The sequence below is a fragment of the Orcinus orca genome, chromosome 17 (genome assembly GCF_937001465.1).
Source record: "Orcinus orca chromosome 17, mOrcOrc1.1, whole genome shotgun sequence".
NCBI lineage: Eukaryota > Metazoa > Chordata > Mammalia > Artiodactyla > Delphinidae > Orcinus > Orcinus orca.
In genome coordinates, this window is record NC_064575.1 from 18205398 (window position 1) to 18277486 (window position 72089).

The window sequence follows — 72089 nt, forward strand, 5'->3', positions numbered from 1 at the left end:
CACATGATGAAGTGAAGGCTCAGGAGAGGCCAGGTTAAGGGTGGAGCTAGAATTTAAACCCCACTCTGATTGATGTCACAATTTTGCTTTTTCCTCTTCTATTCGGAAGAGTGAACTGATAGAAAACAAATTTGGTAAGGATCACTTCTGCTGTAGCATTTGAATTAACTTAAGGGTATAAAGAGACACTATAAAAAATCTTTAAAAATTATACAAGAATTAGAGAGAGCAACAAATAAAGTGATGTAAAAGGCAGGAAGGACCTCATGAGAATTTTGTCTCTTCTAGGGGGCCTTTTTTGACCTGAGTTGGATGCCTACCTCTCTTTTCTCTTAGTACCTGTGTTTACTCTAAGACTGAGAGTTCTCATCTCCACTGTGGTTGTCTGTTTATTTTGTTGTCTCTGCCACCAGACATATCTTGGGTGCCAGGTATCAGGTCTTATACAACTTTGTATTACCAGGGCCCAGTACAATGCTTGGAACACAGTAGGTACTCAATAAACATTTGCTGGATGAATTATACAAGCATTCATTTCATGGTCATATTAATACATATTTACTGAAAGAGAAATTTTGCTAATTTACTATTACGTTAAATTTTGAGAGGTGAATAGTAACAACTAGATTAGCATAAAATTATGATTTTGGCCATGATTATAAAGAGAATGTTTATAAGGCAACTGAACTTGTACATAATATGGAGTGTCTACAACATGCTAGGCTGTTTTGAGTGCTTAACATTGTATTTAGTTATTTATTTCTCACAAAAACCTTATGGGGGGAAATAGAATTATCTCTACTTCAAAAATTGTGAAAATTGAAAAACTAGGAAATGAACCCAAGTCGTTCTGCTCTAAAAATTCTGTGTTTAATTAGCAGATGCAAACTATTATATATAGAATGGATAAACAGCAAGGTCCTACTGTATAGCACAGGGAACTATATTCAGTATCCTGTAATAAACCATAATGGAAAAGAATATGAAAAAGAATACATATATACATATGTATGTATATATATACATATATATGTATAACTGAATCACTTTGCTGTACACCTGAAACTAACACAACATTGTAAATCAACTATACTTGTTTAAATATTTATAATATAAATATTTTATTATATTGCAATAAAATAAGTTTTAAAAAATTTTTAAATGGGCAAAATATTTTCTGTGTTTAACTAGGCTATTTTAATTCGCCATTGTTTATGAGATTTATTATTATTTTTATTGTTGTTATTACATGACCGCATAATAGCATCTTCTAATGAGAACTCATAAATCTTTATCCTGTTGTTTTGTCTGTAAACCGGGAACTTCCCTTCCACCAAAGGCACAGACTCTCCAAGAGGACCCCTAAGTATCTTGGGAAATTGATGCTTTTATGCCTGAGCAACCTCTACTCCATCTACAAAACCGATGAATAATTTGCAATCAACATTTTCCATTACTCATCTTAAATAATCAGGGACTCATATTTGAGATCGTTTTCCCTAAAAAACGTCCAATTGCACCTCCCAGGTGACTTCTGTGCGCAGACTCTCCCCCGCAGCTTTCTCGCCCACGAAACTACACTTCCCAGCGGTCTGTTCGTTCATCTGCGCGAACTCTTCTTTCCCGGAGCATCGGGTGGCATCCTGGCAAAGCTAAGGGCGATTTGCAGGGCGCTGTGGCTGGGAGAAGTAAAGGGCGGACAGACGAGGCCCTCCCGCGCTCGCGCGTCCCCGAAATGGCCCGGAGGCAGGACGAGCAGAGAGGGGGAGCGCCCTTGATGGCGGAAGGCAAGTCGGACGCGGAGGTTAAGCTCATTCTGTACCACTGGACGCATTCTTTCAGCTCTCAAAAGGTAAAGGCCTCCGCCGGGCGGGCAGTGCGGATCGGGTTTCAGCACCGGGACAGCTCCCTCTGGGTGTTGCCCGGGTAGGCCGGCCCACTTAAAAACAGGCCTCCGACGCCCTACCCCGGCGGGCGCTCCCTGAGGGGCGGGGGTGCGCCTTGTAGGGGAGCAGGGAGCATCAGTCTGAGGTGCAAAGGCCACTACCAGTCGTGAAATGCAACAAAAAAGCATCGCTTTCGGTATTTGGGCGGGAGGCCTTGTCTCCGGGGCCGTGGAGAGCGAGGCAGAGGGAAGCGCCTTCCTGCAACCACATCGTCTAGGGTTCCTTCTTTTACTCTTGGTCGCATTCACTCTCTTCAACAGGCCTAGCCTATCTGTTTCAGGTCCTTATTATGGGGAGGACACATCGTAAGGTTTAGGACACCGAGAAAGTAGTAGTGATGAAGAGGGTGACTGTGGACTGAATATAGCCAGAATCCTTTTCATTACTTAATTATCTTTTCTCACTTATAAGAGGAAGACGCTAGAATATATCTCACTTGTTAATTCCAGGAACAGGAATAGTTGAAAAGAATCTTGAAAATATTAATAACTCAGGGAAGCACAAAAGAACTGCTTGATGGTATCCAGGGATGTCATTTAATTAAAAGCCTCCACGCGTTGTGGTAACCAGTGTGAACTCTTCCAGGTGCGCTTGGTAATTGCTGAAAAGGCATTGAAGTGCGAGGAACATGATGTAAGTCTGCCCCTGAGTGAGCACAATGAGCCCTGGTTTATGCGTTTGAACTCAACTGGAGAAGTGCCCGTCCTTATCCACGGGGAAAACATTATTTGTGAGGCCACTCAGATCATTGATTATCTTGAACAGACTTTCCTGGATGGTAATGTTAAGGCTATTTGTGATTTCTTGGATTTACTTTCAACACAAATATATGTCTTTCTCCCTTCCCTCCCTTCCTTTCCCCCTTCCTTCCTTCCCTCCTTCCTATTTCCTCCCTTCCTCCCCTCTTTTTGGTTTCATGATGGTGGTTTAGTGCCAACAACCTTTTCCATTTCCATAAGCACACAAATATAAAATGGGTCAATAAAATAAATTTTGTATAACCCATTGTAACTCCATGGAAAAGATTTCACGTAAACTACCAATTTTAATGTCAGAACTTTCCTTTTAAATTCACTTGCAAAAAACCCTGCAGGTGTATGGTTTGTGGTGGTGATTTATTAGCCTTGAAGTCAAATTCATAATATTGATTTTAAATGAACAGTATGAAAATCAGTTTCATTTAGTCTACTAAATGGTTCTACCCTAAGAATAATAAGAGGGAAAAAGAGGAATAAATCTTAGGCAAGGGAGATTAGAATGTTGGTATACTTGGAGATCTTTGCTCTTGTTACATCTGTATGGTTTGAATTTTTATATCTTTTGTGAGGAATTAGAGGGCTTAAACTTGTACAGTGATTTTAAGTAATAATCATTTATTGACAGCCTGTTTTGTGTCAGACATTTTATAATTTCTGTTCTAGTCAGTCTTCAAAAAAAAGCAACCTGAGATAGGCATGGTAGACTAATTATTCCCCTTTTGTACATGAGGAAGGAGAAACAGAGTGGTTGCCTAAGGTAACATAGCTATTTTATGGCAGATTAGGGCTGGAACGCAGGCCTTTCAAATCCAAACCTTCCTATTACATGGACCATCTCTCATAGTCATTGCCACTTACACATTGTCTTGCTTCTTCCTAATAACAAGCCTTTGAGGTAAACTGTAGCTTCAATATTTGCCCAGGATTACACAGCTGATCACCGAAGAACTGAGAGCAGAACAGAGGGCTCTTAGCTATCAGCTAAGTACCCTTCTGAAAAAGAAGTTGCACGACGAGATCCAGTTACTCTTCATCTGCCACCAGTTATGTTGATGTTAATTGGGCAAGATAAAACCAGAATATAACCCCAAATTATTGGAAGCTGAGAAAGGAAATTATAAGGCCCCAAGAAGTCTGAGGTACTTAGAAGAAAGATAGGTTTAGGACCTAAAAGGGGGCTGGGGGGAGTTTACCCCAGGGAATTAGATTAGCAGTGGGCTTCCCTTATTCTTAACCCAAGTGTTTAGTTCCCTAAGATTTTGATTGGAGGTGGCCACTGATCTAAACTGCTTTTCCATCCATCATTACTTGCTATTCCTTATAAGTCTAAATGCTGGGGACTGAACAGGAAATGGGGGCTAATTGATTTAAGACAATTTTTCTCAATCTTGAGCTTTTTGGAAATGGACAAGTCTGTTGAATAATAATTTGTATTTCTTGGGAGAAGTGATTATAATAATGTGAATAAGACAAAATAATTGCATAAGAATTCTACTTCAAATCATCAAAAACTTTCAAAGGATATAGCAAATGAAAATGTTTAAATCTTTTGTTAGCATCCCTTGAACTACTACCATTCTCCTCCTCTTTGTGACATTATCTCTCCTGTTAGATATTCAGTAATATACAGTATTACTTTACAGTATAGTAATGTTAATGATTATTAGGCTTCATCAAATTTGTTTTAGGCTTTTTCTTTTTCTTTGACTATATAATAGCAAAACTGAAATGCATTCGGAGTCCTACTCAAGGTGAATACTGACCTTTTCTTACTACTATTTATTGAATCAGAGGAGAAGGTACTGTGGGCTAAACATTAAGAGGAAAATATGGAAACTAAGGACTTTAATTCTGGTTGTACCAATAGAATAAGTAGACAATCGAGAATTCTAGCTCTTAATCTGAAGCTATCGCAAACTGGTTGCATATCCTTGGTGACTTGACGTTTCTGTTTGTCCTCTTGGATTAGGTGATATAATTTTATCAGTTGCAGAGATAAAGCAAGTCCAATCAACTCTTATTTCACTCTTTGCCATTTCCCAAGGAGAATAGTCATTCAACTGGAAAGAGTAAAGGAAGATTAAGATTAAGGGAACTAAAACCCATGGTAGCTATGAAGACAGTAAGAAAACAGTTATATAAATGCGGGCGTCTAGTCTCCAGATGAAGTTTGTGTCAAAGTGTTAAAATAAAAAACAAACATGTAAGCATTATCACAATGATCATTTAGATAATTTGTATTTATCATTAAGAACTCATGGAGATTAGGAAAAGGGCCAGACAAGAGAGAGACAAATGTTATCCCAATTGTTAACCAGAGGGGAGGCTGAATTCTAATCCCTGCTACTTAACACGTATTCCATGGGCCAGCAGCACTGGTATCACCTTGGAGCTTGTTAGAAATGCAGAATTCTAGACTCTACTGCAAGTCTCTTGAATCAGAATCTGCATTTTAACAAGATTCCCAGGTGATTCATATATACATAAAAGTTTGAGAAGCACTACTACAAATTACTGTGCATTAAATAATTGCTTAAGCTTTAAGCAGCGCTATAAATTACTGTCTTCAAGTGTGGCAGAGTTCTAGAATGTGTTGTCAAAAAATTGTAAAGTATATATTTTTTGAGTACCTCGATGAAAAGGAAACAGCTTAAGTTTTACATTACTGGAGAATGTCTTTAACACTTTAAAAAGTGAATCTATTAGGTGCTGGGCATAGTTCTACATACAGTGTATCTTGATTTAAGCAGAGCATTTGAGGTTAAGTCATATGATACCCCTGTGGAATGAAGGAGCATATATGGCTAGATGAAAGTAATGCACATTTTCCGATGAATAAACCACCATAATGAAGAATATTCATTTATGAATTTCTTATACCGTGTTGCTTGTTTAGCTATATTCTCTCATTTCACTTATCCTATGATAATTTTATCACACTTTAATTATTTCAATTACTTGTAGACCACTGTAAGCACCGCGAGGTCAGAGACAGTGCCTGTTTCATTAACAGCTGTATTCCCAGTGCCTGGTATGGTGACTGTTCTTTAATGGGAGCTAATAAATACTTTTGAATGATTAAAATGAATGAGTTATTGAAAACAGATGTCAGCCTGGACAGGGATCCCTACTGGTGTTCTTTTAGGCTTCTATTCTCTGACTGAGTCTAACAATTCCATAAATGATTTGAATAAAGACATCAAAGAAACACTATTATACTTGCAGATGTGTGAGCTGTGATAGTTAAAATGATGACTAGCTTATGAAATGCTTCTCATGGACAATAAAGTGGAACAATAACTAAGATAAAGTTTAACAAGGCTAAAAGTAGTATATGAATTTTGTTTTAAAAAATCAGCTGCATTAATGAAGGACGAGAGACCTGGCCTGCTAATAAGTTACCAACAAAAGCCAACAATGAAATAAAAGACTAGTGTGATTTCAAGTTGTTTCAAAAGTATAGATTCTGTCTAGAACATGGCAAATTGTGACCTGCTATATTTGAACTGGTTGGAACATGCAGCATGTTGACCAATTATGGATGGAACTTTGAGGAAAGGTGACAAATTAGAATGATAATGAGTGAATGGATTTCATGAGGTGTATAGTTGCCCATGGTTATATAAGAGACTTTAATTAAGTGTATCCATTCATCTAAAGAACAGAGTGTAGTCAACTGGCATCTCCTTTGCTCTTATTTGCTATCCTTTATTAGTCTATCAACTGGGGATTGTACTAAAAATGATGGCTTGCTGACCTGTACACCTTTCTCAACCTTTCTGTATAATCAGTATTTACTTATTTACATCCTTTTGGTATATCATAATCTCTTTTAGTGAACTGTAACTTGGCCACCAAATAATAAAAAAAAGTGAGCATGTAATCTCCAAATTATCTGGAAAATTAAAAATGTAAATTGCTAGGAATCTGGCATCCCAATTAAATTCAGATTTTTAGAAGTAAAAAAAAAAAAGAGAGAGCATGAAATAACTACAAAATACTAGAATATATACTGTTTATTACTGCCAATCAGTGGTAACCTGGAATCAAGGATGTCATATGGTGAATATTGAATTTTGGTAATTTAATATGTTTTATAACAGTTCTCTGAAGACTATGCCCCATGTCTTATGTCTAGATATATCATTTTAAGTATTCTTAGGAAAAGAATTTGGTTTGGAAATAATCCAAGTATTCTGGTATATATTAAAGTATCACATACTACGTCTGATTAGGAAATATAAATTTATTTTATAAATATAGTTTTATCAATATATATTGAAAATCAACTCAGATTTTAAAGATAATATTCATTCTGAAATTACTGTTATATTAAAAATATAGTTATTTATGTAAGGAATTTTCAATTATTGTTAAGGTCATAGAATAAATAATTTTATATCTGTTACTAAAAGGGTCTCATATATAGTTGAATAACATTATACACTTTTCCGCACATCTACTGAAATTGCAGGTTAGCACAAAGGATTGTAACTGAGTGCAGAGAAAATATGGTATATGGTAAGGAAAAGAAAATGAGTCTTTAAAACTCATGATTATGCCAATAAACGTGGTTTTAAAAAGTAATTAAAAAAAACTTTCTCTGATTTGTTCAATTTTAGTGAACAGGATGGGGTGTTAAAATTACAGAGGTCCTGGTTCTATATTATGTGTATACAATAATTGGAACAAACTATCTGATCAAGGAATTTTGCCCCCCAATTATGAATGTTCCTATAAAAGTTTTAAATATACTACCAATTAAAAAGTAGTTAAACATTTAAGGTATAAAATGTATTGACTATCTTGCTACAAATTTGGCTGTGTCTCAGAAAATTCTGGATGTGTGTAATGAACTTGTGTAATTTGACATCGTGTTTTTTCTCATCTGTGTTTAGATTTGATCTTCCTAGCTCTGAAGTTATGGCAGCCTTGAATTGTAGTCAGTTTGTAACCATATCTTTTGCTTCAGGTCATAATTTAATTGTTTACCATTATTATCTTTTTAATAGCCTGGTGTATGACTAGTTGAAGGGTACAATTTTGTTCAGCTACATGCTGCATATTATCTTACGTACCAATGTCATCACTAAGTGATCTAAGTAAAATAAAAAATCAGCAAAGGGATAGAGATAGAAATGAAGTCTAATCTATTCTCATTGAAGGAAGACCTGACAATTATTCAAATAGACCTAGGGGGTATCTTTCTAGAAAACAGTCATAATAATGCCTCCTTTATCTGCCATCACTGGGGAGTGTAGGAAATCAAAGCAGCCAATTTAGGAAAATAATTAAAATGTATGCCTTTAAGCCCCTAGATTCTTTTTAGTTTGTGCTCTTGGGGAAACTGAATGTAATTTTTTTAATGGCTCAGGGCCATTGTTATTCTACCCAACAGTACAGGGACTTGAGAATATATGGAGCTGTTGGTCCCCATTAAATGGTTACAGAATGCTTTTATTGTTTCTTTCTGATTTAGAATTTTGTTCTTTTATTTTCTCTCTTTGTTGTTTATCACATCTTTCTGCTTTATGTCCATCTGCCTGTTTCTAATTTGCTGCCTAAATTTAGGTGCAGTACAAGACCTACCTTTGTCCCTACTCAGTTCTACAACGTCAGGTCTTATGCCAATGTACTTATTTATTCTTCCAGCTTAGTCACCGATCCTGGCTTCCACTACTGCAACCTTCCACCCCAATGAAGAGTTCCCAGAATTATTCTTATTGCCTGTTTCTCAAACCCTGTAACCCTTCTATTGCTTTCTCACTCCTGATTGAGGTAGAATACCAAGAAAAGATTTTCTCTTTTTAGTAACGTAACAAAAATGCTTTATGGAAGGACTGGAAAATAAAATGAGAATGAGAGGGAAGATTTTCTGTATAATTCAAAGGAAATTCCCCGTTGTCTTTTGAAAAACTCTCTTTCCAGAGGCACTGGACACTTTTGTGCGCTGGTGGCACATTGGATGTGTGATACTGGACAGGGTGTCCTTGAAGAGAGAAAGTGAGCTTGGAAAAGAACATGGGTTCAGTGGGTATCTGATGCTCTGCCTGACAAAGTGTTTTAGGAGATAGTTATATAGTAATGGAGCACTGAGTAGAAGATTACTTTCATGCATTCAAATCTTTGGATTCAGACTTGGCCAGATGGACCTTCGCCAGAAAGCAACTGGATGTTGTTTTTCCTGCTTTTATTCGCTTTCCCAGGAAGGAAGTCGTATGCTCTTCTGAAGACAAACCCCCGGCCTGGCACAAGAAAGCAGCCAGAGCCAGTAGCTATAGATTTACCCACTTGAGAGGCATTTTAAAATGTCGTATCATTTATGGTTATTAACCTGTGGTTCTTGGACCCCCCAGAACAGTGGTTCTTAAACATTTGGGTTTCAAGGCCCCTTTGTCTTAAAAGTTAAGAAAGACATTTGAGAGCTTTTGTTTATGTGTTCTATCTATCAAACTAGAAATTAAAATTGAGAATAGTTTAAAATACAAGAGTATACAACCCCACATTCCATTAATGCCAGAGTGATGGAGTTATCACATGTTGTATAGGCTCTGGAAAATACCGTCATACACTCAAGAGAGAATAAGAGTGAAAAAGCAATTAACATCTTAGTATTACTATAAAAATAGCTTTGACTTGTAGACCCCCTGAGAGTGTCTTCAGGAAGCCCAGGGGTTTTTAGACCATACTTTGAGAACTTTTACCGCTAGTGGTCTGTGAATAGAATTCAGGACATTTGATATCTTAGACGGGAAAAAATTACATCTTTATTTTTCACTAATTTCAAACAGAAATTTATCATTTCCTTTCATTTCCAATGTAGGCATAATCCAAAGCAATATCAGGAGTGCCTGTGACTTTGTTCGTATGTTCATGTGACTGTGATGTGTTCATGGCATATCAAGTTATTGCAGATATCTTAAAATATCACTTATGCCCATCACTGCTTTGAAATTATGGTAGTTATTAGAACTGCTGCTAGCTTTTGTTAGTGTATTAATAAAAAGACACCCATATTAGTATTTTATAATTTAAAATTACTTTGATAGTTTATTTTAATATAATCAATTTCCTTTGCAATCCTATGTCTTGTATTTTATGCATTTAAGAACATTATTTTGAGAAGAGGTCAGTGGCACACAAAAGGTTGAGAACTCTTTAGAATTTCAAGGACCTTAGAAGGCCGCCTGTCTGTTATCCTCATGGGAATGTTTACCATGCATTGGTTGGGCAGCAAGGAAGTGTGCTCTAGTTGGGCTGAAAAGTCAGCAAGGAAGTGTGCTCTAGTTGGGCAAGTTCACGGTTGACGAGCAGAATGTAGCTGACCCTTCGTTCTTGGTCATTCTAATGTGGACTTCAGAATTGGACTCCCAGCAGGGAATTAGACATTTGCCCACTGGTTTGAGGAGTAATCCATGTTCTTTTTTCTTAGAGAGTCAGAAATAGCCTGTTGGCTTAAAATCTTGTACTACTTGGTCTGGCGTTATGAGATCTTGCCCGAAATCTTACTCTCCAACCAACTCTGAATTGTCAATGCTTATGAATGAGTGTGCGATGCTCAAAAGGATTCCAAATTAAATAAATAACTCAAACTAAACGAATAAGTGAATAAGCAAAAAATAAATGAATAGAGTTGAGGTCATTCTTTTCACCTGTTAGATTAATAAGCTTGTTGGCATTTTTTTTTAGGGGAAGTTTGAGAGTCAGAAGTGGGAATAGATTCTGTAGGGACTTAGCCCTGACCTTTGGATCACATGGTTCATTTTTATTCTTCTTGAATAGTCTCTGAGAAGTAAACCCTTTGAAGATGTTACAATGATGTAATAAAACAGAGCACTGCATTAGGAGCTAATGACTTTGGTTCTTGGTCTGCCTCTAATTAGCTGTGGGATCTTGGGAGAATGTCTCAGCCTATATATCTCAGTGTCCTCATTAATTGCTACAGAGCTTCTGCAGCTCAAATATTCTATAATAACTAGCAATTTGGGAATATATTAATTCATTAATTGAAATTTATTCAACACCTACTATGAGCCAAACATTATATTGGGCACTGGGATCCAACAAAGAACAATACATGGTCCCTGCCCTTAAGGAGTCTATAGTTTAGAGTTTAACCAGCAAATGAAGATTTATGTAGAGCCCACTTTCCAGAGATAAAATATTAGAAATTGCTGGTGAATTCCACGAAGATTATCAATTCCCATTCACATAGCATCAATGGGATCACTCTTGGTATTAACTGGAACCTGGGAAGGTGTGGTCCCTGATCATCTTTCCATAATGAGCCTTCATTCACTTAACCAACATTTACCAAGGGCCTAAAATGTATGAGACACTATGCTACACTCCAGATCATACGTTCCTTGCCCTGAAGGGGTTTATGGGGCAAAAAGATACAAACAACTAATTAAGGTGATAAGGGCTATAATGGAGTATGTACAGAGTATTTTGCATATACAGAGGAAGGCACACTTGACTTAGTCAGATGTTGGTAGTTGTGGAAGTTTGGCGAAATTTCGGCAGGGGAGTTGGCATAAAAAACTAGACCTGGAGAGTAGTGATTTGCAAGGTGGAGAAGTGTGATCGTGGTTTGGGAATCTGGTCTGGTACCTCAGTCCAATTCAAATTTTGAATGTCTGGGCTGGAGAGATATCATCCTTTAAATCCCTTCATATAATACTGAAAATGTTAACGTGGAGGGGCTGGAGTTTTTTGTTTCTTGCTTTTGGATGTAACATCTTGTTTGTAACTTTTCCTTCAATGTTTGTGTATGTGTTTGTGTGTGTATTTTAGAAAAAACACCCAGGTTAATGCCTGATAAAGGAAGCATGTATTACCCACGGGTACAACATTATCGAGAACTGCTTGACTCCCTGCCCATGGATGCCTATACACACGGCTGCATTTTACATCCTGAGCTAACTGTGGACTCCATGATCCCAGCTTATGCAACAACAAGGATTCGCAGTATGTAAAGATCTTAAAGACCTGGAATTCTGTCTCAAGTTTCTTTTAATTCATTTCTGAGACCTAGCACACCTCAGGAAGACTTGGGGGCAGGGTTGTTGAGTTTGCTTCATGGACGTGCATGTTATATATCGATCCACGTACCAGTCAGATGAATCTGTGCTTCAGCTGTTCAGCTGGACATTTATTGTCTACAGGACCTGATTTTCCAGCTCTTGGCCTTGAGGGCCAAGCTTAAATAAAACTCAGAAGAGTGGCCTGTGGAAAAGTAGAGAACGTAACATGTTCTCATGGACAAATGGACTAGGAAATAAGGAAAGCTGGGATCTGCTGGGAGTTATGGGTGACTGAGTTCACATTTCTGGTCCTTAATTTTTGTTTCATTATATGAAGAGCTGGGCTACAGGCTGTGTAGCCATTACTCTTCCTCTGAGTTTAGTGATTGGAGATTCACTGAGGTTGAGCTGTGACCTCCAGCTCTCTCCTTCCTCCTGCCCTGAGGATAGGGAAGGGTCAGTGCCTGGGATACAAAGATACAAACAACTAATTAAGGTGAGGAGGTGTGCTCCATGGCCCAGGGGATTGGAAAGGGAAGGGGCTGTGATCAAACTGGGGGTTTTGACCAGGAACACTCACACCCAGAGCTTCAATTCCAGAAAGCGCGTTCTTTCTGTTGCATCATACCTCGCCTTTACAGTTCTCTTACTGACGCTACTTTACTTTCTTTTCAACCCCCTCCTCCTTACTCCTCTCCTCTTACCTTCCCTGCCCTGCTCTCCCTCCCTGCATTTTTCTCCTCCCTCTTCCAACTTCTCACCTTCCTCTTGTTCCTCCTCCTTCTCCTCAGAAATACTCATTATATGATTTGAAACAAGTATTCTGACTATATTTCCCTAGAGTAAATATTTCTCTAAATAAGGCTTTTCCCTTCCCTTTCCATAGAAATTTATTACAGAAAACTTGGAAGGTATTGAAAGATAGAACTGCCCTGCTCAAGCACTTATGATGTGCTGGGCTTTGCATTCAATGCCTTTCCACGGTGCCTCCCGTTTCATTCTCAGCCTGTGCGGCAGATACTCTGAGAGCTCCATTTTATTTTATTATTTATTTATTTACCCAGATTCTATTTTTATTTCCTGGGAATTGTTAATGGGCTTTGCCATGACAAGGTTCTACCGGTCTTTCACTTTAGCAGCTCCCACCTACTGAGATAAGCGGCAGGGTCCTTTGATGCAGAGGGACAATGTAGAGGTAGAAACCCCCTTTTAAGAGGATAATGAAAGGATCAAGATGGGTGTTTAGTTTTCTTCTTTTCCTGATTCATTCTTCTTAGTAATATAATAGCTGAAAGGTCACCCTTATAGTTCAGGAAAGTCAGAATGTTACAAGTGAGAGAGGATCTTAAGAAAAAGAGTAGAGGGTCACTAGGAAGAAAAGAACAACTGGTTGCTCCAGTGTGTGTGTGTTTGTGTGTGTGTGTGTGTGAGAGAGAGAGAGAGAGAGAGAGAGACAACGTGTGTGCATAGGGGGTCTCATGCATTGAACTTTTTTTTTTTAACAGAGTGCAGTATTTATTTATGTAGACTTTGTCTGTAGTGTTTTTTTTTTTAACAGCTTTATTGGAGTATAATTGCTTTACAATGGTGTGTTAGTTTCCGCTATATAACAAAGTGAATCAGCTATACATATACATATATCCCCATATCTCCTCCTTGCGTCTCCCTCCCACCCTTCCTATCCTACCCCTCTAGGTGGTCACAAAGCACCGGATAGCTCCATTTTAAAAGTGAGGAAACTGAGGCACACAGAGTCTGAGTCAGAGGAAGGGCATGACCCCAGGGCTTATGCTCTTACCATTGAGTTTCCCTGCTTTTCTTTGTTTCTTTTATGGAAGGGAGGAAATAATTTTCTGTTTCAAAAATGATTTTGTTATCAGGCCAAATTGGTAATACAGAGTCTGAACTGAAAAAACTTGCCGAAGAAAACCCAGATTTACAAGAGGCGTACATTGCAAAACAGAAGCGACTTCAGGTAAGTAAACCGGGCTGTCCTCAGCTGACATCCGCTGTTTGTATTAAATGTTCTACTTCTTGTACAGTATCACTATTTTTTAGAACATAGTCTATGAACTATCGCAAGTCACCAGAACACATGTTACCTTCGGCTTAGGCCCTGCTTTTAGAAAGAATTTTTCTTTATTAGATTTGATATTCAGACCTAACGACAATTGCTTAAAAAGCAGTCATTGCTCATGCTGGTTGCCAAGGAAACTTATAAAATGTAAAAGCAAGTTAATAAAATATTGTAGGAATCTGTCATTTCAGGTATTTTTCCACTTTGAGGCAGATAGACCTCTATCTATGACTTTTTTATACCAATAAAGTTACAGGCGAGTTTATTTGTTTTTTTAATATATATACCCCACATGCCTTTCAGTTTTTTTCCTTTGTACCTTTTGATCCCCTTCACCCATTTCTCCATCTCCTCACCCCACTGCCTCTGGCAACCACCAGTCTGTTCTCTGCATCTATGAGCTTGGTTATTTGTTTGTTTGTTTTTAGATTCCACCAATAAGAGATCATATGGGATTTGTCTTTCTCTCCTTGACTTATTTCACTTAGCATAATGCCCTCAAGGTCCATCCACATTGTTGCAAATGGCAAAATTTCAGTCTTTTAATAGCTGAAAAATATTCCATTCTATATACACCAATCACAATTTTTTAATCCCTTCATCTATTGATGAACACTTAGGTTGTTTCCATGTTTTGGCTATTGTAAATAATATTGCAATGAACGTAGGAGTGCAGATATCTTTTGAGTTAGTGTTTTTGTTTTTCTTTGGCTAAATACCCAGAAGTAGAATTGCTGGATTATATGTTAGTTCTATTTTTAATTTTTTGAGGAACCTCCATACTATTTTCCATGGTGGCTGCACCAATTTACATTCCTACCAGCAGAACACAAGTGTTCCCCATTCTCCACATCCTTGTCAACACTTGTGATTTCTTGACTTTTTGATAATAGCCATTCTAACAGGGGTGAGGTGATATCTTACTGTGGTTTTGATTTGTTTTCCCTGATGATTTACAATGTTGAGCATCTTTTCATGTATCTATTGGCCACTGTATGTCTTCTTTGGAAAAATGTCTATCCAGATCTTCTGCCCATTTTTAAATTGGATTGTTTGTTTGTTTGCTATTGAGTTATATGAGCTCTTTATAGATTTTGAATATTAGCCCAGATATATGATTTTAAGTATTTGCTCCCACTTAGTAGGTTGCCTTTCCGTTTTGTCGATGGGTTCCTTTACTGTGCAGAAAGAAGCTTTTTAGTTTAATGTAGTCACACTTGTTTATTTTTGCTTTTGTTGCTTTTGCTTCTGGTGTCAGATTAAAAAAAATCATTGCCAAGACCAAGTCAGTGAGCTTACCGCCTGTGTTTTCTTCTAGGAGTTTTATGGTTTCGGGTCTTACTTTCAAGTCTTAAATCCATTTTGAGTTAATCCATTTTGATGTGTCTGCCTCCTGAGGAACAGGTCTTTGCTTCATCATTTAGAGTCAGCCCTTCTCTTTCTGCTGATTCTTTCCTCCAACAAACTGTGTAAAGCTTCTCCCATGATGGAAATCTAGCAAACGTCAGCACTCCCAATCCTGCCTCTACTTCCCAGCCTCCTTTATCCTACATGAGCTAAATAAGTGAGCTTCTCAAGAGAAACGCCTGCACACACAACACTCCTTACTCTCTACCTGCTCTTTTTTTTTTTTTTTTTTGCGGTACGCGGGCTCACGGGCCCAGCCGCTCCGCGGCATGTGGGGTCTTCCCAGACCGGGGCACAAACCCGTGTCCCCTGCATCGGCAGGCAGACTCTCAACCACTGCGCCACCAGGGAAGCCCTCTACCTGCTCTTTAACTCACTGAATTCAGATTCCTCTCGCATCTCTGAGCCCTCAGTTATTCATTTGTTGAAGGCTGCCGACGTTCCATTCTGGAGTTGGGCACGAGAGGAGTCTCTTTGTGCCCCTCACATTCTTTGCCCTCTCTGATCATTTGGTTCCACAGGAGTTGCCAGTGAACAGTGGGTCTGACCCCTGGGATATTTTCACAGCCAGGGGATTTTCTGTCAGGGTTGCTTTTGCTTTAACGAAGTTATTCTATTCCTTCTCATTGTCGAGAATAAACAGGCTTCAACTCTGTAAGAGTTTGTATCTGCTCTGCTCTACGCTGATTACTTTTACAGGCATAAATAACCTATAAGTTATTTTTATTAATTAGTCAAAGCTCCTTGACCACGACAATGTCAAATATTTGAAGAAAATTCTTGATGAATTGGAGAAAGTCTTGGATCAGGTTGAAACTGAGTTGCAAAGAAGAAATGAAGAAACCCCAGGTAGGTTCTCATTTGTGTCCTTTTTCTCTTTTTCTGGACATCAGGAGTATTTATGGGAACGTTCTTAGGTTTCACCAAAAACATTCTGTAATCTGTTTTTAATTGTTAGTACTCATGGGCAGTTTCAATTATGATAGCATCAATACTAGGTGTCAAATTCAGCAAAACCCAGGTGTCTAATGGTAACTCTGCGTCTATGTGAAATATGACTGGTGAAGAATTTTTCTGCACAATTTAAGGTATGCTTCGTAGATTCCTACCTGGTCTGTTTCACAAATTTTAATTAAAGGAGTTAGTTTGGTTGAATAACCTGAGTACCTGCTTGAACGCTCCCTCTAGTGTTTCCCTTAGGCAGGGAGAAAAACTGCAAATTGAAGTAAAGTATAACATGGAAGCAGCCTGTGCACATGTGCAGGCTGGCTGGTGAGGTGAGCGTCCGCCGGCTGCACCTGTGAACCTGGCTTCACGATGAAGCCCAGGTGCAGACATATGGACCATTTGCACTATTCTGATTGACAACAAAGTTAAAGACCATTTTACCTGAAACTTGCTTCACAATAGGGACTTTCTAAATAAGTCACTAAAAGCGGCAACTACTGAGTGACACATGGATTTTCCTTAAGTACACCTGTCATTTTCTTAACCCAGAAGGAAATATCTGTTAACTCCTTTGGCTTGGAAGCTCTCCACTCCTCAAAATGATAGACAGGCTTTGAGCTCAAGTGGCTCTAGTGGCACCTAGGGACCCAGGTGCCTGACAGATGGCAAACAAGGCTCCCTTAGCTTGGGATACATTTGCATGGACTTTTTTTTTTAAGCATAGAATTACTTGCTGAGTATTGTCAAGAAAATGTACCATGGCCTTCATCTTTTGCTACCCTCACCCTTGCCGTCAAGACTAAGACCAAAGATGCCAACCAAAGTCTATTTGTACCGTGCTTGCCCCTTATCCTCCATGTCCCTTTCTCTAATTAGAAGAGGGCCGCCAGCCATGGCTCTGCGGGGAATCCTTCACCTTGGCTGACATCTCGCTTGCTGTTACACTGCATCGACTGAAGTTCCTGGGGTTTGCAAGGAGAAACTGGGGAAATGGAAAGCGACCGAACTTGGAAACCTATTACGAGCGTGTCTTGAAGAGAAAAACATTTAACAAGGTTTTAGGACATGTCAACAATATATTAATCTCTGCGGTGTTGCCAACCGCATTCCGGGTGGCCAAGAAAAGGGCCCCAAAAGTTCTTGGCACCATCCTTGTGGTTGGTTTTCTTGCAGGAATGGGATATTTTGCTTTTATGCTTTTCAGAAAGAGACTTGGCAGCATGATATTAGTGCTCAGACCCAGACCAAATTATTTCTAGGGTTTTGGGGATCTGGTGGCGGCAACTCATCTAGCCATTCAACTAGACCCTTCTCCACTCTTCCAGGCCCAGTGAAGAATGACCCTGGGCAGCTAGTAAAACGCATAATTTCCTTTACTCTTTGGCTCGTTTATGCAGGGAGAGGAGGCAATGAAGATGGTTTTGTGGGCTGGTAACTTTGAGAGGACTTATTTGCAACCCTGAACTAATTCCTCCTTAAAACATGTGCAAAGTCAAGATATGTGAATGCTGACAGGTAGAGAATAGACCTTTCGCTCAAAATGTCAGTTCAAGTTCTGGGTGATTTTGGGGGAGAAGTTTATTATTATGAGAAGACAGTAATAATAACTTATGATTGCCCATAACTCTTCATCTGAGACTATCTGGGTGTGTTGAGTGTTGAATAGTTAGCAGTATTTTCTCCTGGAATTCAGAAATCATCTTTGTTACTCAACACAGGAGTTCAGATAGCAGCAGGGCACAGCAGTGCTTCCTACTCTCACTGTTAGCTTTAGGCAGAAATAAGGGAGGCAAAGGGACAAAGAAGGGGGAAAAGGGAGAATGAAGTCTATATAATGATGACAATAGAATGCAACTTCCAGGTGCCTCCGATGCCACTCATGGCTGCCTGTCCCCTTAGTAAACATTATATTTGACTACTTGTGGCTACAGCCCATGCATCCTCCTGTAACTGAGGACCTTGGAAAAAGAGGACTGGGGAGTTACTGCAGAGAGTTGGCTGGAGAAAACCCTTGGCTTTACACTTATAGCCCCTAATCTGACCTTAGTGTTAATTTTAAATGCACATAAATCACAGTCACTAATTTATTAAAATTAACTGATTACCTACTTGGGCGTGAGATGCCTACTGGAACATGTCTGACTAGCATTTACATGAAACTCTGAAATTTCCTCATGGTTCCCCAATTCGAAGGTGCCTGTGAGATATCATTCCTGTGGACTGTTGTGAACAGTCACTGGGAGTCTTTGTGTCTCCAGCCCTTTTGTGCCCACAGGTGGCATTTAGGTGAATGTCCCAGGTAACTGCTAGCATGGCATGTGGCTGGGGAGTGGGTATTTCGTTGATCTGGGAGTGTTAAATAGGCTCATTCTGCATTTAGGGAGGCTGGTGTGTTAATGCAAAAACTGTTGTCTACACCTTGCATCTATTTATCGTCATCAACAAAGCCTTAAAAGGTTACAGGGAAGGAGAAAATCTCGTCTTGATCCTTGGCAATTAATTTAGGGGAGATGAAATAAGTCGATAGATAGTGATTCCACCTATATTCCTTCATTACCACCTATATTCACTTCCACCTATATTCACTTCATAGTGATTCCACCTATATTCCTTCATTTCCATATTCACTTCATTCACTTTATATTCACTTCATTCATATTCACTTCATTCATTCCTTCATGGGCACTTATTCACTTCATTCACTTCATTCATTCCTATATTCACTTCATTCATTCCTTCATGGGCACTTTAGGGGGTGCCTCAGTCCATCTGGAAGGGAAAAACCCTGTGTGTCCCATGAACAATAATGGAACTGCAAGATACAGTTTGTGCTCAGGAAGAATCTTTCCTGGTGACAGGAAGGTGGAGTTTCTCTGGAGTTGGCCAGAAAGGTGTGGGGGGCAGTGTTAGGTGTGACAGGAAGCATGTATGGGGAATGGTGAGCTAAGGTTCCAGCAAACAGCAGAAGCTTGCTTGGACTGCCTCAGATGGGCTGTGCAGATGGCCAAAGAATGTACCTACCAACTTTTTCATTAACAGGAAACAGTCATACCTACTAAACAATGACTTTTTGATGGTAAAATGATTCTATAATTCATGAATCAGTTGTGTTAGAAAATACTGTTGAACTGGATACTCTCTGTTTCCAAAAAATTAATAACATCTCCAGTGTAAACTCAATCCAATAATAATGAACAGAGTGGCAGCTTTTATAATGTCTTGATTTTGAACCTCAGTGCATTGTTGTATAGAGTGTCTGAATTTGTTTCTGGGACATTCCAAACCATGTATTCATAAAAGAGCCACAAAACTGATTATTCAGTAGGTCAGAGTGTTTCAGAGTTATTTATGTCATCCTTTTATGAACAAGAACTCAGACATGAAGAAACTGAAATTGGGTTTTTACAAAAATCTACAAAGGAGGATATTTACCTATATAAGGGTTGTTGATTAAGAATAAAAATTCGAAGTCCAATGCTGGCTTTTCATTAAATTTGTATTATTACTGATCAAGAGAAAATCTACTAAAAGTATTTATGATTTTCAGATACAGTTTCATTGGAAATAGGCTTGTGTCGCTATTAAAGGTGATGCATTTGTGGCAATTTCACTTGTTTCATGGATACCCTTGAGTTTATACTTTTAAGATATTTGTTTAGGGGTAAAATGACCACTAGGTGTCGCTGTTCATCCAGCACTCTGAGATTGGGCTTTCTTTAGGTTCAGCAAGTCTTCTGAAATGAAGTGAAGATAAACATTAATGACCTTAGTTTCTGAAATGAGGGCATCTTCATCAGATCATTCATCTGTAAAAGAGCTTGAGGCATATGTAGTATTGACGTCTAATGCTTGGAAGGGATAACTGTACCACACAATGTCAAGCTAAAGTGCTGAACATACACTATTAGCAAAATAGGCACATTTATGTATTTTCTCTTTCATGATCATTCGTGGACTGGCCAATGTGCTCCTCAATTTCCAAAATTTGTATAAATTAGAAAAATGCCTGAGGTACTAAATTTATGTTGGCTATTTATGTCTAAACACAAATACTATTTTATTGTTATTGCTGTTACATGCCTTTTGGATCTAATTTCCTTAACTGCAGATAGTTGTACATTGCTTGCTCGATTTTTAGTAATTATTGATATTGACACCAGAGTTGTAGACTTTTTGGTATTGTTGAATGTAATAGATCAAGATACTATTCTGCCTGTAAGATCAATGAAATTAATTGGAAAATAAATGTTTCCTGAAAGTACTAATTTTGTAATCTTTTTTTGATAAATCAGATTATGCTTTCCATTTAATGTCAAAGCATAATGTCGTAATTAAGGTAAAATAAGCAGAAGTTAGGTGTTCAAAATATTTAGCTATAGGATGTCATATTTTCCTTGTAACATAAAAGTTACTGACTCTCGATTTATTTAAATACACATAATTTTATGGTTAAACTGAATGGTGGCTTAAAGAATACCATATCAATCCTGATCATTAAAGGGGTTCTTTTGCAGCCAGCCACTTAACAGGGTATATAGCATGAAAATGGTCAACACAAGAGTTTTTTTTCAAAATAGTTTTGTTACATGTTCACTGGGTTTCAAATACTACTCTTTTTATGATATTTATGTATATTTTTGATATAGCTAATTCTTTTCCTTTTACCGAGTCAGGGATTATGAATATTCAAATTACTATGCATATTTCTAGCCTTGGTGAGCTTAGCCATTATTCTAATCATCAAAAAGAAATTAAGTACTACTTCTGTTTTACATTGAACAAAGCCAACTAAAGGAGAATCGAATTGATCTCATTTTCCCTAAGTTTGCAAACAAAAGGCAACAATTTTGAATACCATGGAACGTGATGTGCATGTACCACTCTATAGTCTGCTCAGAAAGAAAAAAGCACTATGGTAATGACAGAAGAGTCAAATTAATACCGTGAATAACAGTATTTAGGCATAGTCTTCATGTTGTTTATGCCAAATATTTGGCCCATTTATATTGTTGTTCTCTACTTAGTCATACCAGAATGTCTTGGTTTTCTAATTTTCCAGAACACCTGTGTTTTACTAAGTAGGGTAGTAGATTCCAAGCCAAGTGAAGAAGTATAATTTCTAGAGTGGAGATAATAGTTTTAATTGTGTATTACATTATGAAAATGAAGAGAGGAAAAGAGAAGGCGGACTCACGTTATGGGTTAGAAATGCAGTACATTGATGAAAACAATATACTTTATTACTTGTGCCTGAGTTGAGCCCTGGATTTTGTCCTAGGAAGAAGATTGACATGTGTGTCATGAGGCAGTGGGGTAGAGCAGGCTGTGAGGTGCAAGGCGACACCGCCATGTGGAGTTGGAGACAACTCATGCTTATTATGGGCCTTAATATACTCTGATTCAAGTAGGGTGGCATATCTCATCCATAGTACCTTGTCATAAAACTCCTTTGGGGAATAAAAATAAATGAAATTGAGTTATTTGTAGTGAGGCGGATGGATCGAGAGACTGTCATACAGAATGAATTTAAGTCAGAGAAAAACAAATACCGTATGCTAACACATATATATGGAATCTAAAAAAAAATGGTTCTGAAGAACTAGGGGCAGGACAGGAATAAAGACGCAGACATAGAGAATGGACTTGAGGACATGGGGAGAGGGAAGGGTATGCTGGGACGAAGTGAGAGAGTGGCATGGACTTATATATACTACCAAATGTAAAATAGATAGCTAATGGGAAGCAGCCACAGCACAGGGAGATCAGCTCGGTGCTTTGTGACCACCTAGAGGGGTGGGATAGGGAGTGTGGAAGGGAGACGCAAGAGGGAGGGGATATGGGGATATATGTAGACGTATAGCTGATTCACTTTGTTATACAGCAGAAACTGCAGAAACTAATACACCATTGTAAAGCAATTATATTCCAATAAAGATGTTAAAAAAAAAAAACTCCTTTGGGAAGGATAGAATTTTTTTTTTTTGTCTTAAACCTTTATTCATTATTTATATATTGGCTACTTAATTACAATGTGCTGTCATTGAACTCCCTTACTAGGAAAAGCCAATAATATGGGTGAAAATGTAGAGATGCTAATGAAATGTAATTCAAAGTGTCAGGTAATTTTTGAGGCATATGGCCAGCGTGTATAACTTTTTGTTTTATCAGATTAAGCTATCTTTTGAATGTAAGGTTCTGATATTCAATAGTCACACATATATATCATCAACTATGCATTATATCAAAAATATTATGATATAATTTCAGAGATTCTATATTTATTAAGTTCAGTGCTCAAAAGAAAGTAAAGGTTTGCATTAAGAAACTTAGATGAGCTAAAAATTACTAGCACTAAAAGCAGAGGTGGCTATGTTATAAAAATAGCCACAAATTCTTCTCATTTCTCCACTCATTTCCTTGCAATCTTACCTTCAAGAAATAGCATCTGCAGAGCATGATATATTAGGCTTACCAGAGAGTAACCTACCAGAGATATTAGACATCATGTAGTGAAGAAAGTCACTGGAAGTCCATTCCAGGCAGAGTGGAGGGCCTCCTGAGCACCTCGTTAACCCCCCAGGTAGAACCATGCCCTAATGAAAGCCCTAAGTTAGACCTGGGCTTTTCAATCTTGGCGCTATTGATATTACACGACAGATGATTCTTATGTGGAGGGGTTTCATATGCTGTGGGATGTTTAGCGGCATCCCTGGTCTCTACCCACTAAACACCAGTATCTCCCCTTTGCTCCCCTGTTGTGGCAACAAAAAAATGTCTTCAGATTTGACAAATGTCACCTGGGGAGAAAATCACCTCCTTTCAAAGACCACTGCTCTACACCCACCTGAACAAGGCCTAAAACCAAGCCCTGACAAGATCTGCAGGGGAGACAGATTTTGGAGGTTGGGTCCTGCCAAGTTAGAGGTGCTTGGGGAATGTCTTGGATTTCCACATATCCTCTGTAACAAGGCATAAAACCGAACCTACACAATATGAAGGGTATTAGCCAGTAAATGAACTGCCTACTAGAACAAGTCAACGTCCTTTAGAGGAAAGATAACAGGATCCAGAGCCTGTAATGTATCACTAACAATGTCCAGTGCACAGTATAAAAACATTACCAGACATGCAAAACCAAAAAGTAATAGTAAATAGAAACAATGTGGTATGACTCAAATGTTGGATTTAGTAAAGATTTTAAAGCAACTAAAGACCAATAGATCTACTATTTACTGAGCCTATTATGTGTCAGGAGCAATGCTAGGCCCTTAACACATAGTATCTCTTATTCTCAAGAGAACTTTGTTCTCATCTGCAATTTACAGGTGAGAAAACCAAGGCTCAGTGAGATGTGGTACCTGATGCAAGCTAATACATCTATTAAGTGTGAAAGCCAGGATACGGGATCTGCATCTAGATCTGAGAGTCAAGCCTATGCCCAGACAAGCCAGCCCATTCTCACAACTTCCACACTTTCCATTGTTGTTCATGTACATCTTACAAATCAATAATTTCCAAAGTTAATGCATGGATAAATATTCTTGGCAGAAAGTTTCTTTTTTTTTTTTTTAAGAACAAAAGGCTCGAAAAAATAAAAACCAATAGATCTTTTAATTCTTTTAATAGAATTAAAAGAAAATACAGTCTGATTGAGTCAATAGGTAAGGATTCATAGCAGAGAAATAAAAACCATAAAAAGGACTAAATGGAAATTCTAAAATAGAAAAGCACTGTAACTGAAGTGAAAAATTCATTGGATAGGCTTCACAGCAGATAGGAGATGGTAAAGGAAAGACAAAGGAACAGAACTTCAGGGACACATGGATAATATCAGCTGGTCTAATATATGTGTTATAGGAGTCTTAGAAAGAGAAGAAAGTAAGAATGAGGCAGGAAAAATATATAATTAAATAATGCCAAATTTCCTCAAATTTGATGGAAACCATTGACTTACAAATCTAAGAAAATTGAACTCAATGAAAGATAAATACCAAGTAAGCTGCACCTAAGCACATCATAGTGGACTGCTGAAAACTAAGCATAAAAATAAAATCTTGAAAGCAGCCAGAGGGGAAAAAGGACATATAACATACCAGTGAACAACAATAAGAAAGTTTGCCTAGTTTTTATCAGAAACAGTGGATGTCAGAAGAGAGTAGAAATGTCCTGAAAGTGCTGACAGGAAAATAAATCCTCAGAATTCTATATCCAGAGAAAATATCTCTTAAAAACTGAGTGAAATAAAGACATTTTCAGATAATGGAAGCTGAGGGAATTGGATCTTGCAGGCCTGCAAAACAAAAAAATTCTAAAGGCATTCTTGAGACTGATGAGGGAATGACACCAGATGAAAACCCAAATCTACACAAAGGAGAAAAGAAGTTTGCCAGAAGTGGCAACATGTGGATGGTATAAAAGATTATTTTTATCACTTCATAATTTCCTTAAAAGGCACCTGACTGTTTAAAACAAAAATGATAACATTATAAGGTGGATTTTATAATATATATAGAAGTAAATATATGACCAAAAAAAGCACAGAAGTTGGGGGCATTGGATAAATGGAATTATAATATTGTAAGGCTGTTAGATTTGTGGAGTATACATATGAAATGTGAAGAGGGGTGTGTCAAGTGTCAAGTAACAAGTGAAAAGTGTGAAGAAGGAAGTGTTGTCAAGTGTAATGTGTGAAACTGTACAATTTTGACTCTACCCAGACTCTAATAAATTAAGAATGCATTGTTAGCCCTGAAAGAACACTAAAAATTCTAAAGAAGAGCTAAGAAACCAATAGAAGTAATAGAAATAAAATATCAATGAAATGAGTAACAGAATAACAAAACAGAAGAGACAAATGGAAAACAAATAGCAAGGTGGTAGACTTAAACACACTATAGCAATAATTATATTAAATGTAAATGTAATATAAATTATATTAAATGTAAAATGTTCCCACTGAAGGTCAGAGATTGTCAGATTAGATAAGAATGGAAGACACAAGTATATGCCTCTATTAAGGATGCACTTTAAATTTAAATATATGCTTCATTTGCAAATGAAGCAACCGACAAAGGATTAATCTCCAAAATTTATAAGCAGCTCATGCAGCTTAATAACAGAAAAACAAACAACCCAATCCAAAAATGGGCAGAAGACCTAAATAGACATTTCTCCAAAGAAGATATACAGAGTGCCAACAAACATATGAAAGAATGCTCAACATCACTAATCATTAGAGAAATGCAAATCAAAACTACAATGAGATACCATCTCACACCAGTCAGAATGGCCATCATCAAAAAATCTAGAAACGATAAATGCTGGAGAGGGTGTGGAGAAAAGGGAACCCTCTTACACTGTTGGTGGGAATGTAAATTGATACAGCCACTGTGGAGAACAGTATGGAGGTTCCTTAAAAAGCTACAAATAGAACTACCATATGACCCAGCAATCCCACTACTGGGCATATACCCTGAGAAAACCATAATTCAAAAAGAGTCATGTACCAAAATGTTCATTGCAGCTCTATTTACAATAGCCCAGAGATGGAAACAACCTAAGTGTCCATCATCGGATGAATGGATAAAGAAGATGTGGCACATATATACAATGGAATATTACTCAGCCATAAAAAGAGACGAAATTGAGCTATTTGTAATGAGGTGGATAGACCTAGAGTCTGTCATACAGAGTGAAGTAAGTCAGAAAGAGAGAGACAAATACCGTATGCTAACACATATATATGGAATTAAAAAAAAAATGTCATGAAAAACCTAGGGGTGAAACAGGAATAAAGACACAGACTTACTAGAGAATGGACTTGAGGCTATGGGGAGGGGGAAGGGTAAACGGTGACAAAGCGATAAAGAGGCATGGACATATATACACTACCAAACGTAAGGTAGATAGCTAGTGGGAAGCAGCCGCATAGCACAGGGAGATCAGCTCGGTGCTTTGTGACCGCCTGGAGGGGTGGGATAGGGAGGGTGGGAGGGAGGGAGACGCAAGCGGGAAGAGATATGGGAATATATGTATATATATAACTGATTCATTTTGTTGTGAAGCTGAAACTAACATACCATTGTAAAGCAATTATACTCCAATAAAGATGTTAAAAAAAAATTTAAATATATGCATAAATTGAACAAAAAAGACAGAAAGTAATATACCAACCAAATGGCACAAGAAAGCTGGTGTATGTTAATTTTAGAAAGAGTAGTCTTTAAGACAAAGCATTTTACAAGAGATAAAAGGGACATTTATAAGTCAAAAGAGGACCAATTCATTAGGAAGACATAATAATAAATGTATATATATCTAATTACAAAGCTTCAAAATTCATGAAGAAAAAATTGACAGAACATATGGAAAAGAATAATGGAAGTGTTGAGTACCACTTTCTCAGTGATTAATAAACAAGTAGACAAAAATTAGTTTAGATATAGAAGATCTGAGCACATTCTCAACCAACTTGAGCTAATTGACATTTACAAAACACTGTACCCAATAACCATGGAATAAACATTCTTTTCAACTGCATATGGAAAGCTCATCAAAGTAGACATATGTTAGATCATAAAAGTAATCTCAATATGTTTCCAAAGATTTGTAAATTACAGATTGTATTCTATGACCACAATAGAGTTGTATCAGAAATCAATAACTAAATTATTTAGAAAATGTCAAAACATTTGGACATTAAATAACACATGTCTAAATAACCCATGTCTCAAAGATGAAATCACAAGAAAATAATAAAATATTTTGAGTTGAATGATAGTAAAAATACAACATATCAAAATTTGTGGGATACAGGAAAGGTAGTGCTTAGAGGGAAATTTATAGCTTTAAAAGTCTATAATAGAAGAGAAGAAAGGTTTAAAAAATTTGACATGTTTCCACTTTAAGAGGTAAAGAAAAAGGGTAAATTAAACCTAAAATAAGTAGAAGGAAAAATGATAAGTAGAAGGAAAAAATCATAGGAAAAAATAATAAAGTCAGCACAGAAGTCTATGATTTAGAAACAGAAAAATTAACAAAGCTCAAAATTCATTCTTTGAAAGAGTAATAAAATCAATAAGCCCCACAGGACAAACCAATAAATGAATAAATATAAATTACCAATATTACAAATAAAAGAAGAAATACTATTATATATCTTACCAATTTTAATAGGAAAGTAAAAGAGTACTAGGAAAAAATTGTGCCAACAAATTTGGCAATTAGATGAGATGGATAAGTTTTTTGAAAAATACAACTTTCCAAAAGTGACTCAAGAAGAAGTGGACAATTGGAATAGCCATATAACTCTTAAATACATTGAATTTGTAATAATAATCAAAAACTTTTCACAAAGAAAACTCAAGGCCCAGGCAGTTTCACTGGTAAATTCTATCATGCACAAAGTAAGAAATAATACCAATCATATATAAACTCTCCTTCAGAAAGTAGAGAGAGGAATGTTTCCCAAGTCATTTCATGTGATCAGTATAAGCCTGATACCAAAATCTGACAAAGATTTATAAGAGAAGAGATCAGAGACTGTTATGGACTGAATGTGTCCTCCTCCATCCCCTGCTCAGATTCGTATATTGAAATCTTACACTCCTGATGTGATGGTACTAGGAGGTGGGGAGGTAATTAGGAATAGATGAGGTCAGGAAAGGGGTCAGAGTTTGCTTAATGTCTGCTTTGCACCATGTGAGGATACAATGAGAAGTTGGCCGTCTACAACTTGGAAGAGGGCTCTTGCCAGAACTCAGTCATCTGGTATCTTGATCTTGAACTTCCAGCCTCCAGAACTGTGAGAAATAAATTTCTGTTGTATAGAAGCCACTGGTCTATGGTCTGTTATAGAAGCTGAATTGAATAAGAGAGAGGCAAGTATCCCTCACAAACACAGATTCAAAAATCCTCAACAAAGTACAGGCAAATGAACTCACAAATATACACAAAAGATTTACAACTCCATTATGGCCAAGTAGAGTTTGTTTACGGAATGCAAGCTTATTTTAATGTTTGAAAAGCACACAACATAATTAACTATGTTAACTGAACAAGGATGAAACATTAAATGATCAACTCAGCACATACAGAGCAAGATTTTGGTAAAATTCAACACACATTCAAGATAAAACCATTCAGCATAGTAGGAAGAGAAGGAAACTTTCTCAACCTGATAAAGGCATCTACAAAAACCCCAAGTTAATATCATTTAATGGTGAAAGACTGATGTTTTCCCTCTTAGATCAAGAATAAGGTAAAGATGTCACTGTCATCATTTCTATTCATTATCCTACTGGAATAAACAGTACAATAAGGCAACTTCTAAAAGAAATAAAAGATATAAAATCAGAAAGGAAGAAAAAACCCTGTTTTTGTTTGCAATTGATATGACTGTCTATATAGAAAACCCTAAGGAATATTCTAAAAAAACTTAAAAATATTAAGTGAAGTCATCAAGGTCACAGAATGCAAGATCAATATGAAGAACTCAATGTATTGATATGTACCAGCAATATACATTTGAAAAATGGAATAAAAAATTCCTTTTACAATACATCAAAAAGATAAAATACTTAGGTTTAAGAGAGGATGTACAAGACAGTTACACTGAAAACCTCAAATATTTGATAAGAGAAGTTAGTGAAGATATGACTCAATATTGTTAAGAAGTCCATTCTCCCTAAATTTATCTATAGATTCAGTGAAGTGCTAGCTGACATCCAGTGACCCTTCTCCCCTTTTAAAAAGGAATTGACAATCTTATTCTAAAATTTATATGAAAATACAAAGGACCTAGAAGAATGAAAACAGTTTTGAGACAGGACAGAGCTGGAGGCAGGACTTACATTATCTTTTTACAGTCTCTTCAAAAGTGATGCTGGCACAAATAGATATATAAAAATATATATACCTCAACACTAATCTCAAACAGTATACAAAAATTACTTTAAAATATATCACAGACTTAAATATACAAGCTACAACTATGAAACTTCTAGAGGAAGATATAAGAGAAAACTTTTGCTACTTTGTGATGAGCAAAGACTCCTTAGAGAGAGAGGACACAGAAGAGTACTCATCATAATAAATGATAAGTTAGACTTCATCAACATTATAACTGCCTGCTTTCCAAAAGACACCATGAAGAAAATAAGGCAAATTACAAAATGGAAGAAAGTATTCACAATATTTGTATCTAACAAAAGACTTAAATCCAGAATATATGAAGTATTCTTACAATGCAATAATAACAAACAAATAGTTCAATTCGAAAAGAATTGAATGGAGACTTCATAAAAGAAGATACATAAATGGTCAACAAGCATATGAAAAATGCTCAATATCATTATTCATCAAATCCAATGAGATAGTTGGATTCAACTGGAAATAAAATAAACCAATCATCATGCCAATACAGAAGCTATTAACATTATACAGTCTAATCCAAATCCAAATTAAAACCACAATGAGGTACTACTTTGTATCCACTAGAAGGGCAAAAATTAAAAAGACTGCTGATACTGATTCTTGACAAGGATATGGAGCAACTGGAACTTTTATAAATTTTCAGTGAGAGGTAAATTTTACATCCACTTTGGAAAACAGTTTTGCAGTATCTTATACATTAAACAGGTACTTAACATATCTAACAATTCCACTCTTAGGTATTTATCCCAATGGACTGACAACCAATACCCACATTTATGTACAAGGCCTATGCACAAATGTTTATAGCAGCTTTAATAATACTAGCCAAGGGCTTCCCTGGTGGCGCAGTGGTTGAGAGTCCGCCTGCCGAGGCAGGGGACACGGGTTCGTGCCCCGGTCTGGGAAGATCCCACATGCCGCGGAGCGGCTGGGCCCATGAGCCATGGCCGCTGAGCCTGTGCATCCGGAGCCTGTGCTCTGCAACGGGAGAGGCCACAGTGGTGAGAGGCCCGTGTACCGTAAAAAAAAAAAAAAAAAAAAAAAAAAAAAAAAAAAAAAATACTAGCCAATTATTGGAAACCATTGAAATGTACATCATAGATGGAAAAACTGTGCTATATTTGCACAATGGAATACTATTCGTCAATAAAAAGAATGAACTAATGATATATACACTAATATAGATGAATCTCAAAATCACATTATGTGAAATAAGGCATGGGCTCACACACGTGACTTAAACCCAAGAGTGAACATCACTAGCCAAGAGCCCTGAACTTGTCCTGCGTCTGACGTGAGTGACAGTCACCTCAAATCAGTGTGTCAACACTATTCTGGTGAACCAACCTCATGTGATCCTGTGAAAGAAAAACTGCACTGGTTAGTAGGAATGATTTGCCTAGTAGGCCGCTCTCCTAGAACTGGGTTCTGATCCGGAGAGTCCCATAGTTGCGGATTATGGGGTTCCTCAGGGCCTCTGGTGACCCTACATGTAGGCTAGGTAGTTGGAGAATGTCCCAAATGGGAGAAAGAGGGATGTGAGTCCAGGTCCAAGTTTGAAGTTCTCCACTTGCATGGAATTGCTGGTCATGGCCAGTCCCAGGCACCTGAGGAGAACTTAGAAAAATGTAAACATATCCCTCTAAAGTGCAGGCAAACCCGGGGGGTACCTTGGGGTGTACCCTGGAGGTACCTAGACTGCTTGCTTGAGTTTAAGGGCAATACTGATAAGTGAGATGTTTGAGAAGTTCGGGAGTGGCTGTCTTGATTGACCAGGCTTTACAGAGGAAGACACTGCTATCAAACTATCAGTGTCATCAAACTGGTATCAGTTCCAAAGGATTCGGAACTGACAGAGGCTAGTTGGTAGCATTTAATCAACAGAGTAAAAGGTACACATAATTACCAAAATGAGGAGCAACTGGAGTCATAGTCCTTGACCCACAGGGACCTGTTGGGCAGCTAATAGACCATCTGTTGTCAGAGGAACACTATATGGGCAAAACCCACTAGGGGGTTACTTGGCTTGTATAACCAGAAAAAATTGAGTGTGGGTGAGAAGTATAACAGTTGTTGTTATGGAAAATCATGATCCTTCACTCAGCTTCCAGATCTAAAGAAATTCTCAGACCCCGAGTTTGTTGTCTGAAGGCGATACTATGTCCCTTTGAGAAACAAACTTGCAATTTCACCACAAAAGTGCATGACAAATATTTCTTTGCCACAAATATTTCTTTGACAAATGTTTCACCAAGGGACCTGTGGCCAGGCTCACCTATTTCATTACAAGAAAGTATAGAAATGTATACAAAAAATGTTATAGGGCAAGTATACACATGGTAGCTGTTGGCTCACAGCCCGTCCTTTTAAAGACAATGTTGAAGTATTTCAATTTAATTTACTTCTTTTTTTCTGGTAAAGTCTAAAGTCATTGGAAATTTTTCAAAAGATAAAATAAGAATGATTTTTCTTTAAATATTTTCAACTTAAATTCTGTGAGACTGAAAATATTGCAATTAAAATATTAAGTCCTGACTTATAATTTCATGTAATCAAAATACATACCATAAATTTTCTATTCTAAGCATTGTAATTGTTTCCTTCATTTGAATGTCTTTTTCTTGCTTAAGGTTTTCCTTTAACAGGTGCTATAGACTAATTGTGTGTAACTCTTCCCAAATTCATATGTTGAAATCCTAACCCAATGTGGTGGTATTAGTAGGTAGGGCCTATAGGAGGTGGTTGGGTCATAAGGGCAGAGTCCTACCAGTGGGATTAGTACCCTTATAAAAGAGGCCTGAGAGAGCTCCCTTGTCGCTTCTGCCATATGAGGTTACAATGAGAAGATAGCCATCAAGAGGGAAACAGAACCTCGTTAGACACTGAATATGCTGCTGTCTTGATCTTGGACTTCCCAGTCTCCAGAATTGTAAAATAAATTTCTGTTGTTTATAAGCCACCCAGTCTACAGTATTTTGTTATATCAGCCCGAATGGGTTAAGATAGAAATTGGTACTGAGAAGTGGAGGTGCTGCTGTAACAGATACCTAAAAATGTGGATGTGGCTTTAAACCTGGGTAATGAGTAGAGGCTGGACGAGTTTTGAGGTACATGGTAGAAAAAGCCTCCTTCATTGTGAGCAGACTGTAAAGCGTGATTCTGGTGAGAGCCCAGAAATAAAAGAGGAAGGCTATAGAGAATCTTAGAGAATACCTTGGTAATCTTAACAGATTTTTGATAGGCATATGGACAGTGAAGGCCAATGTGATGAGGTCCAGGTGGAAATGAGGGTCATGTTATTGGACAATGGAGGGAAGGCCATCCTTGTTCTAAAGTGGCAAAGATCTTGGCTAGATTATGTTTGTGTTCTCATGTTTTGTAGAAGGTAGAACTTGTGAGCAATGAAATTGACTATTTGGCTGAGGAAATTTCTAGGCCCGGTGTTGAAGACGTGGCTTGGCTTCTCTTGATGGCTTACAGTAAAATTAGAGAAGAGAGAAATGACTTAAAGATGGAATTGTTAATCAGAAAGTATACAGAATTATTTTTTTCAATTTTTTCCTTCTGTTTATTTTTTCTTCTTTCCAAATTTTCTAGAATGAGCATGTACTAATTTTATAATCATAAAAGATTAACATTTAAAATTAATTAATTTGAATTTACTCAGGACAAGTCTATCTTGAAATTAATTCAACATGATGATAGAGTAATGTGAACACACTTTCTTTTTTGTTGTTGTTGTTTAAATTCTTTATTTCATTTTAACAGCCTCTTGCCTGGCAGGAGGAACTTGTAATGAACGTCCAGTGCCTTTGAGTTTGTTTTCAATTCATTTTTAAAGTCCTCTTTCCCCCTAAGCTCTTCCTTTTTTTTAAAAAAAGCATCTTTATTGGAGTATAATTGCTTTACAGTGATGTGTTAGTTTCTGCTTTATAACAAAGTGAATCAGTTATACATATACATATGTCCCCATATCTCTTCCCTTTGGCGTTTCTCTCCCTCCCACCCTCCCTATCCCACCCCCATAGATGGTCACAAGGCACTGAGCTGATCTCCCTGTGCTATGCGGCTGCTTCCCACTAGCTATCTATTTTACGTTTGGTAGTGTATATATGTCCATGCCACTCTCTCACTTTGTCCCAGCTTACCCTTCCCCCTCCCTGTGTCCTCAAGTCCATTCTCTAGAAGGTCTGTGTCTTTATTCCCGTCTTGCCCCTAGGTTCTTGATGACCATTTTTTTTTAGATTCCATATATATGTGTTAGTATACGGTATTTTTTTTCTCTTTCTGATTTACTTCACCCTGTATGACAGACCTCACCACAAATAACTCAATTTCATTTCTTTTTATGGCTGAGTAATATTCCATTGTATATATGTGCCACATCTTTATCCATTCATCTGTTAATGGACACTTAAGTTGCTTCCATGTCTTGGCTATTGTAAATAGAGCTGCAATGAACATTTTGGTACATGACTCTTTTTGAATTGTGGTTTTCTCAGGGTATATGCCCAGCAGTGGGATTGCTGGGTCGCATGGTAGTTCTATTTTTAGTTTTTTAAGAAACCTCCATACGGTTATCCATAGTGGCTGTATCACTTTACATTCCCAACAACAGTGCAAGAGGGTTCCCTTTTCTCCACACCCTCTCTAGCATTTACTGTTTGTAGATTTTTTGATGACGGCCATTCCAACCGGTGTTAGGTGATAGCTCATTGTAGTTTTGATTTGCATTTCTCTAATGATTAGTGATGTTGAGCATCCTTTCATGTGTTTGTTGGCAATCTGTATATCTTCTTTGGGGAAATGTCTATTTAGGTCTTCTGCCCATTTTTGGATTGGGTTGCTTGTTTTTTGATATTGAGCTGCATGAGCTGCTTGTAAATTTTGGAGATTAATCCTTTGTCAGTTCCTTCATTTGCAAATATTTTCTCCCATTCTGAGGGTTGTCTTTCCATCTTGTTTATGGTTTCCTTTGCTGTGCAAAAGCTTTTAAGTTTCATTAGGTCCCATTTGTTTAATTTTGTTTTTATTTCCGTTTCTCTAGGAGGTGGGTCTAAAAGGATCTTGCTGTGATTTATGTCATAGAGTGTTCTGCCTATGTTTTCCTCTAAGAGTTTGAGAGTGTCTGGCCTTACATTTAGGTCTTGAATCCATTTTGAGTTTATTTTTGGGTATAGTGTTAGGGAGTGTTCTAATTTAATTCTTTTACATGTAGCTGTCCAGTTTTCCCAGAACCACTTATTGAAGAGGCTGTCTTTTCTCCACTGTATATTCTTGCCTCTTTTATCAAAGATAAGATGACCATATGTGTGTGGGTTTATCTCTGGGATTTCTATCTTGTTGCATTGATCTATATTTCTGTCTTTGTGCAAGTACCATATTGTCTTGATTACTGTAGCTTTGTAGTATAGTCTGAAGTTGGGGAGCCTGAATCCTCCAGATGTTTTTCTTTCTCAAGATTGCTTTCACTATTAGGGGTCTTTTGTGTTTCCATACAAATTGTGAAATTTTTTTGCTCTGGTTCTGTGAAAAATGCCATTGGTAGTTTGATAGGGATTGCATTGAATCTGTAGATTGCTTTGGGTAGTATAGTCATTTTCACAATGTTGATTCTTCCAATCCAAAAACATGGTATATCTCTCCATCTGTTTGTATCATCTTTAATTTCTTTCATCAGTACCTTACGGTTTTCTGCATACAGGTCTTTTGTCTCCTTAGGTAGGTTTATTCCTAGGTGTTTTATTCTTTTTGTTGCAATGGTAAATGGGAGTGTTTCCTTAATTTCTCTTTCAGAGTTGTCATCATTAGTGTATAGGAATGCAAGAGATTTCTTTGCATTAATTTGGTATCCTGCTACTTTACCAAATTCATTGATTAGTTGTAGTAGTTTTCTGGTAGCATCTTTAGATTCTCTATGTATAGTATCATGTCATCTGCAAACAGTGACAGCTTTACTTCTTTTCTGATTTGGATTCCTTTTACTTCTTTGTCTTCTCTGATTGCTGTGGCTAACGCTTCCAAATCTATGTTGAATAATAGTGGTGAGAGTGGGCAACCTTGTCTTGTTCCTGATCTTAGTGGTAATGGTTTCAGTTTTTCACCATTGAGGACGATGTTGGCTGTGGGTTTGTCATATATGGCCTTTATTACGTTGAGGTAAGTTCCCTCTACGCCTACTTTCTGAAGGGTTTTTATCATAAATGGGTGTTGAATTTTGTCAAAAGATTTTTGTGCATCTATTGAAATGATCATACGGTTTTTCTCCTTCAATTTGTTAATATGTTTTTTCACATTGATTGATTTGTGTATACTAAGGAATCCTTGTGTTCCTGGGATAAACCCCACTTGAGCATGGTGTATGATCTTTTAAATGTGCTGTTGGATTCTGTTTGCTAGCATTTTGTTGAGGATTTTTGCATCTATGTTCATCAGTGATATTGGCCTGTAGTTTTCTTTCTTTGTGACATCTTTGTCTGGTTTTGGTATCAGGGTGATGGTGGCCAAGTAGAATGAGTTTGGTAGTGTTCCTCCTTCTGCTATATTTTGAAAGAGTTTGAGAAGGATAGGTGTTAGTTCTTCTCTAAATGTTTGATAGAATTTGCCTGTGAAGCCATCTGGTCCTGGGCTTTTGTTTGTTGGAAGATTTTTAATCACAGTCTCAATTTCAGTGCTTGTGATTGGTCTGCTTATATTTTCTATTTCTTTCTGGTTCAGTCTCAGAAGATTGTGGTTTTCTAAGAATGTGTACATTTCTTCCAGGTTGTCCATTTTATTTTCATAGAGTTGCTTGTAGTAATCTCTCATGAACCTTTGTATTTCTGCAGTGTCAGTTGTTACTTCTCCTTTTTCATTTCTAATTCTATTGATTTGAGTCTTCTCTCTTTCTTTCTTGATGAGGAGTCTGGCTAATGGTTTATCAATTTTATTTATTTTGTCAAAGAACCAGCTTTTAGTTTTATTGATCTTTGCAACTGTTTCCTTCATTTCTTTTTCATTTATTTCTGATCTGATCTTCAAGATTCTTTCCTTCTGCTAACTTTGGGGGTTTTTTTTTTTGTTCTTCTTTCTCTAATTACTTTAAGTGTAAGGTTAGGTTGTTTATTTGAGATGTTTCTTGTTTCTTGAGGCAGAACTGTATTGCTACAAACTTCCCTCTTAGAACTGCTTTTGCTGCATCCCATAGGTTTTGGGTTATCGTGTTGTCGTTGTCGTTTGTTTCTAGGTATTTTTTGATTTCCTCTTTGATTTCTTCAGTGATCTCTTGGCAATTAAGTAGTGCATTGTTTAGCCTCCATGTGTGTATTTTTTCCAGATTTTTTCTTGTAATTGAGATCTAGACTCATAGCATTGTGGTCAGAAAAGAAACTTGATACAATTTCAATTTTCTTAAATATACCAGGACTTGATTTGTGACACAAGATATGATCTATCCTGGAGAATGTTCCATCAGCACTTGAGAAGAAAGTGTATTCTGTTGTTTCTGGATGGAATATCCCATAAATATCAATGAAGTCTATCTTTATTAATGTGTCATTTAAAGCTGGTGTTTCCTTATTTATTTTCATTTTGGATGATCTGTCCATTGGTGAAAGTGGGGTGTTAAAAGTCCTCTACTATGATTGTGTTACTGTCGATTTCCCCTTTTATGGCTGTTAACATTTGCCTTATTTACTGAGGTGCTCCTATGTTGGTGCATAAACATTTACTATTGTTATATCTTCATCTTGGTTTGATCCCTTGATCATTATGTAGTGTCCTTCTCTGTCTCTTATAATAGTCTTTATTTTAAAGTCTATTTTTTTCTGATTTGAGAATTGCTACTCCAGCTTTCTTTGATTTCCATTTGCATTTAATATCTTTTTCCATCCCCTCACTTTCAGTCTGTATGTGTCCCTAGGTCTGAAGTGGGTCACTTGTAGACAGCATATATATAGGTCTTGTTTTTGTATCCATTCAGCCAGTCTATGTCTTTTGGTTGGAGCATTTAATCCATTTACATTTAAGGTAATTATTTTTTATTTTTTATTTTTTTGCGGTACGCGGGCCTCTCACTGTTGTGGCCTCTCCCGTTGCGGATCACAGGCTCCAGACGCGCAGGCCCAGCAGCCACGGCTCACGGGCCCAGCCGCTCCGTGGCACGTGGGACCCTCCCGGACCGGGGCACGAACCCATGCCCCCCGCATCGGCAGGCGGACTCCCAACCACTGCGCCACCAGGGAAGCCCTACATTTAAGGTAATTATTGATATGTATGTTCCTATTACCATTTTCGTAATTGTTTTGGGTTTGTTATTGTACTTATGTTCCTTTTCTTGTGTTTCCTGCCTAGAGAAGTACCTTTAGCATTTGTTGTAAAGCTGGTTTGGTAGTGCTGAATTCTCTTACCTTTTGCTTGTTTGTAAAGGTTTTAATTTCTCTGTTGAAACTGAATGAGATCCTTGCTGGTAGAGTAATCTCTGTTGTAGGTTTTTCTCTTTCATCACTTTAATATGTCTTGCCACTCCCTTCTGGCTTGCAGAGTTTCTGCTGAAAGATCAGCTGTTAACCTTATGGGGATTCCCTTCTATGTTATTTGTTGCTTTTCCCTTGCTGCTTTTAATACTTTTTCTTTGTATTTAATTTTTGATAGTTTGATTAAAATGTGTCTTGGCATGTTTCTCCTTGGATTTATCCTGTATGGGACTCTCTGTGCTTCCTGGACTTGATTAACTGTTTCCTTTCCCATATTAGGGAAGTTTTCAACTATAATCTCTTCAAATATTTTCTCAGTCCCTTTGTTTTTCTCTTCTTCTTCTGGGACTCCTATAATTCGAATGTTGGTGCACTTAATGTTATCCCAGAGGTCTCTGAGACTCTCCTCAATTCTTTTCCTTCTTTTTTCTTTATTCTGCTCTGTTGTAGTTATTTCCACTATTTTATCTTCCAGGTCACTTATCTATTCTCTGCCTCAGTTATTCTTCTATTGATTCCTTCTAGAGAGTTTTAAATTTCATTTATTTTGTTGTTCATCATTGTTTGTTTTCTCTTTAGTTCTTCTAGGTCCTTGTTAAACGTTTCTTGTATTTTCTCCATTCTAGTTCCAAGATTTTGGATCATCTTTACCATCATTACTCTGAATTCTTTTTCAGGTAGACTACATATTTCCTCTTCATTTGTTTGGTCTGGTGGGTTTTTACCTTGCTCCTTCATCTGCTGTGTATCTCTGTCTTCTCATTTTGCTTAACTTACTATGTTTGGGTTCTCCATTTTGCAGGCTGCAGTTTCCTAGTTCCCATTCTTTTTGGTGTCTGCCTCCAGTGGGTAAGGTTGGTTCAGTGGGTTGGGTAGGCTTCCTAGTGGAGGGAACTGGTGCCTGTGTTCTGGTGGATGAGGCTGATCTCGTCTTTCTCGTGGGCAGGACCACGTCCTGTCGTGTATTTTTGGGTGTGTGTGAACTTATTATGATTTTAGGCAGCCTCTCTGCTAATGGGTGGGTTTGTGTTCCTGTCTTGCTAGTTGTTTTGCCATTGCGTGTCCAGCACTGGAGCTTGCTGTTCGTTGAGTGGAGCTGGGTCTTAGCATTGAGACAGAGATCTCTTGGAGAGCTCTCGATGATTGATATTATGTGGGGCTGGGAGGTCTCTGGTGGACCAATGTCCTGAACTCGGCTCTCCAACCTCAGAGGCTAATGCCTGACACCCAGCCAGAACACCAAGACCCTGTCAGCCACACAACCAGGTACGTGGGGGAATTTCTTGCATTTTGGGAAGTTTGAGTTCTTCTGCCAGCGTTCAGTAGGTGTTCTGTAGGAGCTGTTCCACATGTAGATGTATTTTTGATGTATTTGTGGGGAGGAAGGTGATTTCCATGTCTTACTGCTCCGCCATCTTGAAGATCCTCCCCTGCCTCTATCGCAATAGTTTTGAATAAAGTCTTCCTAGCTTGTTTAACTCAGTCCAGTGCAATTTCCTTTGACGAGTGAAAGAAAGCAGATAGTGATGGCTTGGGGATTGGGGAAGGTGTGAGAGAGAGGTATTACCAAGGGGCATGAGAAAACATGGGGGTGATGGATAGTTTTTGCCTGTGTTTATGGGTGGTGATGAATTCAAAAGTGTATTCATATGTCAAAAATTATTAAACTGTATATTTATTTATATTAATTGTACCCAAATAAGGCTGTTATAATTGCGTGTATCATCTGACCCAATTATTTGACCTTTAAGACTCCATTTTATTAGAACAATTGCATATGAATACAGAGACATGAATAAGGATGTGCATGGTAGCAGAGGTGAAAATAAAAACTGGAAACCATCTTGATTATCAATAAGAGAACTAATAAATTATTTCACATCCATAATATGTAGCAATTAAAAGAGTAAGTAGAAAGATTGTCAAGAGTAAACTGAAGATTAGTATATGTGTATTACTCTGTGTGATTCCATTTATGTACAGAAATATGTAAGCACATATGAAAAAATTTAACACTAAAGCTCTTAATAGTGGTTGAATCTGGAGAGGGAATTGGAATTGTGAAGGGGTATGTGAGGGAGAGGAACTGAACTTTTTACTTTACCTTCTGTGTTTAAATCAATATAGCTTGCATATCTTTGAGATCTCTATCCTCTGCTTTTTCCTTCATGTCCTAATATTGGCTACCATGCTGAAGTGTACATTAACGACTTGGTCCTTTTCTATTATTTTCCAGTTTTCAAAATAGTGGATTGGTTTCCTAGTATTCTCCAAAGATGAACAATGAGGGATTTTTGGTAATATTTTGCAGGCATTTAAACATATTATATGTTTCAATTCACTGCGTTTATTATCTTACTAATGTTCATATTGTTCTATCTTTGGCCACTATAAGTCTATTCAAGTTGGTTTCTGAGTTATTATGTGCATAATATAATTTGATAGCTCCTTTGCTTTATGGTATGATAAAATGCTTCAAGCACATGTTTTACATTTCCTGCCCCAGACTTGGAATCAGCTCTTTTTTCAAAGAGTCTTGATCCCTGTTAATGGGAAATTGATGTGAGGGTTGGTTATTATTATTGAGATGATATATTTTTTTCTAGATCCTTTCAGTGGATAGAAGTTGGTATGTTCTAAAAGCATGAAGTCCTAATAGGACCTATTCTCTAGCTAACACCTTGTTAGATATCTTGAGTACTTTAAAAAGGATATAGAAAATACTGTCACTGGTCCTCTGTAAGTTTACAGTTTAATTGGAGTTTACTGATTTTGCCTAAGAATTAAAAAAATGTTGAGTAACATGCTTTGAATTAATCCAGAGTCTATCATCCTTTTTTCTACAGGTGAATACTGCTTTTGAGTTCTCTTCATCAGTGCTGGGTTCAGATGATTATACTAATGATTGGGACCTTATTTAGAAAAATAATTAATGAGGAGAAAATGGCAGGCTGGAGTTTTGTTGTCATCAGTAATCTAGATGAAACTGTAACAAATATTTTCTGTTTAGAATTCTATTGTTTTTTCTTCTGCGTACATATCTGCTTGGGGGTTTGAATTATCCAAGTGGAGAATTTTGGATTATTAATTCTGTCTACCTTTTATTTGAATTACTCTCTATATGGAATCTCTTCTTTCCAGCAGTTCTAAGGTTTTCACCCCCAGTTATTGAATTAAAAACTTAGAATTCATGGAATCTAAATTACGTTTAAACAACAACAACAAAAGGAAACAAAACAAAACAAGAAAAATAAGCTTCTTCCTCAATTTGCTTACAAATCAATCAGCTTGCAAAATCTAAAATTTTCCAGTGCTGTTTACAAACCTGGGTTAAGTCTGGGTCTTTTCAGGTTATGGCTTTCAAATTAAGCAAAGTTTCACAAAACATGACATTTTGTTTCCCTGGGTATTTGCATACAAACTTATTTAAACAAATCTAAATCCAGAATAACCATTCAATATTTTGGCTGGTCCCTCCAGAATTGGGTCAGGAGAAATCTTAAAATCAATTCAAATTAGCTTGTTTTGTTAAATTTTACCTGTTTGCAGGTTTCTGTTGGCCTTCATCCCAACCTTTAACTCAGTCCAGGTTTATTTGAAAACCAGATTGCACTGACTTTAGAATTAACCCAAGCTTGTTCCAAATGGATCCCACTCAAATAGCAGCCCAGGTTAGTCCAAAACTTATCTCTAGAAATCTCATTTTTTTTCTCTTGGGAGAGAAGAATCCAGCTGAATTTTGAGGAGTAAAACTGATTTCAGAATTTTAGATTTAATAGCCTGTTTTTGAATTTTTACACTATTTCCATCCTTAATTTAAAAATGTGTTTTTCAAGCAAAAGAGGATCCAACACCATATATAAGCCATGACAGAAGTTTTCTCATTTCTAAGTCTGTCTCTTTATCTTCCCCAGGTCTGGGGCTTAATCATCCCTTTAACTATATCTTCTGACATTCATGATCTGTATCTCTTTTCCACACTCTATATAATTGGAAGAAGTTATTTTTTCTCTTAGTTTTCCAGTTTACCAGTATTTTTAGCTATATCTCTTGAAAATTCACTTCTTCCATGAAGCTATCCAATCAAAATCTATAAAAGGCCAAAAGGCAAAGCATAAGCACACAGAGTTTTCTTCAACCATGTGAATCAACCCAGGTCTTGGTGGTAGTTGTTGTCTGAGCAGTAAGGTTGTAAGGCTCACATTATCACATAGCACACACGAATTCAACCCTTAACACCAAGTAGCAGATTTCCTGCCTCTGAAATGATGAGGATAATGATTTCATTTATTTACCTCCCAGGAATTATTATTTGGAATACAATCAGCTGAATTCAGATAATGCACTGATAACTGTTTGCTTTTAAAAACATTCTGTTGTTTATTTTAAAAGCAACTGGTTGAATTTTGTTCATTAATATATGACTTATGTTAACATTTTCTTGCTCAAGAAGATTATATGTGTTGACACCTCTTATGGCTTCTGGGAGTTCACTTCAGTAGTGAGAATAACAACCAGCAGTAACATACTGTATTACACAGTTTCTTTAAATTCTTCTCAGGCGACCTCTTTTCAACCACGATGTTTTGTTCCAGAGCCCACGCATGAACAATTTTTATATTTTTCCAAAGTAAAAGTTGTTTTCTCCAGGTCTTTCCACTAGGAAGTCATGTTTTCCCTGTGAATGGAACTTGAACTCCAATTGTTCAATTCTAAATTCAAAGCCACAGAATTTGGTCTAAAGTAAACAAAGCACATTCATCTTCTTGTTCCTAATTGCTTGAAATTCTATCCAGGTTTTCTAAAAGTTGATTGAGTCTTACCAACATTTTCTATGAACCACACATGGATTTGGAGTTTATAGACAAACCCAAACCTCTAGAAATAAACCCCAAGAAGAAAGATCCATTTGGTTTCAAGTTTCACTACAAAAATTTAATATAACCTTATTAAAAAAGCACTAAGCAATACCGGATGGAGTGATCTGTCTCCAGCAAAATGTCATGCTTATGTATCATTGCATACTGGTACTAATTTATGTCTTTAAGTCTTGAATGAAGTCCACTCAATGTTTTGTAGTAAATGCAACTATGCACATTTTATTTGTAGATAAAATTCAAATATTGACTTTACATTGTGAAATTACACAAAACAGTGTACTAAATAAAGAATAATATTATATGGATAAGGATCTATTCTAAACCATACTCGAATGACAAGATTAACAAGACAAATGATATGGATGCTAATTAGCTAAATATTAATCTATCGACTTCCAAAAGACCTAGAATTATAGAAGTAAAAGGGATTTAGGGATTTTTTTTTTTTTTTTTTACCATGGTACTTCTTCTGCAGGTAGAAATTAGGTATTACCAAATCCAAGTCATTTATGCCATAAAGAGACTTGGCCCTTACAAATCTTCCCTGATCCTTCCCACATACTTTCTCCTCCCATTGGAACAGACACAGATGTCAAACTCAGAGAATGGCAGAGTCAAAAGACAGAAGGATCTACATAGGCCAGAGGAAATTTGCTGCTGATCAGGACACCCACACTGAACTTATATTAGCAAGAAAAATCTACAGGGTTAAGACATGAACCTTTGGGTGGTTTTCTGTTGTTGTTGTTGCAGATGTTAGCATTATTCTTACTAATACAGAAGGTATTACACTCAATCTCTATGTGTGTTATTTTATCATACCAAAAATATTATGGTATTAAAACGAACTTTAAATTTATAGGGAGAAAATTTAATACAATCAGCAGTGTCTTAGAATTGCATCATATAAGGTAGTATTTTTAACAACCATGAGAATTACATTACAGCACATAGACCATCTTTATTTAAAAAAAAAAAAATATATATATTTATTTATTTTTGGCTGCATTGGGTCCCACCTGCGGCACACGGGCTTCTCTCTAGTTGTGGTACGCGGGGGCTCCAGAGCCCGTGGGTGCTGTAGTTGTGGAACACGGGCTATCTAGTTGTGGCATGCGGGCTTAGCTGCCCTGCAGCATGTGGGATCTTAGTTCCCGACCAGGGATAGAACCTGCGTCCCCTGCACTGGAAGGGGGACTCTCAATCACTGGACCACCAGGGAAGTCCTGATGTAGACCATCTTTAGATTTTCTAGTTGGGGCTAAATAATTTAAGTAATGGTTCCTTTCTAGTAAAGAGACTGACAAAATCACAAAAGAAAACCTGCAACTTTCTGGCTTAGACAAAAAGTGAGAAAAAACTCTATTTTTAATCCCCACTCTCCACTTCCTCCACTACTGGCTTTAAAATCTTGCCACGTTGTTTCCCTCTTTTTTTGCTGTGTGAGCTAAGTTTGGGACAAGGGATGATGGGCATAAGGGATGAATAAAAGGACTCAGGGAATTTTAGATGAAAAAGCTTGGCCCCCAATTTTTGTTTAATGTGTATAAACTACGCAAAGTATCCTGGATCAAAATGCCTTGAACAGCCAAGAAAGATGATAAGGACTATTTTAGGTCTTTTTTATTGGTATCAAGGAAAGAAAAAATATGGGGCAGAAATTAAAAACAAATTTCCATGTATTTGACTGTTCAAGTGCCTCATGTTGATCTAGGAAATAAAAAAATACATTGTATGTTTGATTAAAAAGTAAACTCCTATCAACAAAAAGCAGATCACTAAATATTACCATAGCTGATAATTTAAAAATTATTATAAACCTCTCAATTAACACTTAAGTGCAGTTAAATGGGGGCAAATGTCATTCAACAAGACATATATATTTGTGAATACTTTTAAGTGTGAAATAACTCTTTACCTACTGAGAGATGTACCTGAAGAAAGTAGAACCATCAAATGGTGGTCACACTGTTGGCTATTTTTTGAAGCCTATTTTTTCTCCTTCTTGTATATTCCGTCTTCTCCCTCATTCTTCTACGACTCTGTTCTTTCCATAGCAAATTCTGGTATAATCCTCATGTGAATGTTTGCCTTGAGTGATGTGAGGTAATCAACCACTTTGGATAGAATCTTCTAGTAGTTGTCCCTCCAGTATGTCTTCTTATAGGTCCTCTTCTTCTCAGCCTCAATGTTCAGGTTAAGTGCACTCTTTGACTTCCCCAGGCAGAGCTAATTATTCCTCCCTCTCTTTCTAAAGCATTTGATTCTTAACTCTCTTATCCACACACTTACACATATGCATTGATATTGACCAGAGGGTTGAGTACAAAAGGGTAATGAGGTGTTGACTCAGAGAGGGCACCGAGAGGTCGGTGGAGTTAAACTGAGCTGGGGACCAGGAGTGGTATTGCAGGTGAAGAGCCAAAAGACAGAAGAAGAGCCCAATTCCATCTGGAAATGGGAATTCAAAGGATGCTCAAAACTGGAGGGAGTTGTCATGGTAAGAGGGTCAGGTCAGGAAGTAAAATCATGAAACCCAAAGTGGAAGAATCCCTGAAGTTGCATCAACTGCAAAGAACACATGCGTGGTGCCCAGATATTGCTTTAGCTGGGATTTGCTTCTTGTTTCATCCCCGTGGGGTGTCCTTTGACCGTATCTGTCTTCTTTTTTAGCCTGTGAACTTCTGTTGCATCTTCTGTTCACAGTGCTTAATTTAGAGATGATCAACCTAGAGGTAGGTCAAAGCTTTTAAGCATGTCAGTGAGTATGGACACTGCTTCAATAATACTTTAGTTAGAACATAGAGCAACTCAGTGTCTACCAATCTTACTTTTAGGTCCAGGAACCTGCTTATGCCTTATAAGTACTGTATCTAATTTATATGTAAAGGCCCCAGTATGTCTCGGTGAAGAATCCAAAGTCAGAGGTAGGTTAAATGCACAGAAGACAGGAATCTTAATTTCATGTCCTCTCTTCTTTTGCAGAACAATGAGTGACATGGATGAGGAGAAAGAATCTTTTTTGTACACAAGACAGTTTCACTGTATAGCAGTCCCAAGACCATGTTGTTGAGAGTGTGGATGAAATTTAGGGTCACATAATCCTGCTTTCAAATGAATGATACTGGCACATTGCCTTCGGTAATTTCCTGATGCCCTATTGCATGTGGGCATAGGACTATAATGATTTAACAATGGCAGTGGGTTTAACTGCATCTTCAGTCAAACCTAAATAAAGTAAATTTTTACCATGTCTGTACCTGTAACTCTAGTCATTTGGTCTTAGGCTTCATGAAAGTTTGTTTAAAAAACTACACATGCACACGGGCATGTGCGCACACCCACACCCACATTTATTTAGCATCTATATAAGTACCACACTGTTTTAGATTTTACAGTGATAGAGAAACAGGTTAAAAGAAGTGAAAGACATAGTTTACGTGTAAAGCAGCATTTTAAAGCTAGTGGTAACAACTTAGTAATGAATAGTGAAATGAATTCAGTCGATTATGATTGGCATTAAAAAAGAAAGAAAGGAAACAGTATAGAATAAAACAGAAGAATAAATAGATACCTCCCATGTAATAAGGAGTATTGTTTTCTGGAACATTATTTTCCATATGTATGCACGTGTGTACTGGGTCATGATGTAAAAGAGATTCCTTACTGTGTATCATAATCAAAAGAATTTAAGAGCCACTGCTTAAGGAGTTCTGCTATAGAAACACTGGAATTTACATGATAATCTTTGGGGCACTAGAGACCCTCTCCCCATGCAGATTTTTAGTTGTGAAATTCCTAAGAAAGGTATTTTTAAATGTCAGACAAATTCAAAAAAAGTCCATGCAATTATTAGTTTTCACAATTCCAATGTAACATATCTCATAGAAATTAAAAAAAGATTAAAAATTTTTGCACTAAAAGCAAAAATAATTTTTCCTCAAAAATGCAAGCAAATGACTTCTGCACATGTGAAAATTCTTGAAGTTAATCTTTAAAACTTAAATTTAATAGAAATTAATATTCCATAAAATTATCTATCTGAACAGATATACTATTCTTTCCTTATTCTTTTGTTGTTGAGCTTGGTTTAAGTAAAGAGACTTTGGTCTCAATGTATATGTTCTTCAAAAGTTAATGGAAAAAGGGTTAATAGATATGTAGACATGAACATGAATAGAAAAATCTCTGTAATATAGTAATAGACATTTTCTTACAAATACATATATGACCATAATGGCCAAAGAATGTATTGAAATAGAAGTGAATTTTATACCTTGAAATCATGGGAGAAATAGTCATTTACTGGTTATGTTTTGTTTATCAAAAACATTTGACAACATTGTAAATCAACTATACTCCAATAAAAATTAAAACAAAACATTTGAATATTTTAAGTTTGATTACACTCAGTTATTTTTTAATGATATTGATGATTCAGCTTAACGGCTTATATTTTATTAGTATTGGATTCTTCATCCTGCCAATTTTTTGTGATAGTATTGACTACATTTTATTGTTTCATTTGAATAAAATTTAAATGGAAGACATACAAGAAGAAGGCGCTACAAATAGATTTAAAAGTTTAATTCTTAATTTTTCCCCATCCAGTCAGAGAAAAGCACAGGGTATGTTTACATGTTTTATTTGGGAGGCTCTCTTGTCTACCATTCTACATGGGAGAGGGCTAGAATTGCAAATGAACCCAGATTATGGAATTTTCCTTCTAAATAAGGCTGCCAAATATTTATAAGTTTTACATGATTTTACATGTTAGCTTTTGCCACCAGAACTTCCAGTAAAAGTATACGGATTATGGTCAGCAGTATTTGGGTAAGACATTTGGGCAAGTTTCTTTGCAGCTCTCTGTTGTGTAGGCTTCAGTAACTTTTAGAGACCACTTGATAGAACAGTCAGGATGAACTAAAATCATCCAACCGGTGCTGTTTATGTTTAACCTCGTTGAACCTCGATGGAGCTGCTTTTCAATTTAATTCAATTGAGATTTCTTTTCTTTTTTTTTTTTTTTGCGGTACGCGGGCCTCTCACTGCTGTGGCCTCTCCCGTTGCGGAGCACAGGCTCCGGACGCGCAGGCTCAGCGGCCATGGCTCACAGGCCCAGCCACTCCGCGGCATGCGGGATCCTCCCGTACCGGGGCACGAACCCGTGTCCCCTGCATCGGCAGGCAGACTCAACCACTGCACCACCAAGGAAGCCCCAATTGAGATTTAAAAACTCAACTCCTTAACTAATTTGGTGCTATGTATAAGGTTTTAAGGCCCATGGTATCTGGAAAACTTTGGTATTTAGTCTCTTTATTAAAATTTTGCAATGACCAATCTTTAAATATGAACCAGTTTAAAAAAGAAAAAAATAATCCTATTTAGTGCTTTAGTATCTCAGTCTTCGAAGGATTCCATGATGCTTTAATGTCTTTTTCAAAACTCTGATATTCATTACACCTTGAAGGCATGCAGCCTGTTTCATACTTGCCTTGACTAAATATTGGGACCTCTGAGGACATTTTGAGGCATTTAACTATTACTGGTTAGTTGGAAGAAGAAAGGTTGATGAGCCTTAAGCATCTTCTGGACAAGAATGCTGCTTTCAGAAAGAAAACCTTTCCGAGGTGGTTTGACGGTTTCACATTGAAGCCTGAAGCTGCAATGACTTAGGTTGTTTCTTACATTTGGTTTTAAGTAAACAAAACAACCAGAAACTTTTGACTTGTGATACTCTACCGTGAAGGACACGGTGACAGCAGGAGTAGTGGAATAGTCTGTCCCTGTAAACATTTAAGAGTCTTTTATGAATTTTGGTGAGTGATCATTAAACTGTTTTCCAACTTAAAAAAAAAAAAAAGTGTTGAGTGTTTTGACTTTATACAGTACAAATTACTCAGAATGTAGAAACTCTCTATGATGATAAGGAGATTGTGAGACATTAAGTTGTGATTAATAAACGTATGATAATGGTCATTTCTTTTTTTAAATTGAAGTACAGTTGATTTACAATATTGTGTTAGTTTCAGGTATACCGCAAAGTGATTCAGTTTCATATATATGTATATATTCAGATTATTTTACATTATAGGTTATTACAAGATATTGAATATAGTTCCTTGTGCTATACTGTAAATCCTTGTTGCTTATCTATTTTATGTATAGTAGTTTGTATTCGTAAATCCCATACTCCTAATTTATCCCCTTCTTCCCTTTCTCCAAGTTTGTTTTCGATGTCTCTGAGTCTGTTTCTGTTTTGTATAAGATTCATTTGTATCTCTTTTTAGATTCCACAAATAAGTGATGTCATATGGTATTTGTCTCTCTCTGTCTGGCTTACTTCACTTGTATGATATTCTCCAGGTCCATCCATGTTGCTGCAAATGATAATGGCCATTTCTTGAGTGCTTACAATGCACTAGGAAATACATTTAGTGATATGTACCTACTCTCATTTGATTGTTAACGGAGAATTATTTACGTTGTGCATTAACCAAAAAACACATTTTCTCTTATTGGTAGCATCACTCTAGTAACAGTAGCAGTAGCCATCATTTTCTTTTCTTTTTTTTTTTTACATCTTTATTGGAGTATAATTGCTTTACAATGGTGTGTTAGTTTCTGCTTTATAACACAGTGAATCAGTTATACATATACATATGTCCCCATATCTCTTCCCTCTTGCGTCTCCCTCCCTCCCACCCTCCCTATCCCACCCCTCCAGGCGGTCACAAAGCACTGAGCTGATATCCCTGTGCTATGCAGCTGCTTCCCACTAGCTATCTACCTTACGTTTGATAGTGTATATATGTCCATGCCTCTCTTTCGCTTTGTCACAGCTCACCCTTCCCCCTCCCCATATCCTCAAGTCCATTCTCCAGTAGGTCTGTGTCTTTATTCCTGTCTTACCCCTAGGTTCTTCATGACATTTTTTTTTCTTAGATTCCATATATATGTGTTAGCATACGGTATTTGTCTTTCTCTTTCTGACTTACTTCACTCTGTATGACAGACTCTAGGTCTATCCACCTCATTACAAATAGCTCAATTTCGTTTCTTTTTATGGCTGAATAATATTCCATTGTATATATGTGCCACATCTTCTTTATCCATTCATCCGATGATGGGCACTTAGGTTGTTTCCATCTAGTAGCCATCATTTTCTAGATGATTACTATGTGCCAGGTAGTTTATGTGAATTAACAGATTCAATCATAAAAAACTCTCCAAGGTATAATGTATTATTGTCATTCTCATTTTTACGAGTGAACATACTGAGATGTAGTCTAACCTCCAGGGAGAACTTTTTCTTTCCTCAATGACTTTTGAACCTATATCGGACTTATCTCTCCTCTTCGTCATCTTCCCTCATCCTTTGAGGATATTCTCAAGACACTGAGGATGCAGAGGAAGGACTTGTTGAACTGAACCAAATTAAAGTTTACTATTTACTGTAGGTCACAGGGAACTCTACTCAACATTCTGCCATAACCTATATGAGAAAAGAATCTGAAAAAGAATGAATATATGTGTATGTATAACTGAATCACTTTGCTGTACACCTGAAATTAACACAACATTGTAAATCAACTATACTCCAATAAAATTAAAAAATGAATAAAAATATTGAATTTTTATTAAAAAAGAGTTTACTATTTCCCATGCTGGCCTAGGGGCCCTTTTTATGCTTTGCTAGTATCCTCTTCATGTCTTTATATTTGCATTTACCATTTGCTATTGTGGTATGTGGACTTCATTTTTGAAAAAATTTACAAATAATATTCCTTTTAAGTAAATAGTCACCTTATTTTCCAAATTGCTACACCAGTCATGGTATAGCAGAGGTGAAGCATTTTAGTAAATCCTGACATTGAGCAGGGGAGAGGTTAAGGGACTAAAGCACGAGTGAGCTTCTTAAGGGCAAAACCTATCAAAAGGAGTAGAATTTTATTCCTGTCTTACCCCTAGGTTCTTCATGACATTTTTTTTCTTAAATTCCATATATATGTGTTAGCATATGGTATTTGTCTTTCTCTTTCTGACTTACTTCACTCTGTATGACATAAAGCAGAAACTAACACACCATTGTAAAGCAATTATACCCCAATAAAGATGTTAAAAAAAAAAGAGTAGAATTTTAATATTTCAGCACTGGAGGCCAGTCATGAATATGACATTGAGAACATTAAAGGGTGTTGTTGGGGTACAAGATGGTGTGTTCTGGCAAAGAATATGTCTGAGGAGACATTCCGGATTGTGAAAGTTTCCACACGGGACATTTTCCAAGGAGGCAAAAATATATTGGAATCCATAAGTGTCAGTTGCTTGCATAGGTTTTTAAACCATTTTAAAGTAGGAATATAAAGCCCTTGACCTAAACAAAAGCTGACTGCTCAGCCAGATCCACACGCCCTTGGATCATCTAAGACACGCACCTGAACTCGTCTTGGTTTAAATCCTGGTTTTAATCACCGCTGAGCTGCAATTCTTAGATGCTGGAAAGCAGATGAGGTAAAAATGTGTGGAGTACATGTCTTTTCAGCAACATGGCACTACGCTGAGAATATTTGTGGCTCAAGTTAAAGTTCAGGTCAGTCAGTGCCATTTAATGAATTCTAGGTTAGTAATGATAAATAAACAGTGACTCACTAACACTGTTTATTTTCTATGCTTGAGACTTGACTTTGGAGTGGGCCCTATAAACACACATGCACTACTAACAGGACTGGCATTAACGTAATAGTCTGTGATACCAAGAAAATCTGGTCTGAAACATCAGCTCTGCCTTAAATGAACAGCTCCCTTCATTTCTTATTACAAGAAACCATGGAAAATTATACTTAAGAGCAGCAGCCTCACTTAAAGAGCTTCTATACTAGGTACACCTTTAAGGTCGCTTAATAAATTCTACAACTATATCTCAGATGGGATACAGCATGTGTTGTCTGTCTCCTAATTATCTTTCTGCTCGGTGAAGCTTATAAATGGTAGAGAACTTTGCATGATAATTCAATATTTTGATTTTCATCCTTTAGCTCTACCATTGATTCCCATAATGAACTGTGACTTTTGACTAATAATTGTTCAAATGGCTACTAGCAAAGTCAAGAAGTTAACTCACTGTGAGATAATTCATGTTTCAAAGCTATAGTAGGGCTTTCATAAAGTACCAATTGGTAACTGTGTGCAGTTAACTCATAAGGGAAGGTTTACTTAGAATAATGACTGTTGGTCAGGCCCGCCAGGTATCTTAGCCTCTTATTCTTGGAGTCATAATAATATAATTTTGTCTGCTGATGTAATGCTTAGTTGCAGTTGTCATAATTGAAAAAAAATTCTGTATCAATTCCTCTTGCGTCATGACATTTTTAGGCTTTGATCAATACAAAATACCAAAGAAAAGTGTATATGTTTGATTAATCAGAGAGAAATTGTAACTTAGTAATATAATTCTAGAACAACGGCACTGGTGACACCTCGACCAATGCAGGCTTTATCCCTAGGAACAACTCCTGTCTTCATTCCCTGTTCCTTTATTCTGTTGGCAAATTGGTCTAGGCAATAAGAAAAGTACTTATCTCTTTACCTCTCTTCTTAAAATCAGACCTGATTGCAAGCCTAAAAGCTTCTATTTCTCCTCTGGACTTGAGCCTTATCAACTTTCTCAGCTTTCCAGAATCAAATGGACTTTCCCAAACTAAACTACCTACAGTACAAATTACACCTCCATTCAGACACAACCTACTAAGTATACTTCATATTTTGAATCCTTCTACAGTTCTGAGCAACTCAAATCACTAACACTCCAGCCCTGCAATGCATCAAAATAAGAGAAGAGGGGAGGACAGGGAGATATATCTGCTTCTTTCTTTTTTTTTTAAAATTGAAGTATAGTTAACTTACAATATTATATCAGTTTCAGGTGTACAACAGAGAGATTTGACATTTTTACAGATTATGCTCCATATAAAGTAATTATAAAATATTGGCTATATTCCCTGTGCTCTACATTACATCCTTGTATCTTATTTATCTAATACCTAGGAGTTTGTATCTCTTAATCCCATACCCCTATCTTGCCCCTCACCCCTTCCTGCACCCCTTCCCTCTCCCCACTGGTAACCATTATTTTGTTCTCTGTATCTGTGAGTCTGTTTCTATTTTATTATATACATTTGTGTGTTTTATTTTTTAGATTTCACATATAAGTGAAAACATACAGTATTTGTCTTTATCTGGCCTATTTCACTAACCATAATACCCTCCAGGTCCATCCATTTGGTTGCAAATGGCAAAATTTCATTCTTTTTAATGGGTGAGTAATATTCCATATGGCAGTGTAATAGTCCATACAGATACTATATATATATATGTATATATACACTATATATATATATATATATACACACTATGTATATACATATATATATCACATTTTTATCCATTCATCTGTTTTTTAATTTTTGGATTTTATTTTATTTATTTTTTTATACAGCAGGTTCTTATTAGCCATCCATTTTATACACATCAGTGTATACATGTCAATCCCAATATCACAATTCATCCCACCACCACCCCACCATCCTGCTACTTTCCCTCCTTGGTGTCCACACGTTTGTTCTCTACATCTGTGTCTCTATTTCTGCCCTGCAAACCAGTTTATCTGTACCATTTTTCTAGGTTCCATATATATGGGTTAATATACAATATTTGTTTTTCTCTTTCTGACTTACTTCACTCTGTATGACAGTCTCTAGATTCATCCACGTCTCTACAAATGACGCAATTTCGTTCTTTTAAGGGCTGAGTAATATTCCATTGTGTATGTGTACCACAGCTTCTTTATCCATTCATCTGTTGATGGACACTTAGGTTGCTTCCATGTCCTGGCTACTGTAAATAGAGCTGCAATGAACATTGTGTTACATGACTCTTTTTGAATTATGGTTTTCTCAGGGTATATGCCCAGGGGTGGGATTGCTGGGTCGTATGGTAATTCCTTAAGGAACCTCCATACTGTTCTCCAAAGTGGCTGTATCAATTTACATTCCCACCAACAGTGCAAGAGGGTTCCCTTTTCTGCACACCCTCTCCAGCATTTGTTGTTTGTAGGTTTCCTGCTGATGCCCATTCTAACTGGTGTGAGGTGACACCTCACTGTAGTTTTGATTTGCATTTCTCTAATAATTAGTGATGCTGAGCAGCTTTTCATGTGCCTCTTGGCCATCTGTATGTCCTCTTTGGAGAAATGTCTATTTAGCTCTTCTGCCCATTTTTTGATTGGGTTGTTTGTTTTTTTAATATTGAGCTGCATGAGCTGTTTATATATTTTGGAGATTAATCCTTTGTCCATTGATTCGTTTGCAAATATTTTCTCCCATTCGGAGGGTTGTCTTTTCGTCTTGTTTGTAGTTTCCTTTGCTTTTCAAAAGCTTTCAAGTTTCATTAAGTCTCATTTGTTTATTTTTGTTTTTATTTCCATTACTCTAGGAGGTGGATCAAAAAATATCTTGCTGTGATTTATGTCAAAGAGTGTTCTTCCTATGTTTTCCATTAAGAATTTTATAGTGTCCAGTCTTACATTTAGGTCTCTAATCATTTTGGAGTTTATTTTTGTGTATGGTGTTAGGGAGTGTTCTAATTTAATTCTTTTACATGTAGCTGTCCAGTTTTCCCAGCACCACCTACTGAAGAGACTGTCTTTTCTCCATTGTATATCCTTGCCTCCTTTGTCATAGATCAGTAGATCATAGGTGCCTGGGTTTATCTCTGGGCTTTCTATCCTGTTCCACTGATCTATATTTCTGTTTTTGTGTCAGTACTATACTGTCTTGATTACTGTAGCTTTGTAGTATAGTCTGAAGACAGGGAGTCTGATTCCTCCAGCTCCATTTTTTTCCCTCAAGACTGCTTTGGCTATTTGGGGTCTTTTGTGTCTCCATAAAAATTTTTAAGATTTTTTGTTCTAGTTCTGTAAAACATGCCATTGGTAATTTGATAAGGATTGCATGGAATCTGTAGATTGCTTTGGGTAGTATAGTCATTTTCACAATATTGACTCTTACAATCCAAGAACATGGTATATCTCTCCATGTGTTGGTATCATCTTTCTTTTCTTTCATCAATGTCTTATAGTTTTCTGCATACAGGTCTTTTGTCTCCCTGGGTAGGTTTTTTTTTTTTTTTTTTTTTTTTTTTGCGGGCCTCTCACTGTTGTGGCCTCTCCCGTTGCAGAGCACAGGCTCCGGGCGCACAGGCTTAGCGGCCATGGCTCATTGGCCCAGCCGCTCCGTGGCATGTGGGATCTTCCCGGACCGGGGCACGAACCTGTGTCCCCTGCATCGGCAGGCGGACTCTCAACCACTGCGCCACCAGGGAAGCCCCCTGGGTAGGTTTATTCCTAGGTATTTTATTCTTTTTGTTGCAATGGTAAATGGGAGTGTTTCCCTAATTTCTCTTTCAGATTTTTCATCATTAGTGTATAGGAATACAAGAGATTTCTGTGCATTAATTTTGTATCCTGCAACTTTACCAAATTCATTGATTAGCTCTAGTAGTTTTCTGGTGGCATCTTTAGGATTATCCATGTATAGTATCATGTCATCTGCAAACAGTGACAGTTTTACTTCTTCTTTTCCAATTTATATTCCTTTTATTTCTTTTTCTTCTCTGATTGCCATGGATAAGACTTTCAAAACTATGTTGAATAATAGCGGCGAGAGTGGACCTCCTTGTCTCGCTCCTGATCTTAGAGGAAATGCTTTCAGTTTTCCACCATTGAGAATGATGTTTGCTGTGGGTTTGTCATATATGGCCTTTATTATGTTGAGGTAGGTTCCCTCTATGCCCACTTTCTAGAGAGTTTTCATCATAAATGGGTGTTGAATTTTGTCAAAAGTTTTTTCTGCATCTATTGAGACGATCATATGGTTTTTCTCCTTCAATTTGTTAACATGGTGCATCACATTGATTGATTTGCATATATTGAAGAATCCTTGCATCCCTGGGATAAATCCCACTTGATCATGGTGTACAATCCTTTTAATGTGTTTTGTATTCTGTTTGCTAGTATTTTGTTGAGTACTTTTGCATCTATAGTCATCTGTGATATTGGTCTGTAATTTTCTTTTTTTGTAGTCCCTTTGTCTGTTTTTGGTATCAGGGTGATGGTGGCCTCATAGAATGAATTTGGGAGTGTTCCTTCCTCTGCAATTTTTTGGAAGAGTTTGAGAAGGATGGGTGTTAGCTCTTCTCTAAATGTTTGATAGAATTCTCCTGTGAAGCCATCTGGTCCTGGGCTTTTGTTTGTTGGAAGATTTTTAATCACAGTTTCAATTTCATTACTTGTGATTGGTCTGTTCATATTTTCTATTTCTTCCTGGTTCAGTCTTGGAAGGTTATACCTTCTAAGAATTTTTCCATTTCTTCCAAGTTGTCCATTTTATTGGCATAGAGTTGGTTGTAGTAGGTTCTTAGGATGCTTTGTATTTCTGTGGTGTCTGTTGTAACTTCTCCTTTTTCATTTCTAATTTTATTGATTTGAGTCCTCTCCCTCTTTTTCTTGATGAGTCTGGCTAATGGTTTATCAATTTTGTTTATCTTCTCAAAGAACCAGCTTTTACTTTTATTGATTTTTGCTACTGTTTTCTTTGTTTCTATTTCATTTATTTCTGCTCTGATCTTTATGATTTCTTTCCTTCTGCTAACTTTGGGTTTTATTTGTTCTTCTTTCTCTGGTTCCTTTAGGTGTAACAGATTGTTTATTTGAGATTTTTCTTGTTTCTTGAGGTAGGCTTGTATAGCTATAAACCTCCCTCTTAGAACTGCTTTTGCTTCATCCCATAGGTTTTGGATTGTTGTGTTTTCAATATCATTTGTCTCTAGGTATTTTTTGATTTCCTCTTTGATTTCTTCAGTGATCTCTTGGTTATTTAGTAACATATTGTTTAGCCTCCATGTGTTTGTGTTCTTTACATTTTTTCCCTGTAACTGATTTCTAATCTCATAGTGTTGTGGTCAGAAAAGATGCTTGATATGATTTCAATTTTCTTTTTTTTTTTTTTTTCATCTTCGTAACACGACTAATATTAGCTCTTACAGTTAGCCCTCTGGCGTTGTTTCCATTGTTTTACATACAGTTTGGGTTTCTGTTATATTTACTGATGATATTATCAAGCACAGACTGTGGACTGGGTCTTGCATTGTGGCCATATCAGCTTTCTAGCTGCTTTGAATTTTTTTTTTTTTTGAATATTCATTTATTTTTAATGACTTATTGGAACAAATACCTATAGATATCATTATATATATGATATATAAATTAATTATACAATATATCATGTATTAATTATTAAAACATACTCTGGTAAATATTATATATTCAATATGAAACAGGAGGAAAGGGGGCAGGGCACAACCTTTAAAAGAATTACATAGCCCGAGGACACAACATAAACTGATTAGAACAAAATAGGTCCAAGATGGCGGACGAGTCTACTTCCACTAGACCTTGAGCCTCAGTATACACTCATTGTAACACATCAGCAAGCTAAGCGACACACCCACAGGTGCCACGACAGTTCCAAGGATGACCATAAAGGTCAAAAAGTGGGCGGTGGCTCAATTCCTAGAAATCCCCACCCCTTCCCCAAAATAGCTGGAATACTCCTCCCACTCATCAGCGTATGAAATTACTCACCCCTATAAAACTAACAACCCCATACCCTGGTGCTGCCCTCGCCTTCTTTTTTTTTTTTTTTTTTTATAGGTATACCTGGATTTAATTCTCACTTCTACCGCTTGGTAGCTGGATAGCCTTAGGCAAGTTTCATACCTCCCTGAAATTTACTTAATTCAGTCTGTAAAATGGCATAATAACTTATTATAGCATCCTTTTAGGAATTTTAAATCAGTTCTTGAAATAAAAGTACACAATGTATAGACTAGTATGGATTCCTCAATAGATGTTTGACCTTTCATTTCTCCAGTATCCCACCCGCATCAAATAAAGAAAAATACTTTTTAAAATTCACGAATATTTCATTGTTGTAAAGTTAAAGCCATAAAAATAATCAAATGGCCTACTATCATACCGTTAGAAGAAAAAAAAAAAAAAAAAAAGGTGTTCATGAGAGTTCCATATTAGAATACAAGTTTTCCTTAGGCACCTGTTTATGTATGCTATTCTGCTCTTTACAATAAATAATTAAATTTAAAAGACTTAATTCCTCACTTTTAAGACCTTATTAGTTTACAAATTACATATTGACCTATGCTAAATTTTATACCGACCCATGCTAATGAATTCAGTACAGAAAACAAAAAACACTGCACTCAAGCAAACTACATATATATATATATATATATATATAACTTATATGAGAATTGCTACTCCAGCTTTCTTTTGGTTTCCATTTGCATGAAATACCTTTTTCCATCCCCTTACTTTCAGTCTGTATGTGTCTCTAGGTCTGAAGTGGGTCTCTTGTAGACAGCAAATATATGGGTCTTGTTTTTGTATCCATTCAGCCAATCTGTGTCTTTTGGTGGGATCATTTAGTCCATTTACATTTAAGGTAATTATCGATATGTGTGTTCCCATTCCCATTTTCTTAATTGTTTGGGGTTTGTTATTGTAGGTCTTTTCCTTCTTTTGTGTTTCTTGCCTAGAGAAGTTCCTTTAGCAGTTGTTGTAGAGCTGGTTTGGTGGTGCTGAACTCTCTCAGCTTTTGCTTGTCTGTAAAGGTTTTAATTTCTCCATCAAATCTGAATGAGATCCTTGCTGGGTAGAGTAATCTTGGTTGCAGGTTTTTCTCCTTCAACACTTTCAATATGTCCTGCCACTCCCTTCTGGCTTGCAGAGTTTCTGCTGAAAGATCAGCTGTTAACCTTATGGGGATTCCCTTGTGTGTTATTTGTTGTTTTTCCCTTGCTGCTTTTAATATGCTTTCTTTGTATTTAATTTTTGACAGTTTGATTAATATGTGTCTTGGCGTATTTCTCCTTGGATTTATCCTGTATGGGACTCTCTGTGCTTCCTGGACTTGATTAACTATTTCCTTTCCCATATTAGGGAAGTTTTCAACTATAATCTCTTCAAATATTTTCTCAGTCCCTTTCTTTTTTCTCTTCTTCTTCTGGAACCCCTATAATTCGAATGTTGGTGCGTTTAATGTTGTCCCAGAGGTCTCTGAGACTGTCCTCAGTTCTTTTCATTCTTTTTTCTTTATTCTGCTCTGCAGTAGTTATTTCCACTATTTTATCTTCCAGGTCACTTATCCGTTCTTCTGCCTCAGTTATTCTGCTATTGATCCCATCTAGAGTACTTTTAATTTCATTTATTGTGTTGTTCATCGTTGCTTGTTTCATCTTTAGTTCTTCTAGGTCCTTGTTAACTGATTCTTGCATTTTGTCCATTCTATTGTCCATTCTATCTCCAAGATTTCGGATCAACCTTACTATCATTATTCTGAATTCTTTTTCCGGTAGACTGCCTATTTCCTCTTCATTTGTTAGGTCTGGTGGGTTTTTATCTTGCTCCTTCATCTGCGGTGTGTTTTTCTGTCTTTTCATTTTGCTTATCTTACTGTGTTTGGGGTCTCCTTTTTTGCAGGCTGAAGGTTCGTAGTTCCTGTTGTTTTTTGTGTCTGTCCCCAGTGGCTAAGGTTGGTTCAGTGGGTTGTGTCGGCTTCCTGGTGGAGGGTACTAGTGCCTGTGTTCTGGTGGATGAGGCTGGATCTTGTCTTTCTGGTGGGCAGGTCCACGTCTGGTGGTGTGTTTTGGGGTGTCTGTAGACTTATTATGATTTTGGGCAGCCTCTCTGCTAATGGGTGGGGTTGTGTTCCTGTCTTGCTAGTTGTTTGGCATAGGATGTCCAGCACTGTAGCTTGCTGGTCGTTGAGTGAAGCTGGGTGCTGGCGTTGAGATGGAGATCTCTCGGAGATTTTTGCTGTTTGATACTATGTGCAGCTGGGAGGCCTCTTGTGGACCAGTGTCCTGAAGTTGGCTCTCCCACCTCAGAGGCACAGCACTGACTCCTGGCTGCAGCACCAAGAGCCTTTCATCCACAGGGCTCCTTAATTTGGGATGATTCGTTGACTATTCAGGTATTCCACAGATGCAGGGTATATCAAGTTGATTGTGGAGCTTTAATCCGCTGCTTCTGAGGCTGCTGGGAGAGATTTCCCTTTCTCTTCTTTGTTCTCACAGCTCCCAGGGGCTCAGCTTTGGATTTGGCCCCGCCTGTGCGTGTAGGTCGCCGGAGGGCGTCTGTTCTTTGCTCAGACAGGACGGGGTTAAAGGAGCCGCTGATTCGGAGGCTCTGGCTCACTCAGGCCGGGGGGTAGGGAGGGTCACGGAGTGTGGGGCGGGCCTGCAGCGGCAGAGGCCGGCGTGACGTTGCAGCCTGAGGCGCGCCGTGCGATCTCCCGGGCGAGTTGTCCCTGGATCCCGGGACCCTGGCAGTGGCGGGCTGCACAGGCTCCCCGGAAGGGCGTGTGGCTAGTGACCTGTGTTCGCACACAGGCCTCCTGGTGGCGGCAGCAGCGGCCTTAGCGTCTCATGTCTGTCTCTGGGCTCCGCACTTTTAGCCGCGGCTCGCGCCCGTCCCTGGAGCTCTCTCAAGCAGCGTTCTTAATCCCCTCTCCTCGTGCACCAGGAAACAAAGAGGGACGTAAAAGTCTCTTGCCTCTTCGGCAGGTCCAGACTTTTCCCCGGACTCTCTCCCGGCTAGCCGCGGTGCACTAACGCCCTGCAGGCTGTGTTCACGCCGCCAACCTCAGTCCTCTCCCGGCGCTCCGACAAAAGCCGGAGCCTCAGCTCCCAGTCCCGCCCGCCCCGGCGGGCGAGCAGAAAAGCCTCTCGGCTGGTGAGTTCCGGTCGGCCCGATCCTCTGCGCTGGAATCTGTCCGCTTTGCCCTCCGCACCCCTGTTGCTGTGCTCTCCTCCGCGGCTCCCAAGCTCCTCCACTCCGCCTCCCGAAGTCTCCACCCGCGAAGGGGCTTCCTAGTGTGTGGACACTTTTCCTCCTTCACAGCTCTCTCCCGCTGGTGCAGGACCCGTCCCTATCCTTTTGTCTCTGTTTAGTTTTTTCTTTTGCCCTAACCAGGTACGTGGGGCGTTCCTTGCCTTTTGGGAGGTCTCAGGTCTTCTGCCAGCGTTCAGTAGGTGCTCCGTAGGAGTTGTTCCACGCGTAGATGTATTTCTGGTGTATCTGTGGGGAGGAAGGTGATCTCCGCGTCTTACTCTTCCGCCATCTTCCCGGAAGTCTCCTAGAATCTGATTTCAATTTTCTTAAATTTACTGAGGCTTGATTTGTGACCCAAGATGTGATCTACCCTGGAGAATGTTCTGTGCACACTTGAGAAGAAAGTGTAATCTGCTGGTTTTGTATGGAATATCCTATAAATATCAATTAAATCTATCTGGTCTACTGTGTCATTTAAAGCTTGTGTTTCCTTTTTAATTTTCTGCTTGGATGATCTGTCCATTGGTGTAAGTGAGGTGTTAAAGTCCCCCACTGTTATTGTGTTACTGTTGATTTCCTCTTTTATAGCTGTTAGCAGTTGCCTTATGTATTGAGGTGCTCTATGTTGGGTGCATATATATTTATAATTGTTATATCTTCTTGGATTGATACCTTGATCATTATGTAGTGTTATTCCTTGTCTCTTATACCATTCTTTATTTTAAAGTCTATTTTATCTGATATGAGTATTGCTACTCTAGCTTTCTTTTGATTTCCATTTGCATGGAATACCTTTTTCTATCCCCTCACTTTCAGTCTGAATGTCTCCCTAGGTCTGCAGTGGGTCACTTGTAGAAAGCATATATATGGGTCTTGTTTTTGTATCCATTCAGTGAGCCTGTGTCTTTTGGTTTGAGTATTGAATCCATTCATGTTTAAGGCAATTATAGATATGTATGTTCCTATTACCATTTTCTAAATTGTTTTGGGTTTTTTTTGTAGGTCCTTTTCTTCTCTGTGTTTCCCACTTAGAGAAGTTCCTTTAGCATTTGCTGTAAAGTTGGTTTGGTGGTGCTGAATTCTCTTAGCTTTTGCTTGTCTGTAAAGCTTTTGATTTCTACACCGAATCTGAATGAGATCCTTGCCAGGTAGAATAATCTTGGTTGTAGGTTCTTCCCTTTCATCACTTTAAGTATATCATTCCACTACCTTCTGGCCTGTAGAGTTTCTGCTGAGAAATCAGCTGTTAACCTTGTGGGAGTTCCCTTGTATGTTATTTGTCATTTTTCCCTTGCTGCTTTCAATAATTTTTCTTTGTGTTTAATTTTTGCCAGTTTGATTACTATGTGTCTAGGTATGTTTCTCCTTGGGTTTATCCTGTATGGGACTCTCTGTGCTTCCTGGACTTGGGTGACTATTTCCTTTCCCCTGTTAGGGAAGTTTTCGACTATAATCTCTTCAAATATTTTCTCAGGTCCTTTCTCTCTCTCTTCTCCTTCTGGGACCCCTATAATGCATATGTTGTTGCATTTAATGTTGTCCCAGAGGTCTCTTAGGCTGTCTTCATTTCTTTTCATTTTTATTTCTTTATTCTGTTCCGCAGCAGTGATTTCCACCATTCTGTCTTCCAGGTCACTTATTTGTTCTTCTGCCTCAGTTATTCTGCTATTGATTCCTTCTAGTGTATTTTTAATTACAGTTATTGTGTTGTCCATCTCTGTTTGTATTTTCTTTAATTCTTCTAGATCTTTGTTAAACATTTCTTGCATATTCTTGATCTTTGCCTCCATTCTTTTTCCAAGTCCTGGATCATCCTCACTATCATTATTCTGAATTCTTTTTTGGAAAGTTGCCTATCTCCACTTTATTTAGTTGTTTTTCTGGGGTTTTATCTTGTTCCTTCATCTGGTACATAGCCCCCTGACTTTTCATCTTGTCTATCATTCTGTGAATGTGGTTTTTGTTCCACAGGCTGCTGGATTGTAGTTCTTCTTGCTTCTGCTGTCTTCCCTCTGGTGGATGAGTCTATCTAAGAGGCTTGTGCAAGTTTCCTGATGGAGAGGGACTGGTGGTGGGTAGAGCTGGCCGTTGCTCTGATGGGTAGAGCTCAGTACAACTTTAATAATCTGCTTGTCTGCTGATGGGTGGTGCCGGGTTCCCTCCCTGTTGGTTGTTTCGCCTGAGGCAACCCAACACTGTAGCGTACCAGGCTCTTTTGTTGGGCTAATGGCAGACTTTCGGAGGGCTCACGCCAAGGACTACTTCCCAGAACTTCTGCTGCCAGTGTCCTTGTCCTCACGGTGAGACACAGTCACACCCCGCCTCTGCAGGAGACCCTCCAACACTAGCAGGTAGGTCTGGTTCAGTCTCCTATGGGGTCACTGCTCCTTCCCCTGGGTCCCGATCCACACACTACTTTGTGTGTGCCCTCCATGAGTGGAGTCTCTGTTTCCCTCAGTCTTGTCGAAGTCCTGCAATCAAATCCTTCTAGCCTTCAAACTCTGATTCTCTAGGAATTCCTCCTCCCGTTGCTGTACCCCCAGATTGGGAAGCCTGACGTGGGGCTCAGAATCTGCACTCCAGTGGGTGGACTTCTGTGGTATAAGTGTTCTCTAGTTTGTGAGTCACCCACCCAGCAGTTATGGGATTTGATTTTATTGTGATTGTGCCCCTCCTACCATCTCACTGTGGCTTCTCTTTTGTCTTTGGATGTGGGGCATCTTTTTTGGTGAGTTCCAGTGTCTTCCTGTCAATGATTGTTCAGCAGTTAGTTGTGATTCTGGTTCTCTCGCAAGAGGGAGTGAGAGCATGTCCTTCTACTCTGCCATTTTGAACTAAACTTTTTTTTGTCTTTTTTAAATAGCTTTCCTACAGATCACCCATTTAAAGCATCCAATTCAATGGGATTCATCTGTTGATGGATGAATTAGGTTTCTTTCATATCTTAGCTATTGTAAATAATGTTGCTAGGGACATTGGGGTGCATGTATGTTTTTGAATTTTTTCATTTGCTTTGGATATATACCTAAGAGTGGAATTTCTGGATCATATAGTTCTATTTTTAGTTTTTTGAGGAACCTCCATAATGTTTGCCACAGTGGCTGCACCAATTTATATTCCCACCAACAGTGTAGGAGGGTTCTTTTTTCTCCATTTCCTCATCAACCCTTGTTATTTCTTATCTTTGTTTCTTTCTATTCTTGGAGGATAGACTTGAAGAAAAAGTCTTCCTTACATCTGAAGAATGTTGGTATTCATTTTGATGGTAGTTTGTTTTGCCCTCTCCATGGAATACTGTTTAATTCTCTCAGGATGTTTCTTAGTGGAGGTGGGTGAAAGGGTAGAATGTGGCATCATTCTCTTAGTTCTCTGCCCTGTGTTGCTTTCAGGACTCATTTGTTAGTGATATCTCTAACAAGAGGGCCAACCTGACCCCAAATCCTTGAATCCTTCTAATGTGGCCACAGGTACCCCCAGTAGGATCATGAGAATTATATAACACAGGTAGTAAGGAAGTGCACCCTTTGTTACTGGCTATAAATTTGGTCCCTAATCCCTATCTGAAGCTCTTGCCAGGTAAATTGAGAAGAATCCCTTGTAGAGCTTCAAGAGCAATGTTTGGATCCAGACTACCTGCATCAGAGTCATTTGGGGAACTTGTAAATATGAAGATTTCTGGACATCACCCTAGAGTTATTTAATCTCCAGCCCTGGAGCTTAGGAAATATACATTAAAAAACGTCTCACAGGCAATTCTGATGTGCAATAAGAATTCTGAACCTTGTATAGGAGCCAAAATTAGAAGCATATATGATTAGCTAGTTTTTTTTAATGGTCTATCTCCCTTTGGTCCCTTGTCTTTGTCTTCTAAGATTTGGTACATCTACTAAATTGAAGATATCCCCAGCTTTGTGTATTTGCATCCACATTGCTACCGAGAAGAGAATACAGAGAGATGTAAGAGAAAATTGTCAATGAAAGAATATGACACATGGTATAAGATCCATCTGCCTCTTGAATTAGTTATATGCAGTCACCAGTGGGACATTCTGATGTTAATTCTGTTATCACCATATCCACCAGGACCTCAGTCTGTAGCCAGAAAACTATAAAGTCTGCTGAAAAAACCACAGAGAGGAGAGAGAAAGGAGTAAGAGGAAATCTTGAATTGATGGAGTTCCCCCGCATTTATGACCAGAAATAATTGAAGTACCTTGAACCAGCAATGTTAGATTTTCTTACCATCAGCAGAAACGGAGACTTAGGTACTAAGGTAGATTCAGTTAGAGAAAAATTTCAGAGTCTATGACCATGAAATATTAGGCTGGATATAATTTAAAACAGATATCTATAGTTCTACATTGCATTTCCCATTGGAAATTCCCTCCCAGAGTTTCTTGGGATAGTTAAATGATCTTTGTTTTGAATCCTGAGAAAACTCAGTAGAGAAATGGGGAAAATGTATAATTCACTGCAAGAATTAAAGTTTAACAGTCAACATAACAACATTACTGGTTCAAAGAAATCCACTGATGTTAAGTCAAAAACAAGAGCAGAACATACAGACATGAAGAGCCTAAAGTTAAAGTGGACAAATGTGGGAACCTGGGCGGGAGCAGGCATGTAGGGAAGAAGCAGCTTAGTGGGGTCAGGAGTGAGTTAGGCTTGCTTCTAGCTGTTATCATGTTATAAGCATATGCTTGTGGCCCTGACTACTGGTAATGGTGAACCATTCGTGTAAATAAGTAAATATTAATATGTTTTTACACATAGAATATTTTATAAAACTCCTATGAGTGGTGTTCTAAGAAATTACAAATTTGGAATCAAAATAAGTCCTCATATTGGTAATTTTGACTCATGATTCTGTGTAGTGCTGCTAACTCTGCTAGGACATCCAAATGTTATATTACAAAAATACTACTCAATAATGTTTGCTATAGTCTACAGTTCCTTGTAAAATTAATATTTCTTAATTTAAACCATTTTTAATATATCCACAACAGTAAATAAAGAGCATGATAATGTTAAAAGTATTTTAAGAATATTTATGATTTTGAGAATTCTTATTTTTCATTCCTGAATCTGAAACATTAATATCTGTTAGGAATTTGGAAACACTGTGGGAGAGTTTCCTTTTTTTTTTTTTCTTTTTTAAACATTTTTAAAAATTGAGATAAAATCTAAGGAATTTTCTTTATCATTCAGTATTCCTACAGGTAAAGCCTCATTGAACATGAGTTCACAGTCCACAGTTACACAATATAACAATATAACGTGTCAGAGTCATACTCATTGGCTAGATTGAAAAACAGATTATACTTGGCCAAAGGGAAAACTATTAGTGGAAAATATATCTGAAGAATTTTGTAAAAGTAACACAAAGATACATAGAGATGAGAAATATTAAAGAGATATAAAATATGGAGTGAAGAAGTTCAACATATAAAAGTCAAACTGAAGTTCCAGAAGGACTAGAGAGGAGTGGGGAGAGGCAATATTGGAAAAGGTAATGCCTCTGAATTTCCAGATATGACTAAAGATACATTCTCAGATTCAGGAAGCACAGGAAGTCCCAATAAAAGAGACAACAAGATTTTCAAAACAAAAAGAGAGAAAAGCATGCCATTCATAAGGGAAATAAAATTAAACTGATAGCAGATATGTCAACAAAAAGAAACAGAAGAAGATGACAGTAGAATAATAGCTTCCGAGTGCTGAGAGAACATTACTGTCAATCGTGAATTTAAAAATGAAGGTAAAACAAATTTTCATACTAACAAAAACTGAGAGCAAAGGAATAACAAGATGGAATAAACACTGGTAAACATTATGTAAGATGGGAGGAGGTGATCAGATATCAAGATTTCTGAAGCTCTTATATACATTAACCATAGAGTTTTTCAATTCAGGCCTGTATACTAAAAATAGTAGAGAGGGCTTCCCTTCCCAGATGAGATGAAGTAAGCCCACTCCCACTTCCCTCTGTTTCTTCTACTGAATGCAGCTATAAACCCTGAACAGGATGCACAGAGCAGCTATTTGAGGACTTTGAAAAGTAAAGAGTAGTAGCAGGCAGATTTGGGAAGAAGGCAAGAATTCAAAGTATCACTGGACTGGTGGTGGATTTACCAATCCCTCTCCTGGCTCCTGTATTGTGCTACCCTGGATTCAATGTAGCCCAAATCCCAAAGTGGGCACTACTGGGGAGAAGGGGAAAGAGAAAGACAGAGAGAGAGACAGACAGACAGACACAGAGACAGAGGGAGAGAGACAAGGGAACACCCAGTTTCTTGTGTTAGTTCTGGCTGGAGGAGTAGGAAAGACATCTCCTAGCGCTTAGAGACAGTGTAGAAATCACCCATTTTGCTTCTCTGTTCTCTCGCACCCCACCCCCCAAGCATTCCTATAATGGTTGTGGCAGCAGAAGCAACAAGAGCCCAGTTAAATTCTAAAGCTCCAAGGAGGGAACTCTTCCTCCCCGATTAGAGATTGGAGAAGTGGTAGCTCCCAGAGGGTGGGGTGAACACTTGCTGCTTTTTTCTCTTCCTGTTCTCCCACCATTTGGCTCCAAAGTAGGTACAGTCATGGGAAGTACACAGCAGAGTAGGGTAAATAAAAGCCCAGCTTTCTGGCCAGAGGAAGTTGTAGGGGCAGTGCACGAGGGAAGAGGAAAGCACCGGGGAGATTGCAGAGAAGAAAGCCATTGAGAAAGTTGTTTATGAATTCCTGGGCTCACCCTTGGGTTGTGCAAGCCTGGATCTAAAACAGCAGGCACAGACTTTGATAACTGGACCATGGGATAGACCACCACCAAAATCTCAGACTAGTCGATGACAAATGCACCTGCAGGAGAGTTCAGAGTAACACTGCTTTGGAAAGGCTTTGTAAACTGAGCTGACACTTCAGCCACTGGATGTCTGAATCCAACTGGTGGACTGAACACAACTGGGCAATTACCTGCCTCAATAAAAATTTCAACATTATCCCATAGGGTTCAAACAAGGCCCAGAGACCCCTAACGTAATATTAAAAATGTCTAGGATGTAAACCAAATTACTTGGCAGAGGAAGAACCAGGAAAATCTTAATCCACAAGGGAAAATATAACCAACAGATCTGTATGTTGAGATAACAAAGATGTTGGAATTATGATAAAGACTTTAAAGCATTATAAGCATACATATTATAAAAATGCTCAAATAAGTAAGGATAAACATCTGTGAAAGGAATGGAAACACAGAAATTCACAGCAAAGTAATGCAAGATATAAAGAACAACCAAAGGGAAATTTTATGACTAATTGCACCTAAAAACCCAAGAATAAACAGACAAACAAACCCCCAAAACAAACCCATATATCTATCTTTTTCTTTGGTGGGGGAGAAGAACATTTAAATTTTACTCTCTTAGCAAATTTCAATTATACAGTACAGTATTATCAACTATAGTTACCATGTTTTACATGAGATAGTCAGACCTTATTCACCTCATAGCTGAAAGTTTGTACCCTTTTACCAACCTCTCTCTACACCCCAGCCTCCGGAAGCCACTTTTCTAATCTCTGTTTCTATGAGTTTCACTTTGTTTTTTTAGATTTCACATATAAGTGAAACCAGGCAGGATTTGTCTGTCTCTGTCTGGCTTATTTCACTTAGCATAATGCCCGCAAGGGCCATCCATGCTGTCACAAATGGCAGGATTTCCTTCTTTCTCATGGCTGAATAATATTCCTTTGTATACATACTGCATCTTCTTTATCCATTCATCCATGAAAAGACACTTAGGTCATTTCCATATCTTGTGAATAATGCTGCTGTGAACCCAGGAGTACAGATATCTCGATATCCTATTTTCGTTTCCTTTCAATGTATACCTAGAAGTGGGTGAGATTGCTAGATTATATGACAGTTATATTTTTAATTTTTTTGAGGAAGCTCCACACTGTTTCCCATAGTGGCTGCAACAATTTCCATTTCCACCAGTAGTGCACAAGTGTTCCCGTTTCTCCACATCCTTGCCAATACTTTTTATCTCTTGTCTTTTTGGTGATGGCCATTCTAACAGGTGTGAGGGAATATCAAATTGTGGTTTTGATTTGCATTTCCCTGACTGTTAGTGATGCTGAGTACTTTTCATGTACCTAATGGCCATTTGGATGTCTTGTTTAGAAAAATGTCTATTCAATTCCTCTGCCCTTTTAAAATGGGATTGTTTACTTTCTTTTGCCATTGAGTTGTATGTGTTCTTAATATATTCAGTATTAACCCCTACCAGATATATGATTTACAAATATTTTCTCCCCATCCACAGGTTGACATTTCATTTTTTTGATGGTTTTCTTTTCTGTGCAGAAGATTTTTAGTCTGATATAGTTGAACTTGGTTTTTTTTTTGTTTGTTTGTTTGTTTCTTTTGCTTTTACTACCTTTGCTTTTGGTGTGAAATCCAAAAAAATTATTGACAAGACTGATGTCAAGGAGCGTACTGCCTGTGTTTTCTTCTAGGAGTTTTATGGTTTCAGGTCTTACATTCAAGTCTGTAATCCATTCTGAGTTAACTTTTTTGTATGGTATAAGATAGAGATCCAGTTTTATTCTTTTGCATGTGGCCATCCAGTTTTCCCAACAACTTCTATTGAAGAGACTGTCATATATTCTTGGCTCCTTTGTTGTATAAATTCAAAGTTCTATGTATAGCAAAAATATTCTCCAGGAGCAAAAATAGTTTCAGATGAAGAAAAACTAAGAGAACTTCTTGAAAGCAGACTTGTTTTAAGAGGATTACTTTAAAAATTTGGAGAGATAGAAGGGAAATGGTACCAGAGGGAAATCTGAAATAGTAAGAAAGATGGAAGAGCAGCAGTAAAGTATATATCTGGGTAAAAATTTCATACCATTCTTCACCTATTGAGTTCTTTAAAATATTTTTGAAAATTAAAAGCAAAAATTTTCACACCATTTTAAAACCATTTCTTCCTGGAAGAGGTGGTCGAGAAGGCAGAGTAGGAAGACCCTGAACTTGGTAGGAGTCCCAGGGACACACCAAAATTAAACTATTTACAGAGAAACTATCTATGAGAACAACCTGAATAAAAGATTTTCCACACTAAAGAAATAAAGAAGAAACCACAGTGAGATGGTAGGAGGGGTGGAGACTCAATATAGTCAGAACCCATACCCCCAGGTCAATGACCCAGAAATGGGAGAAATAACACAACCGTAGAGGTCATCCTCAAGAGTGAGGGGTCTGAGCCCCACATTGGGCTCCCCAGCCTGGTGATCCTGCACTGGGAAGATGAACCCCTGGAACATCTGGCTTGGAAAACCAGAGAAGCTTATGTTTGGGAGAGCAAGAGCACTATAGGAAATAAGACTCCACTCTTAAGGGTATGCACAAAATTTCACAAACTCTGAGTCCCAGCACAGAGGGAGTAGTTTGAAAGAAGCCTGGGTAAGACCCACTTGTTGATCTTAGAGAACCTCCTAGAAAGCCAGGAGGCAACTGGGATTCCCCCTGGAGATGGAGACACTGGCCATTTTGGGGAGCTTATCCTGCCATGATAACACCAGCACTGGTAAGTGCTATTTTAGAATCCTCTCTCTAGTCTATTAGTGCCAGGGACCTGGCCCTGCCCACTAGTGAGCCAGCACCATTCCTAGACTCCATGGCCCTTGCAGTCAGCCACACAGCAAATCTTAATTAATGGAAAATATATCCCTGGCTACCAATCTGGGAAGCCTTTCGCTCTGATCCTATTGTTCTCTATTTAATTTTAAAAGAAATTGGTACAATTTCTACTGTGTTATAAAAACAGTTTATTATTATTATTATTATTTTTCTTCTCATTTCCTGGGCTCACTTGACTTGTAAGAGTTACAAAAGACAGGGATAAGATTTTATTGTTTTATTCAGGAATAAATGCCTCACTTAATACAGTGTTTTACACATATTACATGTTCAACAAACATTTGATAAATGAATTGATGGTGCTAGCATTGGTGTTGACTCATACCTAACTCTGCATTTTTCTAATCCCTCTGGTTTTCATAAACCCAATACAAGCTTGATAAGTATTGATTCTGATCTATATTTATTTATATTATCCTGGATGTAAACATGAGGTTTCTGCATTAAGACGGACTTACTATTATTACTTACTGCAATAACCCCATTGTTTATCCATGCTTCAGTTGTTCCCCCTTCTGGGGTAAATTGATGAGTGCCAAAGAGACGCCTCTGTGTGTGCCAAAGGGATTTCATGATCCACAGGAGAGGAATCCCCAAATTATGAGTCTAGGAGCTTATATACACATTGTTCCCTCCCCTCCTGAGAGTGAAGAGAAACCTAATTTCTCTTATGTAGACAAAGTCTCCTTGGGAAGAGAGGGGAAAGTCCCTGGGTTCTTACCCTTTGGAGTACTAATCTGCATCTCTAGGGGGAAGATAAAATAGACCTCTCTGGGTTACAACCCCTGAAATGTTTTCATGATTCCATTTTTTATCTCTCTTTGAAATGAAAATACATACCTCTGAGGAGATAAATCACTTTCCTGAGTTCCCCCACTGTTTATTCAGTCATCATTTAGCTTCCAAGATTTGTCCTTTAATCTAGGTTCCAGTACAATTTGCTCAGAAAACCCTAACCATGCAGAAAACATGAACATATTCACTTCCCGACAGTAGTGGCCAATATCTACTATCATTTACACTCTTCACTAAGGTAATTATTAACCCCATAACCAGATCTTGTTATTTAAAGTGCTAGTAAAGAAGTGCATGCATTGCTACATCACATTTATTTTTTTAATATTTTGATAACTATCTTGCAATGTAACTAGTTGTCTCTGTAACTAAATGTGTTTCATTTTATCCTATTCTGAGAAGATGTTCATAGACTCCACCAGATTGCCAGAGGTGTCCATGAAACAAAAATGGTTAAGAGTGTCTGGTCTAGGTGTTGGACGTTGTGCCTGTGGACTATACTGATATCTATTTTACACATCCTAGGTGATACCACACACTAACACATACTGAGTTTGCAGTTTCCACAGGTTTACAATATGCATTCAAAATCTTTAAACTTCCCTCTTATATTGTCTTATACTCATAAGAATTCTTTATCCTGAATGATGAGAATGAGCATATATATACTGGCTTCTTGGATCCTTCTTTTTTTTAAAGGCAAACTGTATTCTGCTCAAACTAGTTGGAATATCCTCAGCAGCGGGTCAGATGGTATATTCCCTACAGGCACACATATTTGGTTTGGGTCCTCAGGAGGATGCTCTCTGTGCATGACCCTAATAAAATCCCATATTAACTCCCAAAGCAAACTGCACAGCACATGGCTTGTTCTTTCCCCGTATTTGCCTTGGCCTCTGAGCACCAAGGCCTCTGAAGCTGCTGTGGATTAGTACCATTTGCAATATGTAATCTCACTCCTCTCTTATTTGCTCCAGAAAATACCTGTAAGTAGACTTAGCCTTCTTCAAATCAGAACGTGAAGACAGGTAATGGTGACCGTGTTTTACTTTGTTGAGTTGGGGTTCAACAAGAGATATTCTATAGCAACTTGTAACAACTCACCAAAAACATTCTTTAAAAACCAGATGTTAAAAGGTTAACTGTAGTTGGATGGGACAAACTGGAAGGAGACAGAAAGTGGAAGTGGGTGGAAGCACAGGAATAAAGC

At 37.7% G+C, this 72089-nt stretch overlaps 1 protein-coding gene across 2 annotated transcripts; it reads left to right on the plus strand.

Moving 5' to 3' along the window:
• The first annotated feature begins 1603 nt into the window (after nucleotides 1-1603).
• Nucleotides 1604-20409, plus strand: GDAP1 (ganglioside induced differentiation associated protein 1). Of its 2 annotated transcripts, none has more exons than XM_004280559.3 (6): nucleotides 1604-1852; nucleotides 2532-2724; nucleotides 11501-11674; nucleotides 13611-13705; nucleotides 15949-16063; nucleotides 17039-20409. In XM_004280559.3, the coding sequence occupies exons 1-6, from the start codon at nucleotides 1736-1738 to the stop codon at nucleotides 17419-17421; spliced, it is 1077 nt and encodes a 358-aa protein (XP_004280607.1). In that variant the 5' UTR covers nucleotides 1604-1735; the 3' UTR covers nucleotides 17422-20409. The 2 variants fall into 2 exon arrangements, with proteins under 2 accessions (XP_004280607.1, XP_033262984.1); XM_033407093.2 differs by having other exon boundaries at nucleotides 1763-1852; nucleotides 2532-2579.
• The last annotated feature ends 51680 nt before the right edge of the window (nucleotides 20410-72089 follow it).

Excerpts from the sequence above, each read along its gene's own strand:
- GDAP1 (XM_004280559.3), top strand. The coding sequence starts at position 1,736 with ATGGCCCGGAGGCAGGACGAGCAGAGAGGGGGAGCGCCCTTGATGGCG. Across the intron at positions 1,853-2,531 it reads ATTCTTTCAGCTCTCAAAAG|GTGCGCTTGGTAATTGCTGA; the intron begins GTAAAGGCCTCC and ends GAACTCTTCCAG. Across the intron at positions 11,675-13,610 it reads TGCAACAACAAGGATTCGCA|GCCAAATTGGTAATACAGAG; the intron begins GTATGTAAAGAT and ends TTTTGTTATCAG.